General features: G+C 44.3%; 4 protein-coding genes across 4 annotated transcripts; 2 read left to right on the forward strand and 2 right to left on the reverse strand.

The window, feature by feature from the left end:
- Nucleotides 1–4,387: 4,387 nt before the first annotated feature.
- Nucleotides 4,388–13,610, forward strand: LOC115005029 (neuronal tyrosine-phosphorylated phosphoinositide-3-kinase adapter 1-like). The gene is made up of 3 exons (XM_029426815.1): nt 4,388–5,655; nt 5,751–5,863; nt 11,920–13,610. The coding sequence occupies exons 1-3, from the start codon at nt 5,607–5,609 to the stop codon at nt 12,142–12,144; spliced, it is 387 nt and encodes a 128-aa protein (XP_029282675.1). The 5' UTR covers nt 4,388–5,606; the 3' UTR covers nt 12,145–13,610.
- A 2,143-nt stretch (nt 13,611–15,753) lies between these two features.
- Nucleotides 15,754–27,598, reverse strand: nyap2a (neuronal tyrosine-phosphorylated phosphoinositide-3-kinase adaptor 2a). The gene is made up of 5 exons (XM_029426816.1): nt 27,035–27,598; nt 18,818–19,034; nt 18,220–18,533; nt 16,791–17,825; nt 15,754–15,797 (listed from the first exon to the last, which is right to left on the reverse strand). Exons 2-5 carry the CDS (start codon nt 19,018–19,020, stop codon nt 15,754–15,756), a joined length of 1,596 nt encoding a protein of 531 aa, XP_029282676.1. The 5' UTR covers nt 19,021–19,034; nt 27,035–27,598.
- A 3,089-nt stretch (nt 27,599–30,687) lies between these two features.
- Nucleotides 30,688–42,823, forward strand: LOC115005036 (sodium/potassium-transporting ATPase subunit beta-3-like). Its single transcript, XM_029426821.1, has 7 exons — nt 30,688–30,981; nt 36,777–36,905; nt 37,293–37,391; nt 38,556–38,743; nt 40,186–40,236; nt 40,563–40,649; nt 41,676–42,823. The coding sequence occupies exons 1-7, from the start codon at nt 30,789–30,791 to the stop codon at nt 41,841–41,843; spliced, it is 915 nt and encodes a 304-aa protein (XP_029282681.1). The 5' UTR covers nt 30,688–30,788; the 3' UTR covers nt 41,844–42,823.
- Nucleotides 42,824–52,712: 9,889 nt separating this feature from the next.
- Nucleotides 52,713–54,309, reverse strand: LOC115005040 (uncharacterized). Its single transcript, XM_029426826.1, has 3 exons — nt 54,178–54,309; nt 53,100–53,712; nt 52,713–52,998 (listed from the first exon to the last, which is right to left on the reverse strand). The coding sequence occupies exons 1-3, from the start codon at nt 54,195–54,197 to the stop codon at nt 52,831–52,833; spliced, it is 801 nt and encodes a 266-aa protein (XP_029282686.1). The 5' UTR covers nt 54,198–54,309; the 3' UTR covers nt 52,713–52,830.
- Nucleotides 54,310–71,247: the final 16,938 nt, after the last annotated feature.

The following is a 71,247-nucleotide window of genomic DNA, read 5'->3' on the forward strand; positions in this document are numbered from 1 at the left end:
AGGTGCGCTCGCAGACATGGCACTGCAGCGGCGCTTTGTCCAGCCGATGAGACACCTGGTGCACGCGTAGCTGCCGCAGCAGCCTGAACTTCCTGTTGCACTGGTCGCAGCGCAACAGTTTGTCGGGGTCGCTCTCCTGAGCCTCCCGCAGCTGGTGGCTCAGCACGTGTTTCTGCAGACTCTTGGCCTTGTAAAAACCTTTATCGCAGGAGCTGCAGGGAAATGGCTTCAGATGACAGGACACATGTTTCCTCAGCTGGTGTTTCTGATGAAAACCTTTGTTACACAGCTCACAGAAAAACCTCTTCTCTTTGTACAGCTCTCTCCTCCTCCTCCTCTCCTGCTCCTTCTGCTGCTCTCCCACCACTGCACAGGAAAACATACATACAAAAGGTATTATCATGTAACGTGTAAATACATGTATATGTATGCATGTATGTCTATATACACAGTCCCCTCCAAACCTAGTGGAACAGCGAGGCCAATTTCTTTATTTTTGCTGTACACTGAAAACAATTGGGTTTGACAACAAAAGATCTCTCAGCTTCTATTTTCAGATATTTACATCTAGATCTGTTAACAACTTAGAAGATAGCATCGTTAATTAACGGAACACCACATTTTTAGGTGAACAAAAGTATAACAGAGACCTAATATTTAGTTACAAATCCTTTGCTTGCAATAACTGCATCAAGCCTGTGACCCATTGACATCCCCAAACCTTTTTTGTGATGCCTTTCCAGGCTTTCACCGCAGCCTCTTTCAGTTGTTGTTTAGGGGGGTTTCTCCCTTCAGTCTCCTCTTTAGGCAGGTACAATGATCACTAGAGTTTTCAGTCTGGAGCTTGACTTGGCCAGTTTAAAACCATTTTTGGCCAGTTTCCATTTCTTTCCCCTGATAAACTCCTTGGTTGTTTTGGCAGTGTGTTTTAGGTCGTTGTCTTGCTCCATGATTACATTACATTACATTACAGTTCATTTAGCTGACGCTTTTGTCTAAAGCGACTTACAAAGCGCAAACAATCATGAGAATACAATTCCGTACAGCAAGAATCCTGCAAGTACATTAGCTTCAAATAGGTACAATCCTTTAAGTGCAGAACAATAGCTTCAAATAAGCCAAACCAATATAAGTGCAACATACAAAGAACAGTTTTCTTTCCATTTTTCTTTCATGCGGCGAAGTGCAATCGAAACAGGTGAGTTTTCAGTCTGACGGAAGGTGTGAAGACTGTCTGCTGACCTGATATCAATGGGGAGGTCTTTCCACCATTTTGGAGCAGGATAGCAAACAGGCGGTTTTGTTTTTAGGGGAATCTGGGTCCCACTCACAGTGAGAGAGTAGCAAGCCAATTGGCCGATGCGGAGCGAAATGAACGTGCTGGGGTGTCTGGTTTGACCATGGTCAAACCAGACCTGGATGTAGGAAGGGGCTGATCCATTCACAGCACGGTAGGTCAGCACCAAAGTCTTGAAGCAGATTTGGGCCGCCACTGGTAGCCAGAGCGGAGAAGCGGTGCATTGTGGAAGAACTTGGGTAGATTGAAGACCAGTTGGGCTGCTGCATCCTGGATGAGCTGTAGAGGTCGGATGGGACATGTAGGCAGTCCAGCAAGGAGGGAGTTGCAGTAGTTAAGGCGTGAGATGACAAGAGCCTGGACAAGAACGTGTCCTCCTGAAGTTGTACAGAGTGTGTCTGCAGGAGGGGACGTGTCCTCCTGATGTTGTTGCAGCGATGTTGGCACTGAAGGACAGTTGGTCGTCCAGTGTCACACCCAGATTCCTTGCAGTCCGAGTCGGGGAAACAACAGAGGTGCCAATGTTGATGGTAAGGTCTTGGATGGGAGAGACCTTTCCCGGAAGGAAAAGGAGCTTGGTCTTGTCCAGGTTGAGTTTCAAGTGATGTGCAGCCATCCACCGAGAGATTCCCAGTTCTTTGAGGGTGTAGAGGAGGATCTGGTGGTTCACTGTGTCAAACGCAGCAGAAAGGCCCAGAAGGATGACAACAGAGGAGGGGGGAGGCTAAATAAATAGGAGGCTAATAAAGTCCCACAGTGACAGCGAGGAGGGCAGTCTCAGTTGAGTGTCCGGCTTTGAAACCAGATTGGTGCGGATCGAGAAGGTTGTTCTGGTGAAGGTAAGACGAGAGTTGATTAAAGACTGCACGCTCAAGTGTTTTGGAAAGAAAAGAAGAAGAAGAGAGAACAGGTCTGTAGTTGTGAGGTCAGGAGCAATAGACTGGAGAAGATGAGAGGGGATAGGGTCTCGACGGCAAGTGGTAGGACGGGGAAAGATAAAACTTAATTTGGAGAGGGGGGAGAAAGAAGTAAGAGTGGGGGGGGTAAGTGATGTGGATAGTGAACAGTGATGTTAGTCGGTAAGTCAGAAAAAGAAGAGCGTATGTCATCCATCTTTTTTACAAAGTAGTTGTGGGACAGTAGCAGGGAAGAAGGAGGTGGGGGACTGGGAGGGTTGAGGAGGGTGGAGAAGATAGAGAAGAGTTTTTTGGGTTGAATTTTTTGTTGGAAGAAAGTGCTTTTTGCTTCTGAAATAGAAGAGAAAGAGGAGAGAAGAGTTTGAAAGGCAAGGAGGTCGTCACGGTGTTTTGATTTGAGCCATTTTCTTTCAGCTCCCCATACAATGGTTCCATTAGAATGCACAGTCATCCAACCAGGGAGCTGGAGGGGACTGGCGAACCTGCTGCAAGGTGAGAGGACGGAGAGTCCAGAGAGGAGGACAGAGTAGAGGAGAGTGTCTGTGGCAGAGTTGGCAAGCATGAGTGAGAAGGAGTCAGGAGAAGGAAGGGCCGAGAGGACAGCTGAGACAAGAGAGGAAGGAGAGAGGGAGCGAAGGTTACGGCGGAGAGGTACAGTTTTCGGGGAGATAAGTTTGTTAGGATGAAGGATCTCCCACTCAGTTTGGTTGCATCTCTCCTTAAATTGGCAAACAAAATCTTTCTGTAAACTTCAGAGTTCATGTTGCTGCTGCCATCATGCGTTACATCATCAATGAAGATCAATGAGCCCCAGAAGAAGCCATGACATTACCTCCACTGTGTTTCAAAGATGAGACAGGTTTCCCTCAAACAAAACCCGCCTGTTTGCTATCCTGGCTCCAAAATGGTAGAACGACCTCCCCATTCATGTCAGGACAGCAGACAGTCTTCACACCTTCCGTTGCAGACTGAAAACTCACCTGTTTCGACTGCACCTCTGCGAATGAAGTAAACAAAATAACTGTTCTTTGTATGTTGCACTTGTATTGGTTTGGCTTATTTATAGCTAATAGTTGAATTTGTATTCTATTGTTTCTGTATGTTGCACTTCAAACTGGCTTATTTGAAGACAGTGTTCACTTAAACGATTGTACCTATTGTACTTACAAGATTCTTGCTGTTCGGAGTTGTATCCCCACAATTGTTTGCACTTTTTGTATGTCGCTTTGGACAAAAGCGTCGGCTAATTAACTGTAATGTAATGAGCTTGTGTGTTTGGGATCATGAGCAGATCCTTTCTTTCCCCACACGTTAGCCTTTCCATCACTTTGGCAAAGGTTAATATTTGTCTCATCAGTCCATAAAACTTTGTCCAGAACTTTTGAGCCTTGTCTCTGTACTTTTTGGCAAATTCCAATCTGCACTTCTTGTTCTTATTGCTAATGTGTAGTTTGCATCTTCTGGTGTAGCCTGTGAACAGTGGATTGTGAATCACTCACTCCTGCCCTCTGGAGGTTGTTGGTATTTCACTTACAGTTGTTTTAGAGTTTTTCTTTACAGTTCTCACAATGTTTCTGCCATCAGCTGCTGATGTTGTCCTTGGTATACCAATCTGTTGCTTAGTACACCAGTGGTTTCTTTCTTCTTCAGGACATTCCAAATGGTTGTACTGGCTATGAACAATGTTTGTGGCGCTGATTGATTTTCCATCTTCTCTGTTTCAACATTGCTTGCTTTTCTCCCATAGACAGCTCTCTGGTCTTCATGTTGGTTACACCTTTATAACTATAAATGCAGTCTGCACAGGCAAAACCACTCCCAAGTTTTTCTTAAAATCAGCATCTCTACATGTTTGGCAGCCATTCCACTCCAGTGTCTGTTGAATTTCGATACAAGTACACCTCATTCTACTTAATGGAGGTACTGATTAGGTGATCACCTAAACCAAATCGTATGTCTGGCTTTAGTGGCAGAGGGAAACAACGCCACTAGAACAAGCACAACGTTTTTGACCAAACATACCCACTCAAGTCTGAACTGAGGTTACAGAAAGTCTCAGAGCCCAATATGATGTTGATTTGTGACAAAATAGAGCAAATAGGCCACCTGTCAGCATCATCAGCCACAGAGAAAGGTTTAACCCAGGATGTGCTAGTCTGGGTTAAACTGTTCAATTGTTAAGATGTGTTGAGACTGATTTATTCTAACATTGGTTAAGACTGTTAAATCAAGATGTGAAACAGACCTTTTTCTCTATTTTCTCTAACTGGACCTCTTAGAATTTATGTTGAATACCCCTGATATACACCATATAAAATGTCTATCTTTTCTATCACAATGTCAAAACAACAGCTGCCAAACTGCATTACTGCAATATTTACGTCATTTGGATGACGGATGAGGTCCCGGAAGCCTTGTGAGAAACATGTATTCATGAGATATAAATGCATACAGATAGAGAGGGAGAGGAGTAAAGAGAGAGGAGCTTGGTGTAAGTCCCCCGGATGTCTAAGCCTATAGCAGCATAACTAGGGGCTGGTCCAAGCCTGAGCCAGCCCTAACTATAAGCTTTATCAGAGAGGAAAGTTTTCAGCCTGCTCTTAAATGTGGAGAGGGTGTCTGCCTCCAGAACACAAACTGGGAACTGGTTCCACAGGAGAAGAACTTGATAGCTAAAGACTCTGGCTCCCAGTGTACTTTTGGAGACTCTAGGAACCACGAGGAACAATGCATTCTGGGAGCGCAGTGTTCAAGTTGGGTTATAAGGTACTATGAGATTTTTAAAATAAGATGGAATCTGACCAATAATGGTTTCGTAGGTCAGGAGAAGGATTTTAAATTATATTCTGTATTTAACAGTGAGCCAGTGCAGAGCAGCTAATACAGGAGTAATATGATCCTGTCTCCTAGTTCTTACACTAGGTAGTGGTCAATACACGAAGGGTAGGAAATAGTTTTTCTGCATCATTTAGAGACAGGATGTGTCTTATTTTGGTAATGTTATGTAGATGAAAGAAGGTGAAGGTTGAAATTTGAAATTTGTTTTATGTTGGAGGTAAATATTCTGATCAAAGATAACGCAGAGTGTTGCTGGAGTCTAAGTTAATGCCATCCAGAGTTACTATGTTATTAGAAAATGTGTTTAAGAGGTGTTTCGGGCCAAGTACAATAACATCAGTTTAGTCTTTTTTTAACATCAAGAAGTTGCAGCTCATCCAAGTTTATATGTCCTTAAAGTATGCTTGAAGTTTAGTTAAATATTTATTTGATTTCTGTCATCTAGGAAAAATTAGGTTTTATTGTATTGTCGTGTCTCTGCAGGAGACTCCAGGTCTCTGCCCAGGCATGGCACTAAAGACAGAAACAGCCAGTCCAGTCCAGTTTCAAGCAGGATGGGGAGGTCGTCTGTCAGCCCAACCATGATGCTGTCCGGAGGAGGAGGTGAGTCTCTTAACACTACAGAGACGTCAGGTTTATTAGTCTTATGAAGATATGTCTGTTTGTGCTGATTGATGTAAAAATAATCTTATCTGCAGAATCAAAGTCAGTGTTTAAACTTGGCCGTTCGGCATCGACGTCAGGAGTTCCTTCACCAGGAGGGACACCACAACGTCACCTTCATGATCCGCATCACCCCGCCTTTAGCCAGGTACAACACCTGTAAAACATCTGTTTGTTTAACGGCAAAATGCCTGTCTGTCTGTCTAATTGTAAAACACTTGTCTGTCTGTTCATGTGTTTACCTGTCTGTCTAACAGTAAAAATATATGTCTGTCTGTGTGTTTACCTGACACCTGTCTGTTTGTCTAACTGTAATAATCCTGTTTGTATACCCCTTCTGACTTTGCACACCAAGCCCATATTTTTATATTTTTGTTCCAATATGAGACTGAGCTAAATTAATTATGCGGGTGCAATGACTGGTTCCAAACGGGGCTAATAAATAACAAACATTAACAAGAAGCTATCATTTAGCTGCCTGACCACAATCTGTCGTATTTATCTTACACTCTTTGTTTTATGATCATCCCCAATTCCAAGCTGTTCTGCAATCACCTGCAATCTATCTTCAGATTCTGCATCTCTATATTCTGTACTTTGTGCTGGGAGATGAAGTGAAGCAGTTTATCAGATTCTGGATGACGTTTACATGTACGGAGGTCAAACAACTCTTTGATGAGAAATGGCAAAAAAAAGTGAAAAAAGTGAGGCTGCCACCTCATTACATTACAGTTCATTTAGCTGTCGCTTTTGTCCAAAGCGAATTACAATAAGTGCAAACAATCATGAAGATACAACTCCGAACAGCAAGAATCTTGCAAGTACATTAGCTTCAAAGAGGTACAATCCTTTAAGTGCAGAACAATAGCTTCAAATAAGCCAAACAAAGTGCAACATACAGAAACAATAGAATACAAATTCAACCATTGGCTACTAATACTAATACTAATAAGCCAAACCAATGTAAAACATTGCAACATACAAAGAACAGAATTTTTCATTTTTTTCATTTGTCGAGGTGCAGTCGAAACAGGTGAGTTTTCAGTCTGGTATGGAAGGTGTGAAGACTGTCTGCTGACCTGACATCAATGAGGAGGCCGTTCCACCATTTTGGAGCCAGGATAGCAAACAGGTTTTGTTTGAGGGGAATCTGGGTCCCACATGCAGTGAGGGAGCAGCGAGCCGATTGGCCGATGCAGAGCGAAGTGAACGCGCTGGGGTGTTTGGTTTGACCATGGCCTGGATGTAGGAAGGGGCTGATCCATTCACTGCACGGTAGGCCAGCACCAGAGTCTTGAAGCAGATTTTGGCCGCCACTGGTAACCAGTTACTAGTCACTAAGATTTCTTAGACCATTAGTAATTTTTTATGCATCATATTTATTTTTAAATATGCGGAAATACGGACTTAGTGTGCAAAGGCCTTAATTGTCTCACTGTCTACCTGTCTATCGGTCTACCTTTCTACCTGTCTACCTCTCTACCTGTCTACCAGTCTGACTTCCTTTCTACCAGTATGTCTACCGATCTACCTGTCTACTGGTCTACCTGTCTACTGGTCTACCTGTCTACCAGTCTACCTGTCTACCGGTCTGTCTACCTGTCTATCCGTCTACCCGTCTGTCTATTGGTCTACCTGTCCTAACTGTCTACCGGTCTACCTGTCTGTGTTACTTGTCACTGATCCATTTTGCAAATCAGATGATAAACAGCATTTTATGTAAAATAAAGACTTTATGTCACACAGGATTCAACGAGTAAACATGTAAACGAGTAAACATGTATACATTTAAACGAGTAAACATGTAGACAAGTAAACGGGTAAATATGTATACATGTAAACAAGTTAACATGTAGACATGTAAACATGTAGACATGTAGACATGTATACATGTAAACGAGTAAATATGTAGACATGTAGACATGTAAATGACTAAATGGGTAAAGATGTAGACATATAAATGTGTAAACATTGAGACGTGTAGACATGTAAACTGATAAATATGTATACATGTTAAACATGTAAACAAAGGGATTTGTTTACTTTGTTCAAAGGACATTTAGTAATTGCAGTTGTGTGTAAAGTATTTGGTGTTTAAATTAAATGTGTCATGAACTGTAAAACTGAATTAATCTGTAATTATATAAAGTGAAGTAATACTTTAATACTGATACTAACAACATTTTATTATTGATACTAACATTAAACTAAAATAAAACTAACACTACACTTACATTAAACTAACACTGTTTGAACTCCCACTGAAGCAATTTAATACAAAAAATCTCATTAATACTTTTTTAAAATTATTATTATTAACACTAATGAAAACCCTAACCCCACCAGTCTCCATCTAACACCGCCCGTTCTTTGTTGTTTGTTGTTTTAAAATAAAAAACACATGTTTGTTAGACTCTCGGGTCCTACTGATGATGAACATTTACATAGAATCTGTAACTTGTGTGTTACTGTTTTCTGAGCAGTCTCTGACAATAAAATATTTGATTTCACCAAATTCAAATTCAACTTCAGTGTGAAATTTGAAACATGACAATTTAAAATGTCTGTTTATGATCTGATTAAAATCAGATTTTAACACACCAACGGACCAACACACCAGAATCCAACACACCAACATACCAGAATCCAACACACCAACACACCAGCATCGAACGCACCAACACACATTACATTTTTTACATTTAGCTGACGCTTTTGTTAAAAGTGATTTACCATAAGTGCAAACAATCATGAGGATACAACTCCGAACAGCAAGAATCTTGCAAGTGCAACATACAGAAAATAAATAAAATAAAATAAAAACTCGACCATTGGCTTCAAATAAGCCAAACCCATGTAAGTGGTTTGCCGAGGAGCAGTCAAAACAGGTGGGTTTTCAGTCTGGTATGGAAGGTGTGAAGACTGTCTGCTGACCTGACATCAATGGGGAGGTTGTTCCATCATTTTGGAGCCAGGATAGCAAACAGGCGGGTTTTGTTTGAGGGGTATCTGGGTCCCACTCGCAGTGAGGGAGTAGCAAGCCGATTGGCCGATGCAGAGCAAAGTGAACGCGGTAGGGTGTATGGTTTGACCATGGCCTGGATGTAGGAAGAGTTTATCCATTCACTGCACGGTAGGCCAGCTCCAGAGTCTTGAAGCAGATTCCACTCGTAACCAGTGGAGGCAGCGGAGGAGTGGTGTAGTGTGGGAGAACTTGGGTAGGTTAAAGACCAGTCAGGCTGCTGCATTCTGGATGAGCTGTAGAGGTCAGATGTAGGCAGTACAGCAGAGTGTGCCTGCAGGAGCGGGTTGTTGTCAGCCAGACAAGCCAAGATTCGTGTCTCCACCTGGGTTTCAGATCTGGGAAAAGACAGAATCAGTGTTGTCTGCGTAGCTGTGGTATGAGAAGCCATGAGAGTGAATGACAGAGCCAAGTGAGTTGGTGTACAGAGAAAAGAGGAAGAGACCCAGGTTGGAGCCCTGAGGAACCCCGGTGGAGAGTTGACAAGGGTCAGACAGAACCCCTCTCCAAGTTACCCCGTAGGTCCTTTAAGTAGGATTCGAGCAGGGAGAGAGCAGAGCCTGAGACCCCCAATTATTGGAGGGTGTCGAGGAGGATCTGGTGATTCACTGTATCAAACGCAGCAGAAAAGTCCAGAAGGATGAATAGAGGGGGAGGGTTGATCCAGCAGCGTGAAGGGCAGTCTCAGCTGAGTTGAGCCTTGAAACCAGATTGGTGCAGATCAAGAAGGTTGTTCTGGTGAAGGTAAGACGAGAGTTGATTGAAGACGGTACGCTCAAGTGTTTTGTAAAGAAATGTAAGAAGAGAGACAGGTCTATAGTTGTTCAGAAGGGGTGAGTGGGGGTTTCTTTAGGGGGGGTTCACTGCTGTCTCTTTAAGTCTGTTGGGAAGCAGCCAGTTGTTCAGGAAGTGTTGATGAGATGGGTAAGAAAAAAATGAAGGTAGACTGTAGAAGGTGAAAGGGTATAGGGTCCAGTGGTAGGACGGGCAGAGGTAAGAAGTGTTAGAACTTCATTTGGGGGGGGGCGGTTACAGTGGGGGGGAAGTGATGTGGATGGTGAACATTTGATGTTAGTTGGTAAGTTGGAAAAAGAAGAGCGTATGTAATCTATTTTTTTTACAAAGTAGTTGATAAGTGGGACGGTAGGAGGGAAGAAGGAGGTGGGGGACTGGGAGAATTGAGGAAGGTGGAGAAGATAGAGAAGAGTTTTTTGGGGCTGGAGAAAGAGGATTGAATTTTAGATTGGAAGAAAGTTTGAAAGGCAAGGAGGTTGTGAGGTTGTTTTGATTTCAACCTTTTTCTTTCAGCTGCCCGTAGGATAGTTCTGTCAGCACGCACAGAGTCATCCAACCAGGGAGCTGGAGGGGACTGGCGAACCTGCTGCAAGGTGAGAGGACAGAGAGAGTTCAGAGAGGAGGACAGAGTAGAGAGGAAAGTGTCTGTGGCAGAGCTGGCAGGCATGAGTGAGAAGGAATCAGGAGAAGGAAGGGTCGAGAGGACAGATGAGGCAAGAGAGGAGGGAGAGAGGGAGCTTAATTTTACTGTGGAGAGGTAAAGTCTATGGGGAGTTAGGTTTGTTCGATAGGGAGAGGGGGAGAGAGTAGGATATGAAAAAGTGATCAGAGATGTGAAGCAGGGTTACAGAGCGGTTCGAGGTAGAGCAATTTCTGGTGAATATGAGGTTGAGGTGGTTGCCAGCTATGTGAGTAGGTGGGGACGGACATAGGGAGAGAGCAAAAGAAGATAAGAGAGATAGTAGGTCTGTTGACTTCTCTGACTGGATGTTGAAGGAAACGAGAAGTACGAGCGGAGGGCCATTTTCAGGGATGGGTTAGGGTTAGGGTTAGGGTTAGATAGGAGAACATCCAATTTCTCCAAAACCTCCCCCTAAGGACCTGGAGGACAGTAGAGAACAACAATATTTAATGTAACCGGCTTAGTTACAGTAACGGCATGAAAATCAAAAGACGAGTGGGTGAAGTGTGGCAATGGATAAAGAGAAAAACAAGAAAGCAAAATTAGATACTTAGCCCAGTAGTGTTGGCTGTGCCTCCCATGAAAACTCTTTGTCTTTGTCTTCCTGAGTCTTTGTCTGATGAGGCTGCCGCTCCAAACAAATGCTGTTTCCTTAAAGAAAAGCTATTAAAAGTAAATACGCTTTTACTTAGTAAGCTTAGTAAACAATATTCTTACAGTCAAGTAGAAGATCCTTCAAGATTCAGATGCACCAACGCACCAACACACCAGGATCCAAACACCAACGCACCAATGCACCAACAACAGTGAAATGCCACAACACACACTGGACACCATGTTGTCTAGAGACGGACCTGATGGACTGAGCGCACTCACACTCACACACACACACACAGCAAACAAATGTACAGTTACCACGACCAAAAGGTTACAAACCACAAGTTACTGCGCACATTTATTTATCAGAGCTACAAAAAATAAATGAATAAAATAAAATTGATTCACAAACATGTTGCTGTGCAAAGTGCAACAAGTGGAAACAGCTGTAAAGGGTGACAATAGAAAGTAGGCCAGGGGTGCCCAAAAAGTCGAGGGTAGTGCGGGTAGATCGCGCACCGTTAAAAACAAATATATATATTCCCCCAACGGAACCCCGCACTCCGTGAAATTCAATTTTTTTGTGTTTTTCTTGCCTTGCGCATTAACATTCCCTCCCTCGCTCTGTTTCGCTCCCGCACACACCTACAGTCAGAGACAGAGTGGGGGAAAGGAGAGGAGTGAACTACCCCCCCCGCCGCAGCATTTTTTAATACAGGTAGATTTGGACCTGGTCATTTTAAAAGTAGCTCACAAGCCAAAAAAGTGTGGGCACCCCTGCAGTAGACAATATAAAACCCTAGTCTGTGAGGTAGCAGGAGCTTTGTGCACATCCTCCCCAGGTCACTGAGGACCAGCCCATACAAATGTACTACAAATCTCAGAGTTCATCATTAGGAAACTTTCTACCAAATAATCCTAAAAGAAATAGCTTGAAGAACCAAGGGTCTGTCTGGATCTTTCACCCTCTGTGGGTCAATCCTTCGTGGGTTCCAGTTTTTAGTGTCCTTCTCGGGCCGCGTATGGGCGGTATTGGAAATGTCCCGGCGGTATGTAAGTGATCGATGAGTGACTGGTTGTGCACATGTTGATGTTGCTCTGTTTCCAGATGCCGTGGCTCTGCGGAGACGCCACCATGATGGAGATGATTGAGAGGAAAAGGGTTTTGTGTCGAGAGATTAAAGCTCGTCAGCGTCCAGAGAAGAATCTGTGTAAACAGGACAGCATGCCCATCCTGCCCAGCTGGAAGAGGAAGCAGCCACCGCCATACTCTGCTCCCCCCACCGCCGCCGGACAGACCAGCACCACGGTGTTCTGGGACACGGCCATCTGACACACCGACAGAGACACAACACACACTGACTACGTTTATATGCACAAAATATTATGGTTTGGAACTTGTAAAAACACGATACACCCTTTATATAACTTACTTTCCTCCTTTCCTGCAGTTATGCTGCTCCTGAGAACCCTCGCTGTCACTAACTGAGCCTCATATTGTAAACGTGTCCTAAGCTCCTGAAACTGGAATAATAATGATATAATTATAATAGTGAAATATTAGTGTGCAGTCGCGCTGCTAGTTCATGTTTTTTTTCTTGCTGGTTTTCTCATTGTTTGATTGACAGTATTACTGCCGTCTATAAATATGACTTTATTTTATATGAACGGAATTTTTACCTTTTGATTATTAATTAAGCTGTCATGTGACGCCTTTAAAATAAAAAGATACACAGAAGTAATATTATGTTTACACGTTTATAGTCAGATAAATCATGTTGTTTATAATTATCCATCTATCAACTAATACAATAAAACTAAACGATTAATACATTAATCATAAAGTCTGAATATGTGACATTTATTTATTATTACTCTAATTACAAATGTCACATCAACACAGGAAGTGACCTCACGTGGGTCTCGATCCAGATGTTCAGATACTGTCAAAGAAATAATGTCAGAAGATCACCGAACATCAGTCAAAACATGAAAAACTTCTACGGCCACAACAACAATCAACACACACACACACACACACACACACAGGAACACACACACTTGTGCAGGTGTTGTCCTGCTGTCCAATCAGAGTGCAGGGATGACCGTGCAGGTGTAGGAGAACTTTCTGTTGTTATTTTTCTATCTGAACACTGAAAAAGATTCGGATGTTTTTTAAAGTCTGATAGTCGTGTAGCAGAACTCTTGTAAAAAGAAAAAAATATTTATAAACTCTTCTCTGTGAAGAAAAAATCTGTCAATCAAACATGATTTTATATTTAAAAAAGAATCTGTGACGCTCGTCTGTGTGTGAAAGAAAAAGTCTGTACGTGATGATGTTTTTATACAAAAATAATTTTTATTATAATGACATTTTTTTATTTTAAATGGGAATATTTTTGGCATGTTGTTGGTTTGGTCTCATCTACTGTCCCAGAAACACAGACCTGACTCCAGTTAACTCCTTAATGTGTCAAGGTCACCTGAAGGTCACCTGACACCTAAAAGTTACCCGAAGGTCACCTGACACCTAAAAGGTCATCTGAAAGTCTGAGTTTTAGGGTCAGTGGATGAATAACTGTCTGCAGAAAGAAATGACTTCATGAATGCAGTGTATTGATCTTTGTGATGGATGTGAACGATTGATTAGCATGATGTCAAATCAATGGTAAGACCGAAGCGAAGCATTCTGGGATACGGTGGTGAAACCTGTGTATGTAAATCATCTTAAAGCCACGGGAGATTAAATGTTTTAATATGCACTCATACACTTCAGAGTTAAACTGAGTCTGACGATCATTCTGACTAAGTTTTCTTTTTTATTTCAGTACAAAATTATTTTCATTTTTTGTCTCATTTAATCAGTTGTGATTTCAGACATAAAACCTAAGTGCACTTTAGGTATGGAACGATGGAACGAAAGTTTCATGTCACTATTATCCTGGATAATCTTATTATCCTTACCGGAGCCTGCAGCTCAAAGACAACACAGTGCAGTTTACGGGCGACTGTGACTCAAGAGGTAGAGTGGTCGTCCAGCGGTCGGAGGGTCAGTTGTTCGATCCTCAGCCCCTGCAGTCAGCATGTCAAAGTGACCTTGGGCAAGATACTGCAACCCAAATTGTGAATTTGTGTGAATGTTTATCCCTACTGATGAGCTGATGTGCCCCTTGTATGGTAGCCACTGACTCTGTATAAATATGGGTGAATGCTGACATGTGACAAAGCGCTTTGAGAGATCGCAAAAGATTGTAAAAGCAGACTCTGTAAATTTACTGTTTACATTTACCGTTAGTTTGCAGCTCAAAGACTTAGCCCGCATCTGCGCCTTTCAAGACACCACAGCCACTGCCGGAGTCGGAGATAATGGAGAAACAACAGAAGAGGATATTTTTCCATTGTTAGATAGATAGATTGATACTTTATGAATCCCGAGGGAAATTTAGGTTGTTAGTCATGTAAACAACCAACAGAAAACTACAGTTAAGGATCTGGTGGATTTCTGCAGGTAAACTCCAGCCTTAGTGTGGTGCATTCCCAAAGACATAGGGTTGAAACCATGTAGCCTCTATTTTTAAATGCAAACAACAGCCGTCCGGGCATAAAACCAGTGATCTGCTATCTTTACAAATCCAGACTCTAACCAGTGCTGGAAAAATTGTTTAAATCAAATTGAAAGTCAAATCAAATTGATGATGATTGACTATAAAATCAACTGGTAACACCGTCAAAATAAAAATAGGTGTAGTTACACACTGTGACCACAGGGTGGCAGTGAACAAGAGTATAAAATAAAATGTATTTATATAGCCCAATATCACAAATTACACATTTGTCTCAGTGTGCTTTACAGACTGTACAGCATACAACACCCTCTGTCCTTAGATCCTCTGTCCTTAGACCCTCTGTCCTCAGACCCTCTGTCCTTAGACCCTCTGTCCTTAGACCCTCTGTCCTTAGACCCTCTGTCCTCAGACCCTCGCACCCCACAAGGAAAAACTTCCTAAAAGAAGCCAACAATTAAAGGGGGAAAATTGTTCTAAACCTCAGGGAGAGACTGAGAGACCTCTCCCAGGACGGACAGACTGTGATAGATGAAGTGTGTACAGGATAAACAACATAGTAAAAATACAACAGAGACAATCCATGTGACAGAAATGACGATGTGATCGTATTTTAAAAAGATGGATCCAGGATGATGTCAAAAAAGCTTGCCGGTTTTATTTTATTTCAATAATATTTATTTTAAACTGTCATAATTGATAGTATCAAAGGAAAACGTCAGAATCTTGCACATACAGATGAAACATTCAGAAAACAAAACAAAAAGCATTGCAAAACAGAAAGACAAACATTTTTCTTTTAAATCTAAATAAAATTGTATAAATTACAAATAAAATTGTGAGTGTATGACAATAAACTCACTTAAAAATTGATCAACCAAAAAAATATTTCTACAGTGAAAAGAAAGTTGTGAGAAAAGAATATCACCAATATAGTTCTTTCCATATGTCCAAGACCAAAATATATAAATAAGAGCAAGTTTCAGGATGAAATTTATAGAATACTTTGTGTTTGGAGAATTAGACTTACTCTGAAAAGTCGGTAAAAAAAATGTCTTCAAACGATCAATCAACTAACAGTAACGTTAGAGGGCAGCAACACGTCATTGCAGCGTCGTCTCTGCCGAATCCAAAGAAGAAGAAGAAGAAGAAGTAGAAGAAGAACCGGATGTAATCAGAGCGCCATCTTGGATACAAAAACAGCAGATTACTATCCTAACTGTTTGTTTCTGAATTTTTCTCCCGCTGTTACAGTCACAGCTGAACCGGGCCAGACTGCCGGCTTTGAGTTACAGTAGTCCCGAAACCGGACTACTGGTTCACGGTCGGTTTAGTGTCGGGAGATCCTCCGTGAGGCTCTGGATGGAAACTTTTGTGTGTCAGACGGAGCTGATCATGGAGGCGGCGGTGGAGTCTGCCGTCTCTGTGTTCCACCAGGAGGGGAAGGACAGTCAGGAGCGGCGGGTGAGGAAGGGACATGTTTACATATATTATAAATATTCATAAATATGAATAAGTACACGTTTAAATATAAAGTTTATCTCTATTTATTTACGAGTTTAGAGAACTTCAGAGCAAAATCCTGCTGTCACTTCCGTCTTTGCCGGAGGGATGTAATCACGCGCCATCACCACTTTTAATGAGCACCACGGTCTCTGAGCATATGAGACACTGGTTTTGTGCTCCCAGTGGGAGGGATGAACATGAATGAGTCCATTCTGGGTTGAAAGCTCTGTTGACTTTTCTCTTCTTGGAGAGCGCCATGAGTAGTTATTTTTCTCTCCCTGTCTGCTGGAGGATGTGGCCGGGAGAAGGGAAGATTGGGGTTCCTTACTGGAGCTGCTGCCCTCGCGACCCGACCCCGGATAATCGGTAGACGATGGAATGATGGATGGATGGATGTCTGCCGCTCACTCGTCTCTTTGTCTGTGTTTCTCTCCCTTTCTCCGTCTTCTCTCCCTGTATCGCTAACTCATCTTTCCATCTGTCTCGCGCCACTCACCTCTCATCTGTTTGTATTCAGAATCGCAATGTTTGCCGGTTGGAATGCACAGATTTGATTGGCTGAGTAGCATCACGTGGGATAGCTTAACTCGCATGTAATTGGTCTGTGAGTTTCCTGAACCACTAAACCAGTGCCTTAAAAATGAGAAAAGCTGCGCTGGTTAAAATAGCGTCCTGTCAAAATTGAAAATCCCTTAATAATTTATTGATTATAGTTCCGGGTCCGGATAGGTCGGCTTCTGGGTCCGGACTCGGACCGCGGTCCGCCTGTTAGTGACCCCTAGTGTATATCATCGTTTTGCCTCCTGACCCTTTCTTCTTTAACTGTCTATGTGAGGTAAAACTCATATAAAACTGATATAAAACTGATTAATGATGTAGTACAAATACAATACTGAACGATATCTCTTACCTTCACTCCCGCGGCTCTTCCTGCCCCCTGCCCCTTTTTTCATCACCTGTCTTCCTGAGGTAAACAGGTTGTTGAGTTCATCCAATGGGCTTGTGGGAGTCTGTGACCTCATCGACACGTTCTGCATGGAGCCGTGCGTGGAGGAGGAGTTACTGAGTTTAGCGCCGCCCTCCCCCCCCCCGCGGTGTGAGGATGAGGAAGAAGAAGAGGACGAGCGAGGCATACTTCCCTCTGCCATCAGAGCGTCGTATGGCGGTGGCCTCTTCAGGCTCAGAGGAGTCAGAGAGCGACCCATGCTGACCGGAGACGGACATGCTGATTGGCTGCGGGGGTAACCATGACCACTGTGGGCGGAGCCAGAAGACTTGTAGAGGTTTGAGTGGAGAGGCGGAGCTGACGAGCGGCCGGAGGATATGATGGTGTGGGTGGATGGCAGATCTCTATCTCGGTCTCGTTCCTTGCGGTGGTGGGTGGAGCTCTGCGGATGTTCGACACCGCCTGACTTGCTGAAGGAGACGTTATCCATCACGGGCAGCCGGGTGACGTCTAAAGGTGTAAGGGGCGACTCGTCGGAGTTGGGGGAGCACTGAGCGGGGGCAGGAGGGAAGACGAGTAGTGGTGGGCGGTGCGTCAGGAGGTTGGGGAAAGGCGGAGGGATGTCGCAGAGGGAGCCACGGGACGACCAGGCTTCAGGGTCCATGATAGCGACATGAGTGTCCTGCAGGAAGTCCTCAAACATTGGATACTTCATCTCCTCGTACACCGCCTCGCTTTGTTCATCCTCCGCGGCTTCCCGACCTTTCAGCTCTCGCAGGATGTTTCCCACCATCTCGATGTAGACGGGCTCCTCGTCGTCCGTGTCCCTCGACGCCGGACTCTGGGATGAAGACTTGTCCCATCGCAAGGAAGACTTCCTGTTACCATGGTTACGGATGTAAGAGTCGTCGAAGGAGGTGCTGAGCTGCGTGTTTGGGTTCCTCTTGGGTTTGGGTGGAGGCATCTTCTTGTAGTCCTCATTGTAGAGATGGCATCGAGCTGCAGACCAAAAGACAGTGATGTTAAAACATGAAGACAGTCACTGATTTGATTTAAGGAGCCTGATTCGACTGCCTATCTTGTTGCAGTGACGTTAAAATGTTATATCAAATGTTATTTTTCAGAATTTCGATTATCGTTGCCCTTCTTTCTGTAGATTGATAAACAACGACGAGCAAGCAGGCTAAGAAACCGTGCCTGTCATTTACACACACACACACACCACAGCGTTGTCCATTGTCCAAGTATTTTGGCCATTCATTTTGTTATTTTTGATATTTAAAAAAAAATAAATGAAGCTTAAAGAGAGGGGGATCAATGAAGAAAAAAAACATGTTTGGACAATCAACAATAAGCAAGACCTGACCATACTATAAGTCGGGGAGGTTCTCACCTTCAGCCTGCTCTGACGTCTCTTTGGCCTCCGGAGCTTCTCTCTTGGCGACTCCTGAACCTCCGTTCACCGCCTCGGAGCTGCTGCTCAGTTTGGTGTTGGGGTCTCTCTTGGGCTTGGGTGGGGGTTGTTTTCGGTTTGGATTGCAGTCATCGTCCCCTCCCCCCACCGAGTGTAGGGACTGGGATCGGACAGAGAAGCCCTGGCTGGGGGGCGGCAGGCGGTCCTGCTTAGCTGGCATCGTCATGAAACCCATCCTGAAATGTTTTCCAGAGTACGCCCCATCTGTTGCCATGGCAACATCTTCACCAATCCTGAATGTACCAAAGTCAAATATGTGATTAAAAAAGAAAAGATTAACAATTAATAGATTTGAATTATTACCAGATAATAATTTTTGTTGGTGTTTAAAAATGAATAACAAATTAAATATTGTTTGTTGGTTTATTATCTATTATTACACAATTCATTTAAAATATAAGCTGACTCATTTACTGATGATATAGTTCAGCTCTTTAGATCTGTGAGTTTAGAGCAAATGGATCGATCCTGTGCGATCACAACATTTTAACATTTTATTTGTATATGTATTTTCTACCTCTTGATGGCTTCCTCCTGTCGTCTCTTCTTCTGGTGTTTTTCCTGCAGGTAGGTCCAGTTGGTCTGGTTGCGAATGCGGTCGCTCTCTCTGGCAATGTCGGAGGCGTTTTGGATCACCAGACCATCATATGTTCGAAGGCCGCTGTCCTCCACGTGCTGAAAAAACCTCCTGAAGGAAGACGCCTCCTCCTGAGACGTCATGACTCCCCAAACACCTGAGAGCAGGTTCAGACGGGACAAATATTAATTAAAATATAATTTCTCATATACAATATAATAGTGCATCTGAAGCTAGAAGGATCTTTTGTAAGACTGTGAGGATATTGTTTACTAAGTTTACTAAGTTAAAGTGTTTTTGCTTTTAATAGGTTTTTCTGCTGAAACTGTACTTTGTTTACTGCTCGTCTTGATATCTAAGTGAGTTTATGTTGCTGCATCAGTCAGGACATCTGGGTGTGGCTAACACAGCTGGAGCCACCCAAGTGATCAAGTCTGAAATTTAAGTTAACAGTATTTGTTTGAAGCAGTAGCCTCATCTGACGAAGACTCAGGAATACAAAGGAGTCTTTCCTAGGAGTCTTCGTGGGAGCTACTTGCAAGACTGAGTTCATCTCTGGCTGCTCCTCCCAACAATCCCTCCACTTCCGAGCTCTGACAGAGACTTGGATCACAGCAGATCACACTTCCCCCCAGCTGCTCCCGCCACAGCTCTTTCTTCACCCTCTCACCCCCTGCTCTGCTGATCTCCCCTAGATGGAATTTCTTTCTCTACTCATTGCCAGACTTCACTCCTTCATCTTTCGAATTTTGTGCCGTCACTTTAACTCAGCCGGTTACATTAAACATTGTTGTTCTCTCTCATCCAAGAACTTACTATCAACATCTGCACCTCGGTTGTTTCCCTGACTGCAAGGAATCTGTGTGTAACACTGGACAACCAACCCAACCTACATCCAGTCCATGGTCAAACCATACACCCCAGCTCGCTCACTTCGCTCTGCATCAGCCAATCGGCTCGCTCACTGCGAGTGGGAACCAGACTAAACCCGCCTGTTTGCTATCCTGGCTCCAAAATGGTTGAACATGTTCCCCATTGATATAAGGTCAGCAGTAAGGCCTCACACCTTCCGTTGCAGACTGAAAGTCCACCTGTTTCGACAGTACCGTGGCCAATAATAATACAAATAAATAAATAAATAAATAAATAAATAAACATATATTCTCATTTTCTGTATGTAGCAATTGAATTGGTTTGGCTTATTTAAAGCTATTGTTCTGCACTTAAAGGATTTTACCCATTTGACGCTAATGTACCTCCAAGATTTTTGCTGTTTGGAGTTGTATCCTCATGATTGTTTGCACTTATTGTAAGTTGCGTTTAACAAAGAATTCAGATAAATGAAATGTAATATATTCTGTATTAATAATATAAATGATATTAATAAAGATATAATCAGACAGGGCAAATTATAATAATTAAGATAAAATATGACAGGACATATATTAATAAAATAATTATCAGACAGGACATTTTATATTAATAGATATAATCAGACAGGACATATTGTATTAAAACAAATATAATCTGAATTAATTATATTAATAAAATAATAAAGTAAGTAAAGTATAAGTCTAAGGAGTATAAGTCAAGAAGTATAAGGCATATAAGTATAAGACATATAACTCTAAAGCGTGTAAGTCTATAAGTCTAAGGAGTATAAGTCTCAGGCGCATAAGTCAAAGGAGTATGACTCTTAGGCGTATAAGTCTAAATAGTATGGGTCTAAAAAGTATGAGTTTAAAGAGTATGTCTAAAGAGTAGGAGTCGAAAGAGTATAAGTCTTAAGAGCACAAGTCTAAAGAATATAAGTCTAAAGAGTACGAGTCGAAAGAGTACGAGTCGAAAGAGTACGAGTCTAAAGAGTATAAGTCAAAAGACTACAAGTCTAAAGAATACAACTTTAAAGAGTAGGGTTCTAAAGAGTAGGAGTCTAAAGAGTAGGAGTCTAAAGAGTATGAGTCAAGAGTATGTCTAAAGAGTATGAGTCTAAAGAGTATGAGTCTAAAGAGTATAAGTCTAAAGAGTAGGAGTCTAAAGAGTATAAGTCTAAAGAGTAAGAGTCTAAAGAGTATAAGTCTAAAGAGTAGGAGTCTAAAGAGTATGAGTCTAAAGAGTATAAGTCTAAAGAGTATAAGTCTAAAGAGTATAAGTCTAAAGAGTAGGAGTCTAAAGAGTATGAGTCTAAAGAGTATAAGTCTAAAGAGTAGGAGTCTAAAGAGTATAAGTCTAAAGAGTAAGAGTCTAAAGAGTATAAGTCTAAAGAGTAAGAGTCTAAAGAGTATAAGTCTAAAGAGTAGGAGTCTAAAGAGTATGAGTCTAAAGAGTACGAGTCTAAAGAGTACGAGTCTAAAGAGTACGAGTCGAAAGAGTACGAGTCTAAAGAGTATAAGTCAAAAGAGTACAAGTCTAAAGAATACAACTCTAAAGAGCAGGAGTCTAAAGAGTAGGAGTCTAAAGAGTATGAGTCTAAAGAGTAGGAGTCTAAAGAGTAGGAGTCTAAAGAGTAGGAGTCTAAAGAGTATGAGTCTAAAGAGTAGGAGTCTAAAGAGTAGGAGTCTAAAGAGTATGAGTCTAAAGAGTATAAGTCTAAAGAGTAGGAGTCTAAAGAGTATAAGTCTAAAGAGTAAGAGTCTAAAGAGTATAAGTCTAAAGAGTAGGAGTCTAAAGAGTATGAGTCTAAAGAGTATGAGTCTAAAGAGTAGGAGTCTAAAGAGTAGGAGTCTAAAGAGTAGGAGTCTAAAGAGTATGAGTCTAAAGAGTAGGAGTCTAAAGAGTAGGAGTCTAAAGAGTATGAGTCTAAAGAGTATAAGTCTAAAGAGTAGGAGTCTAAAGAGTATAAGTCTAAAGAGTAAGAGTCTAAAGAGTATAAGTCTAAAGAGTAGGAGTCTAAAGAGTATGAGTCTAAAGAGTATAAGTCTAAAGAGTATGAGTCTAAAGAGTAGGAGTCTAAAGAGTATGAGTCTAAAGAGTATGAGTCTAAAGAGTATAAGTCTAAAGAGTATGAGTCTAAAGAGTAGGAGTCTAAAGAGTATGAGTCTAAAGAGTATGAGTCTAAAGAGTAGGAGTCTAAAGAGTATAAGTCTAAAGAGTAAGAGTCTAAAGAGTATGAGTCTAAAGAGTATGAGTCTAAAGAGTATGAGTCTAAAGAGTATAAGTCTAAAGAGTAGGAGTCTAAAGAGTATAAGTCTAAAGAGTAGGAGTCTAAAGAGTATAAGTCTAAAGAGTAAGAGTCTAAAGAGTATAAGTCTAAAGAGTAGGAGTCTAAAGAGTATGAGTCTAAAGAGTATAAGTCTAAAGAGTAAGAGTCTAAAGAGTATGAGTCTAAAGAGTATGAGTCTAAAGAGTATAAGTCTAAAGAGTAGGAGTCGAAAGAGTAGGAGTCGAAAGAGTACGAGTCGAAAGAGTACGAGTCTAAAGAGTATAAGTCAAAAGAGTACAAGTCTAAAGAATACAACTCTAAAGAGCAGGAGTCTAAAGAGTAGGAGTCTAAAGAGTATGAGTCTAAAGAGTAGGAGTCTAAAGAGTAGGAGTCTAAAGAGTAGGAGTCTAAAGAGTATAAGTCTAAAGAGTATAAGTCTAAAGAGTAAGAGTCTAAAGAGTATGAGTCTAAAGTAGGAGTCTAAAGAGTATGAGTCTAAAGAGTACGAGTCTAAAGAGTACGAGTCTAAAGAGTACGAATCTAAAGACTACAAGTCTAAAGAGTAGGAGATTAAAAAGTACGAGTCTAAAGAGTAGGAGTCTAAAGAGTATAAGTCTAAAGAGTAGGAGTCTAAAGAGTACGAATCTAAAGAGTACAAGTCTAAACAGTAGGAGTCTAAAGAGTACGAGTCAAAGGCGTTTAAGGTAAATCAACTTTTTAATCGTCAGACTTGTACACAGCACACACAGTGACATTTAAACTCTAAATTGAACCCATCCTAGTATTAGGAGCAGTTGGCAGCTATACAGCGCGCGGGGAGCAGTGTGGGGGTCTGGTATCTTGCTCAAGGACACCTCGGCAGTGCAGCAGGCAAAATGGCACCTTTTACAGTTTGGCACCTACAAATCCAGACTCTGTACGTGGTCCATTTAAGGACTTGAATTATTATGGTCCTTTGGCTGCTGTCAGGGAGCAACAGGTCAAAAAGCTGGTGACCAGGATGAAAAGAGTCATTAAAATGTTTTTGGCTATTCAGAGGCAGTGGGAGAGCTGGTGGTGTCTTCTAGGGAGGACAAAGGGCAGCATATCAGAACTATGATCTTCTATGTGATGTTGAAGACCCTCTGAAGAGTCTCCTGTCTGCTACAGAGCTGGAAAAGACCCCTGTGATCAGGGTTTAAAGGTGGAAAGCTTCTCCACGCAGTCCTCATTGATGCTTGTCAACCTGGCATCAGCACCTCACCAGCTGGATTCTGGACTACCTCACCAACCGCCCACAGTACGTGAGGACCCGGGTGTCACTCGGACACGATTGTCTGCACCTGCAGAAGTTCTCTGATGACTCTGTTATAGTCGGCCTCATCTCTGATGGGGAGGACAAGGAGTACAGAGAACTGACACAGGACTTTGACCTCTGGTGCCAGAGGAAATACCTCCAGCTCAACACAGGGAAGACCAGGGAGCTTGTGGTGGACTTCAGGAGACGCCATCATTCTCCCCCAACACCAGTTAACGTCCTGGGAACGGACATTGAGATTATAAAATCTCAAAAGTACCTGGGTGTTCACCTGAACAGTAAACTGGTCAGATAACTCTGCTGCTCTGTTTAAGAAGGGACAGAGCAGCTTTATCTGCTGAGGAGACTGAGGTCTTTTAGAGTGCAGACCAAAGATCTTCTCTGACTCTGGTGGCATCAGCTATTTTTTATGGAGTGGTCTACTGGGGCAGCAGCATCTCAGCCGCTGACAGGAAGACCGAACAGACTGGTTAAGCTCTGTCCTGGGGAGCCCTCTGAACACTGTGGAGGTGGTGGGAGACAGGAGAATGATGGCCAAGCTGTCATCTCTATTGAACAACATGTCCCACCCCCTCCAGGACACTTTGTCCGCACTGTGCGATGATGGCTTGTGTTAGGAACTTAGTGAAGACCCCTAAGAGCTGGTACTGTCCCGTGTACTCCGTCAGGACTTTCTCAGGTTCAACGACCTGAAAAACATGTCTCACTTTGTGTTCTTCTAAAGCGAGTCTGCAGAGGCTGGTGGAGGCAGAATATCTCTGTTCGGCTTTTTTATCTCAAAGCGAGCAATCAAACAAGTCAGTTTCTCATCCAGCGATGCGTTGGCGTTAACAGTCACAGGGTCGCTGCCTTTGTAGTTCAGATTATGTATACCCTCCCACCCGCCAGGTCCTTGATTAAAGCAAAGGTTTCCTATGCCTTGCCCCACCCGGCGTCCTTGCTTTCTGTCCCTCCACCTTCTTCGTCGCCTGTTGGACCAATTTACAATCCAGAGACCCGATGGTGTTGCTTATGTCCTTCATTATAGTATGAGTCTGAGATTAATTAACTTTTTGCCTTTCATCTGAGAAGATAACTCTCTTTCACAGATGTTTCATGAATCCATTTGAACCTTTTATATTATTGCTTGGTTTAGTAATCTAAATGTGTCCATAAGAATAGACTTGATTAAAATGGGCAGTGAGATTTCAGGTAGGCTTCATGTTTCACTCTTGGACATTTATACCAGGCAGGTACTGAGAAGGGCTAATGATCATCCAGTTCAAGATTTTGTCCTCAGGTTGTCATTTCAGGTTTACTCCTTCATCTCAAGTGCTTACTAGCATATAGCACTCTTTGCACTTCTCTTGCATGCCTGCTCATTTGTAGTCTTAGATGGACGTGTGTGATTTGTTGTATTAAGATGTTGTTGATGTTGTCTCTTTGTATTCAGTTTTCATGTGAACCCTGTCTGCAAAACACTCCCAAATCGTCAAATCCGGCAGCTGGGTCAGTGTCCCTTCGTTTCAAACTATGAAGCTCTACGTACCCCTGCAGTGATCTTTGTTGGACGTACCAGTTTCTGCTCGTTATATGCATACAATGTTTTTCAAAATAAACTTCTGTGTTCACAGGAAACAACTTGGTTGGGTTTAGGAAAATATCATGGTTTTGGTTAAAATATTGCTACAGGGTGAGAAGTTGGTGTATTGATAAAATATTTAGTCAATAAATTCTGTTTGTCTGTCTGTCTCTATCTATCTATCGTTCTCTCTCTCTCGCTCTCTCTCTCTCTCTCTCTCTGTCCCTCTCTCTCCCTGTCTGTCTCTATCTATCTGTCTCTCTCTCTCTCTGTTTCTCGGTCTGCCTGTCTGTCTGTCTCTCTCTCTCTTTCTGTCTGTCTCTCTCTCTGCCTCTCTGTCTGTCTGTCTGTCTGTCTATCTGTCTGTCTCTCTGTCTTTCTCTCTCTCTCTCCCTGTCTCCCCTCCCCCACCTCTCCGTCTCTCAGCATCCTTCTAAAAATGGAACAGGGAGTCAGCTGGTGGTAACCTAGCAACAGCAGCATCTCTCAGAGGAGCATGATGTAATGCTTCCTGTTAATGGGTGAGGAAGAGGAATTGAGGAGAGGAGGAAGAGGGGGGAGAAGGGGAGAGGAAAGGAGGAGGGTGGGAGGAAAGGAGGAGATGGTGATGCACAGATTGAGGGAGGGAATAAAAAGGCAAAAGACAGCACAAGAAGTCCACCAGCCTCCTCCAGCCCAGAGACTTACCTGGGGAACGTTCAGCCAGGACATAACATAGAAAACATTTTAACGGGAACCGTGGTGCGTTTAACACCCTGTTGTGATATGCAAAGGTTAAAACTACGGCAGCTGATCATCTATATGAGCTCATTAACCCGTTCTCACTTCAAACGCCTTCCTCTCGTGAGATTTCGTCACTCTTCGTCACTCTTTACATGTGTGACTCTTCTGTCACTCTTTAGTTGTGTGACATGTTTGTCACAGGTCACCTGAGTCGCTTGTCACTCTTTAGTCACCAGAGTCGCTCGTCACTCTTTAGTCACCTGAGTCGCTCGTCACTCTTTAGTCACCTGAGTCATTTGATGTGAGGGTCTAAGGACAGAGGGTGTCGTATGCTGTACAGTCTTTAAAGCAAACTGAGACAAATGTGTAATTTGTGATATTGGGCTATATAAATAAATTAGATTTGATTTGACTCATCACCTGTGAGTCACATGAGTCTTTCCTCACTCTTTAGTCATGTGACCCGTTTGTTACTCTTTAGTTACGTGAGTCGTCCGTCACTCTTTAGTCACATGTTTTGGGTCATTATTTTATAATGTGTATTAGATCTATCATTATCACACGTAGCTGATTGGGTAACACCTCTGAAACATCCACCAAACAAGTGAAAATGTATGTCCAAGCCCGTTTTAAACTGTTTCAAGGAAACATGTCGTTCATCGCAGAAACCGGAACACCCATGTTTAGTGTCTAGTGTCTTTAGTAACTCTGGCACACCTTCAGCATCAGACCTGTTACTGGGTTTTTACCCAACATCAAAAACTTCTCTCCTCTAGAGAGTTAATTTTACTAATAAACAATTAAACTTGTCTTGACTCCTTTCAGTTAATTTTATCCAGATTTCTTTTGTTTTTGTATTTCAAAACCTTGAGCTTAACATTAACTGTAAAAGTTTAACTCTGATGATGACATTTGACCCTCGAGTATAACCACACCTCATTCATATATCAATCAAGTTGTGCCATTAATGTATTGAAAATATGTCTACAATAAAAAGAGAAAGCAAAATATATTACATTTAGTTAGTAGATCTAAAAACCCGGTTTATTTTTACAGTTTGAGCTGACATAAAAACAGGTTGTTTGTGGTTCATCAATAATAGTGATCCGATTAATGTTTAACACAAAGCTCCTGCCTGTTTGAACATGAATACAAATAGTTCAGGGATGTTTGTTATTGTTTATACTTGTCAACTCTCAAAATAAGAGTCTGACTTTAAATAAAGTGTACTTTTAAAAAAATCTGTAACTTTGTTCTCAGGTTTAATCGAAGATGGCAGCCATGTTGAAATGAGATGCTGCTGTTTGAAATAGAAACAAGGTGTGAAGGAACCAGATGTGTTTTGAACAGCAACTCAAAGACAAACAGATTATCAACAGAGAAAGAAAAACCAGAAGAACAAACATGAAACCAAATAAAGAAGAGGAGGCTTACCAGAGGACCAGCAATGACTCAAACTCCCTCCATGCCGCCTTCAGTGTCTCTTTCAATGTCTCCTTTCGTCCCTCCTTCAGTGTCTCCTTAAGGGTGTCCTTCAGTGTCTTTTTGTCTCCCCCTTCAGTGTCTCCTTAAGGGGGTTCTTCAATGTCTCCTTGTCTCCCTCCTTCTGTGTGTCCTTTCTTCCCTCCTTCAGTGTCTCCTTGTCTCCTTCCTTCAGTGTCTCCTTCTCTCCCTCCTTCAGTGTCTCCTTTAGTCCTCGCTGTGCACAAACAAAGATGGAGTGATGATGCTTTCTGTCGTCCTCACAGATCTCTGCAGCTCAGAGGAAAATGATGACTCGCTGTGATTCTCGTCTGCAGCGACATTAATCCACATCCACCCTTCAACACCTCATTCCTCCCTTCGTTCACTTCGTCATATATCCTCACAGCTGTAAGAATCACGGCTTACACACACACACACACACACACACACACACACACACACCCTTCAGCTGCACATACATACATCCCCGACGACAGTTGCCACAAGAAACAAGAGGCGGCTGAAACCACGGCAACCTGACAGCATCCTAACCCTGCTGACTCCTCCCCCTGCTGCTGAGAGAGGAGGGGGAGGGGGAGGGGGAGAGAGAGAGAGAGAGTGAAGGAGAGAGAGTGAGGGAGAGAGAGAGAGAGAGTGAGGGAGAGAGAGCGAGACAGCGAGGGAGAGAGAGAGAGTGAGGGGGAGAGACAGAGAGAGACAGAGATTTTGATAAAAAAAAAAAAAAAAACTTTATTTACATATTTTTCATTTGTACAATTATTTTACAATAAAGTGCTTAAAACAAAGAATACACATTTAACCCTTGATCATCACAATTCAAAAATCATAAACAATCATTTATGTATCACTACCCTTCACAACATGGGTCAAAAATGACTCGCATCGACCCATAAAGCCACCCTGTGTGAGTGTGTCCCCGCCACACCCCCGGAAATCAACTCATTCCATCATTCAATATTCCAATCATTCATCAAACAACCCGTTCTCGATCACCACAAATCACCATCCCCCTCCCCCCACCCTCAATCCATGGACCAAACAGTTCCTGCACCCCCACATCAGGTCCACACACATGGCCCAAAAACGACACATGTGCACCCAGTGCGACAAAAATGAAAAAAAGACACACGCCACAACTACAACACCATCAAAAACAACCATCCCAGCAGCGATCTGAACCAAACAATACATCCAACATCTAAAATCTCCACTCGCCACCCTTTCCCACCCACACACACCACCCATCACCGGCAGAATGATGCATGCTATGTGCGAGTGCGACACAGCGACAAGCAAAGATTCCAAACATCAAATGTACTGCCCGATCCAAATCACGGCCAAAAATAACCATCCCTAACAATATCATTACCATAGCATGTCCCCTCCCCACCTCCATTACACCCGGCCCTCACGAGCCACCCCCAACCCGACACGTGTGCTAACCCGATGCACAACACAAAAACCATTTCAGCTCACAGATCAAGAAGGGGAAAATTAAAACAATGACCCGCAGTAACCAAAAAACAAAAACATTCAAAGAACAGCTGGAACACCAAATGACCAAATAAATCGATCCCCAGAAACACTGCAAAGAAACACCCAGCCGTGCACGAAACAACACCACAGGACAACATGGGCCACCCCCGAATCATGCCGCGCCCCAGAAAGGGGTTTGCATAGCTTGTGTTTCAAAGGATTAACAGAATAAATTATAAAAAACTGTTCAATAAAAACTTGTGCAAAGTGTAATTCATCACCACTCACGGAACAGATAATACACCACCAAACACCAACTTTCTTTAAAAGTGTCTATGTCTCCTATATGTTTATAAAACCTGAACTCGAGCCAGTCTTGTTCTGATGTTGCACAGCCACACTGCTTTCGCTTTAGCCCTTCTCTGTTTTCCTCTCTATTCTTTCTAATTATGTAGATGACCATTTTGGCTTCTCCTGAGAGGAAGTTTAGGAGCTGGCACTTTTCTTTGTTATCTTTTTTGTAGGCAGCTCCCATGATAAAAACACACAGAGACTAAAAAACAATGTTAAAAGAGAGAAGAAACCCGTGAGACTCTTACACTCAGTGAAAACGTGGAAGACACTCTCACGTAGATTACAAAATGGACCATTATTTAAAACAGCAGGATTAAATGAAATGATAGATGAAAGCGTTAGAAGCGATAGCACCATGTAAAATTATCCACTGAAGGTCGGCAGTCCATGTTTTGAAGAGAGGTTTATATAAAATCCTCCACTGTGGGCCCGGTCCGCTTTCTCCACCCAGTCTGTTACTCCACACAGAAGAGGGTCTGCTGCACATGCCTTTTCTATTGATGCTTTTCACACAGTTCGCATAGAAAGTTGTTTTGTCTGATCTGTACAGCGACAGTTTTGCTGAGTTAGTGACCTTGAGCAGGGGGCCGGTCAGTTCTCCCAGCCCTGGGCTCAGGTAGATTTCTGGAAACGGGTCCGCTGGGTCTGGATCAGCCTTTCCCTGGGTGTAGTTGGTGAGGAGTCTCCTCTCCAGAGAGCCTCAGGCTCTCCTAGTATTTTCTCCTCCTGCCCCTCACGTGCCTCCCTCCTCCTTGTTTCCTCTCCTTGTTTCCTCCCCCTCACGTGCCTCCCTCCCTCCTTGTTTTCTCTCCTTGTTTCCTCTCCTCCTCCTCCCCCCTCACGTGCCTCCCTCCCCCTCCTTGTTTCCTCTCCTCCTCCTCCCCCCTCACGTGCCTCCCTCCCCCTCCTTGTTTCCTCTCCTTCTCCTCCTCCCTCCCTCCCCCCTCCTTGTTTCCTCTCCTTGTATCCTCCCCCTCACGTGCCTCCCTCCCTCCTTGATTCCACTCCTTGTTTCCTCTCTTCCACCTCCCCCTCACGTGCCTCCCTCCCTCCTTGTTTCCTCTCCTTGTTTCCTCTGCTCCCCCTCCCCCTCATTTGCCTCCCTCAATCCTTGTTTTCTCTCCTGGTATTCTCTCCTCCTCCCCCTCACGTGCCTCCCTCCCTCCTTGTTTCCTCCCTCCTTCCTTGTGTGTGTGACATCAGCTCCACTTCGCCCTGCTTTTATCCAATGACGTGTCTTCCCTGTGGTCATGTGACTGCTGTGATTACATAATTTCTTATTCAGTTGTATGTAAATGTATTTCAGAGCTGCTGTTTCTTTCTGTTATACAGTCAGAATGCAGCATTTTATTTTTAATATTTATATTTTCATTAAAACATCAAAACGTCATAAATACTACAGATACACTGGTTTTTATATATTATAGTATTACATTATATTTTAATATATTTTATTTTCCATTACATAATAGTACTTTGCATGTCATTACATTATTTTACAAGACATTACATTATATTGTATTATATATATATATATATATATATATATATATATATATATATATATATATATTGTGTGTGTGTATAACGGCTAACTGTGGAGGTTTTCTTACATATTGACTGTCACCACTTTTCATTAAAATATGATATGAATATGATTTAAAGGATTATTATAATGTGGTTATTTTACAGAAGTGTGCAGCTCCGCAGCATCACGGCTGTCTGTAGTGCGCATGCGCCTCGTTCTGCAGCAGTCTGTGTGTGTGTGTGTGTGTGTGTGTGTGTGCAGCCACAGACCGAGCTCCGTTCTCTGATCTAACGGATCGGTATACTGGCTATTAGCCCGCTCACAGTTAATTAGCCCTGAGCCAGCATGTCGTCCAGCACAGAGGTCCAGAACCAGGACCCGAAAGAGGAGACAAACCAGGCGGTGAAGGAAGAGGAGAAGGTCGGGGAGAAAGAGAAGAAGAAGGAGGAGAAGAAGGAAGAAACGAAGGAATCCTGGAAGGATTGTATGTACAACCCGAGGACCGGAGAGTTTATGGGCCGGACCGCCCGCAGCTGGGGTAAGACAGGCCGTCTTACCCTGTCTGTCTATCTGTCTGTCTGTCTGTCTGTCGATCATGAGGGGCTTCACAGACCGACTCGGTCCGGTGCTGAGATTCCTGCTGCTGGGAGTTTAACGGCGAACCGAGCCGAGTAGGGATGTGTGTGTGTGTAGGTCATTGCTTTTCATTTGTGTTGGAATTTATAAACAGCTGATTATTGTTAAATAACAGATGTATTAATTATTTATACTGCAGGTTTCTGACATATATATATATATATACATACATATATATGTATATATATATATGTATACATATATATATACACATATATATATATATACATATATATATGTATATATGTATACATATATAGGTTTACTAAAAACTAAATCTATACTGTAATATATTTTATTATCTATATATGTATGTATATACATTATATGTTAATGTATATATATGTATATATATATACATATATACATATATATATATATATATATATATATATATATATATATATATATATATATATATTATAAAGTATATTATAGTATAGTTAATCATACATTGAACTAAACAAACACATCGCATAAAAACTCACTGTTATCCTCACCTAACAAGCCTGAGGGAACACAGGTCTGTTGGTGGAGGAACACTGATCCACCCGCTGACTGCACGCAGATGAGCCTCATTACTCCTCCCAATAGGCGGTTGGGAGGACCGGGACGCCGGTGCTGGCTGGACCTCGCCAGGCGCATTTCCTCGGTGGCAGTGAGCCATTGACCAGCACTAGGTTGGCTAGGAATGGCCGGGGTAAAGGTGGCTCGCAGGTCCGACCCGGACCTCACCTCTTTCCTGGTCCGTGGAATTAGTCGTCCCTCCCCGGCTTTAATGCCTTGTTATCACTATTTATATCTAAAAACTACGACCACCTGTGGGAAACACTGTTCATGTGTTGTTGTTTTTTAATATAAATATAATAAATGCACACTGACCGACAAAAATCGAACAAACAAAAAGATGGCTCGACGTAGTCTGTGTGTGTGTGTGCGTGTGTATTCCTGAAGCCATATCGTCCACTCCTTTCAAAAGGGTTCTTGGCATGAACTGAGAAATGTAATGGACTCCTACAAACACACACACACACTAATTCAGCACATTTAAATTTCCCATAATGCACTGCATAGCTTCCTCTACAAAGACGATTCAGTGTGTTTATTTTTATCTCTGCCTCTCTACAAACAGCATGGACCTGAGGGATTTTGTTCCGCTGAAGTTGTCTTGTCAAGCAACGTTTCTCTCAGGCTGCGTGTGACCCTCAACAAGCTGTCCCTAAAACATGACATTTATAATGTAGTTACATTTATAATGTGGTTAAATCTATGATGTGGTTACATTTATAATGTGCTTACATTTATAATGTAGTTACATGTATAATTTAGTTACATGTTAATGTTACACATGTTAATATAGTTACATGTTAATATAGTTACATGTATGATTTTGTTACATGTAGGTGTCAAGTAGGTTGAGAATCAGTGGCCTTTTCATCTCTCAGCCTTTCCATCCTATGTATTGGAGGATAAAGTATATAGCCAAAGGCCAAACACAGAGACTCAATTCTATAAAGTATGTTATGCGCAATGTGTGTAAATGACTTAGGGTGTGTATTAATGTGGGTATTGATGTGAGCAAATTACTTATAAAGGTTAAAAACAACCGTAACGGAGATTGGCTTGGACCGAAGGAACGTTGATGTCAGCCTCCTGGGACAGGAACAAAGGTGGTTGACAAGTCCTTGTGCAGTGGCTGCACTGGACAAGGAATTGTGTGCACACTCAATCCACGGAAGTTGAGTGCTCCAAGTAACAGGGTTGTTGGCCGTGACGCAGCGAAACCACGAGTATCCAGGTCCATAGTGGCCCACCAGAAGTGCCGCTTCAGGAGGAGGAACTGGGAGCAGACAGAATCAGGTACAAAGAGACGGTTAGGAGGGCCGTTTCCTGGATCTGGTTGTGCCCGCTGTGCCTCTCTGATGATGGACTCAATCTCCCAAGTCACAGCCGCCACCATACAAGACAAGGGGAGGATGGTGTCGATTGGTAGGAGCACCGTCAGGGACATGTTGTCGAGAGAGGGCGTCAGCCTTGAGATTCCTAGTGCAGAGACGGAAGGTGAGTGTAAAATTAAAGCGCCCAAAAAACAAAGCCCAGCGGGCCTGACGGGAGTTGAGGCATTTGGCCATCTGGATGTAGGAGAGGTTCTTATGGTCCGTCAACATCATAAACGGGTGTTCTGATCCCTCCAGCCAGTGCCTCCATTCCTCCAAGGCGAGCTTAACAGCCAGGAGCTCCCGATTTCTGACATCATAATTCTTCTCTGCTGGGGACAGACAACAGGAAAAAACGCACAGGGATGAGTTTTTGGTCCGTGGCTGAGCGTTGGGAGAGAACTGCCGCAACCCCCATATCCGAGGTATCAACCTCCAATACTAACTAGCGAGAAGGATCCGGCTGGATGAGGATGGGTGCGGAGGTGAAGCGCTTCTTCAAATCTAAGAAGGCGGCCTCTGCCTCAGGAGACCAGGAATAAGGAAAAGGGGAGACGTGAGCCGGGTAAGAAGCGCTGCAACACGGCTGTAGTCCTGGATGAACCGGCGGTAGAAATTGGTGAAGCCAAGGAACCACTGGAGCAGTTTCCGGGACGATGATCTGGGCCAATCTGCCACTGCCTGGATCTTCTCCGGGTCTGTCTTCACCTGCACACTCTCTATGATGTAACCCAGGAAGCGGACAGAGCTCACGCGGAACTCGCACATCTCGGCCTTGACAAATAGTTTGTTTTCCAGGAGTCTCTGGAGAACCTGCCTAACATGGTGGGTGTGCTCTTCAAGATTCCCGGGAAAAATCTGGATGTCGAGGTAGACAAAAACAGTTCGGTTTAGAAAATCACGGAGGACGTCATTCATCAGGGCCTGGAAAACGGCGGGGGCGTTGGTTAGCCCGAATGGCATGACCAGATACTCGAAGTGACCAAGGAGTGTTGAATTCCAGGTGGGCCTGACCCAGATGTATGGGCTCTGCTCCAGGTGAGGTGGGCGTAGAAGAACTGGTGGCAGAGCGAGGGACTCAAAGAGGTTCGGGGCTCATTCTCGGGAAGTGGGCCGGAGTGAAGTGAGAGGACGTAGACAGAGCATGGCTAGCCTTCTCCTGACGACGCTCACGGAGACGGTTATCGAGCTTTATAGCTAGGGAGGTCAGCTCATCCAGGCTGCTTGAGTCATCCCTGGTGGCCAACACATCCTTCACATTATCACACTCCCCGCAGCAACTCATTGTTCCACCCAGAATCCGCAGCTACAATTCTGAATTCCACAGCATATTCGTCTACAAAAATAGATGTTTGGCCGCCTCAGAACCCCTTAACGACACCTTCCTAATTTCAGAGGTGAAGCTAGTAAATGAGGAGCTTACTGGGGACAGACTGTCCCATATTGCTGATTCCAATGCTAGCGCATTCCCCTTCAGTAACCCCATCACATAAGCTATCTTAGACCTGTCTGAGGCATAGGTGAAGGGCTGCTGCTCAAACACGAGGGAGCACTGGATGAGGATGGCCCGACACGTTCCCAGGTCTCCGGAGTAGCGCTCCGGCTGGAACGTGAGGCTCTCTAGCCTGGGGAACTGGCAGGTCTGGAGGAGGAACAGGAGCAGGAGGGCCCGGCTGGGCTCCAGTGGAATTCAGATGAGTAGAGACCCGTTCCAGCTGAGTCCCAATCTGGTTGACGTTGACCGATAGACCAAGTATCGCCTCCATGACTCCATCGAGGGCGCAGCCATGCCGTCCCACGAGAGCACCCTGGGTTACTAGGGCTTGGCGGAGCTGGGCTGTGTCCATGTCTGCTGGGTCCATTAGGGTCAGATTGTTCTGTCACAATCGTACAGAGCGGACCCAGGTGCAGAACACAGACAAATAGAATTCAAGGAGGTTTATGAGGATTTAATGGCAAGAAGACAGGAATGTATGAGGTGCTGGAGAATGGAGTAGACAAGCAGGCAGGTAGGCAGGCAGACAGACAGGCAGAAGGCTGGTTCTGAGCACAGGAAGACAAGATGTTAGTACTAGTACAAGGTTAGGTCTGAAGGCAACTACCACTTGCAGTGGAAACAACAATCTGACGATGAGTAGAGGGAAAATCAGAGGAGATATACTGCAGAGTGGCTGATTTGACAGGAGGCAGGTAGGCTGATGGCAACGAGGACCAGGTGAGCCCGATGATGGAGTTCCTCAACCACCGAGGTTCAACCCCAAATGCACCCCAGGTGTCCAACTCCGTCTTGATATGGGATACCCAGCACCAGGTGACATTTTTTCCCACTTTGATGCTGCAGTTTTCAAACTCCTCTGTGAAAACACAAATAAGAATGCAACCAAAAACCTGGAGAGAGGGACAAAGTTCATCTGGACGAAGAAATGAAGAAGTTTCTTAGGCATGTTGCTGTACATGCTGTACAACTACTGAAGCTGAGCGACTTTTGGCAAGCAAACCATTTTCCATGTGTCATTCACTGCCACCTTCATGTCCCCAGACCGGTTCATGGTCATTTTATCTAATCTTTATATGAGTGACCCAGAGAAAAATTAGGAAAATGATCAGAAAAAGGGCACCAAGGATTGTGACCACCTCCACCGGGTCAGACCTCTCATGGAAATGATATGCATGAACTGCAAGGCCATCTACCACCCAAGACAGCACTTTGCAGTCGACAAGAGGATGGTTGGTACCAAGGCCAGGCTCAGCATCAAGCAGTACATGAAGGCCAAGCCAACAAAGTGGGGGCTGAAGTTTTGTGCTTGCTGACATGAACGGCTACACCACCGACTTCAAGCTCTAAACTCTGCAAGAGGAGCACTGCCTGGAAGTGTGAGGACTATCAAGTGGGCCTGTCTCTGCAGCCAGACAGGAACTGTCACTGGCAATACCACCAAGGCCTTTGCATGTTAAGGGACTGTCAGAGAGGAGAGAATTACCCTGTGTGGAAAAAAACGCCTGTACATAGTTCCCATTTTATGGCCTGTTTTTGCACATTTAAGAGTAAAAGACTTAACATTTTTACTGTAAATAGTTTTATACATTTGAAATTTTAAATGTAACATGCCAAATCTCTTATTGATGTACAATTGCAGTTTCTTTTTCACTAAACCTCTAAAATTAAATTCTGTTTTTGTATTTTTCTTTATTTTAAACTGTTATTACATTTTTATAACATGCAATAAATTGTAAATAACTGCCAGATATTGAAAGTTTCAGGTATTCTTGAAAAATGGGCAAAAGCACTTACTCACACTTTTTACAGTCAAAATAAGCAAAATAGTCCAGACGGAAATTTTGAGGCTTAGGTGTTAAAGGGTTAATGTAGTTACATGTGTAATATAAATACATGCTAATGTAGTTGTTGTATGATTTAGTTACTTGTTAATGTAGTTACATGTATAATATAGTTAAATGTTAATGTAGTTACATGTATAATATAGTTACATGTTAATGTAGTTACATATATCATTTAGTTACATGTTAATGTAGTTACATGTATGATTTAGTTACATGTATAATTTAGTTAAACGTTAATGTAGTTAATGGTAATAGTCTTAAATAGATGGAGTGATCTGATTGGACAGTGGCTTCCTGAAATTAAGAAGAAAAAGCCAACATACGGATACACAGAGAGGAAGTGTTACTGCAGAGAAAGAGATGTTCAGTGTTTGTTTCCCCTGTTGTGTTTAAAGTCCTTTTTAATTTTCTCCCTCAGGTCAGATCCTCCTCTTCTACCTCGTCTTCTATGCGTTTCTGGCAGGAATGTTTTGTCTCACCATGTGGGTGATGTTACAGACTCTGGATGAAAATATCCCCCGCTATCAGGACCGAGTGGCCAGTCCAGGTGAGTTCATCATCCCAGGTTCACATGTTTAACCCTTTAACCACATTTCCTGTTTAGTCCATTTCCATGATGATCATCTTACAACTCAATAGTTTTTAGATTGATCGTTCATCTTAGGTCATTTCAATGAAAGTTAACCTGCAGAGACTTGAAACCTCCTGCGTTCCTTATCACAGGTTTATCTCTTTAATGACACTTCCTGTTTACTTCACATCCATAATGATCGTTTGGACAGGTCCATCTTGAAGAAAATATTTTAATCTAAACTTTAGTGTTGTTTGTGTTTTGAACGTGCTATGAAACTATCCAGAAGATATATGAAGTTTCAGTCGTTCTATTTTCAGTGTTTGGTCATTGATCATAATTAAAACAATATTTTTTATACAGGTTTGGTGATTCGTCCTCACACAGCTGAAATTTCCTTTAACCGTAGTGAACCGACAAACTACAACCAGTATATCCAACAACTGCAAGACCTCCTGCAGAGTGAGTACAAATACACATCCTGTATTTAGTGAAAGGGAAGTTTCAGCACAAAACTTGAAGGTTGTCACTATTTCAAAAATATATTGATCAACGTCATGTGTGACACCGTTCTGCTCTACTCTCAGCCCAAAAACTGCATTTGTATTAAATCCACAGGATATCAGAAATGGAGTAGGGCAAAATGCAGGGAGTCAGGTAAGCACACCGGTGCAGGTACAGGGTCCGAGTCGGGGTCAGGTTCAGGTTCTGGTTGCTTAAAAATTAAAGTCAAGAAGCACACAGAAACTTTGATGGTCTTCATGGTATGGAAATGCGGGTTATAAACTACAGGGCTGATGAGGAAAGTATGAACAGGTGTGAAGCTGGGAGCATGGCAGGTTACCAAAGAGAGGGTATCTAGTGGATGATCGGAGGAGGTCAGGGAAGAGGGAAGCCTGGGGAAAGTGAGCAAGAGCTGGAGACAAAGCTAGGCAAAACAACCAACCAACTTCAAAGTCCCAATGACACATACACAGACCTTCCCCACACAAAATACAACAAAACCTTATTATTTTGACCTCCTTAGCAAAGACTCTTTATGAGACAGAACTGTAACCAAAAAGTCAAAAGGAATCACACATGTAAACACGTGAGTCATAATGTAAACATGCGAGTCATAATTTAAACATGTGTCATAATGTAAACATGTGAGTCATGATGGTAAATGTGTGTGTGTAGGTGTGTAGCTGTGTGTGTAATATATTTAGTCTTTGATAGTGCTACGTTCTTATGTGACTGCTTTGATTAATAAATGTGTTGTTTGATTTTGAAACCGTAGCCTTATGTTATTGCTATTCAGCGTTTCTGAGGCTATTTCATGTTTAAATCAATTTATTTTATTTTTTATGAAATAATTACCCCCACAATCTGTAACAGCCCCTCTGTCACTGCACCTGGGCGCCTGCGTCTGTAGCCTACATTATTTTCAAGGATTTCTCATTTAATTAAATGCCTGTTGCCTCCACTTCTCTCTCCTCGCCTCCCCTCCTCGCATCTCCCGTGGGCAGGACTAAGACGCAAGGAGTCGAGGATGTCCAGACTGAGAATTGAGAAAAGCCTTTTGATTTAACAATAAAATGTCCGGTTGACACTGATTTATTTTTTTGTTGTTGTTTTTCTCTGTAGATTATAATGACAGTGTTCAGGAGCGTAACGACTTGTGTCTGGTGGGTGAATACACTGAACAGGATGACGAGCCGATAAAGAAAGTTTGTCAGTTCAAACGCAGTACGTTGCGTCAGTGCTCCGGGCTATCCGACACCAGCTTTGGATTTGCAGAGGGAAAACCATGTATCCTCATTAAGATGAACCGGGTCAGTAAAACTTTTCTCTTTCAGTCGGTCAGGATGTTTAGAGTTTAAAATTCATTGCAGCTTCAGTGTCAGCACTTGATAAGGACAACACGAAGACCTCATTCTGAATCTTATTATTGCAGTTTTATTTGCTGCCAAAGTTAATGTATAATAAAGTGACGTGCACCCTGACAGTACTAATCTATTAAATATGAAAATTAAAAACCAGGTGAACCATCACATTAATCACTGCATGTAAAAACATGTGAGTCAGTTTTGTCTCTTATATCATGTTCACTGCCTTCTTTAAGGTTCAATGTGTAGTTCTGAGCCAGCTGCTTCACAGAAACAGGGCGCAGTATTTCACCTCTAAACTGGCTCCATACCATCTCCAATGTTCATATCTTAGTTGTAGTTGTTTGGCATATTTAATGTATTCTAATGTATTCTTTATATTGTGTATTGGATTTACTCCTGTGTGATGCCTGTCAGTCACTGAGCATTGCAGCAAAACTAAAATTCAACCAAACTGAAACTCTGGATCTCCGGTCTGATATTCTTTAGGTTGATCCTCTGTGTTTACTGGGAACTGATGGGGGGGGGGGGGGGGGGGGCTGCGGTCTGTGTGACATTACCTTACTCTGTTTACTAACTAACTACAAAGTGGCAGAAACTAGAAAACGACCAAATATTCGCCTCATCTTCCTAGTGGCGGCGCAGCCAGCCGGGGAGGAGAGAGGTCGACAGACGAAGCCCCAGTCAGACGGAGCTCCAGTCAGACGGAGATCCAGACAGCGGTCAGAGAGACTTGAGCTCAGCAGTACCAACCCTGCAGTCACAGCTGCTGGACCTGTGTAACAACAGGGAGTCTGCAGTGGTGCTGTGGCTGAACACCAGCTAACTGAAGCTATCCCGTTTCCCGGGGCTGCCAAAAGATAAACACTCAGAGAAACATCCTCCTGCAGCTGTGAGGACGAAGAGAGGTGGTGCGCGGGGTTTTCTCCTTTCTGCCACTTTGAATGAAATCCAATAAACAAACTATCAAACAGGATCATGTCTGTAATATCTACAGTCAGGCAGCTGTACTTCTTCTCTCTGTACTGAGGCAGACTACAGTGACTCACTATCACCTCTAGAAGAGCAAGTGGTATTACAGACTGGACGCAGCGCAGCTAGCTGTTAGCATGCTAACTTCAGGAGATATCTCTGCAACAAAACACATAGACGTCTTTAACGTCAACACTGTTACCTCTTCACACTGTGCTGATAATGTTAGTTCATTGTTTTAAGCTTAAATTCTGCCATATCTTACACAGTAAACCTTTAATCATGTCTGTCTGCAGTCAGGTTAGGTTAGGGGACTATAATCATGACTAAGAAGTCATTGTAAATCATTTTAAATATACATATTATGAAAGTATAAACAAAAGTATATAGGCCTAATGATGAATGTCTGTCTGCAGGTCATCGGACTGAAACCCCAAGGAGACCCTTACATCAACTGTACTGCCAAGGTAACACAGATACACAAACAGCTATCCCATAATGCACCTGTGAAGCTGAAGGAAGCGACATTATCAGCAACTTGTTGACTGAGAAACAATAAACAGTTAAATATCCTGAAATACACAAAATTATAAAAGTATAACTCAGTCTTGAAAGCTGAATACATTTGATAAACTAGTGATGTTTGTTGTTATAGATATTTGAGTTTAAAAATACATTCTAGTTTTATGTTTTTAACTTTCAGCTGGGTGTTTCCCAGCAGGTAGAAATAGTTTGATGTGTAATTTATCCTCTGTCATCTCTTCATATTCCAATAAATATATTTTTCTGGTAGAGAGACAGTCTGTTACAGATTAAGTACTTCCCATCAGAAGGTCGTCTGGATAAAATGTTTTTCCCGTACTACGGCAAGAAAGCTCATGTAAGTAAATACTGTGTGCTAAGTTTGAAGTTATTATTATTATTTAGTTAATGTGTTTAATACAAATGTCTCTGAACTAGAAACTTTAACAAAGAAAACCTAAATAACTAAAAGCTCCACCAACTTAAAGTGTTTATTTTTCACAATCATCTTTATTGTAAACACAAACGCATTTAATTCTCAAGCAACATACACAGAATTAGACGAAGAATCAAATCAAATCAATTCAAATTTATTTGTATAGCCCTATATCACAAATTATACATTTGTCTCAGTGTGCTTTACAGACTGTACAGGTTACGAAGAAGAAGAAGCAGGCAGGGCGGGGCGTCCCGGTAGAACAGGCGTCCCATATACAAAGGCTTAGTCCTTGTCCACAGCGGCCACTGGTTCGAGTCCGACCTGTGGCGTTTGCTGTATGTCGTTCCCTCTCTCTCTCCCCCGTTCACAATCTGCACTTCTCTATCATAAAGGCATGAAAAGCCCGAAAATATAACTTAAAAAAAAAAAAGAAGAAGGCAGGACATGGTGCACATAATCATCGGCAGCTGGTGACATACTGTCCTTCAGAGACACTGGTATCATATGAAACCACAAACCCAAGGAAGACATTGGTGCTGTGTAAACTGGTTGGGAAGGAGGCTAAACAGTGCTGCAAACTTGTGTCCGTATTCTCAGGGTCCCCGACCTATAAACTATAAACTTGACCTCACAAGTCTCCTCTTCACAGACAGACCACTTTATAATCACATGCAGCTTTAACATTTAACAGTATTTTCAACTACTCTGAAATGCTGTGTTTTAATATCTGCTGGACTCGTAGATGATGTTCCGCAGCCTCATGAAGCTTTACCTCCACAACCTACAGATGGAGGAAACACTGACACACAGAAGGAAACACTGAAACAAATGAGGAAACACTGACACACAATATGTTTCAACACCTTTTTGAGTTTCTGCTTTTGCCATCCATATTATTAACACCCCCATCTCTCTCTCTCCCCCCCCCTCTATCTGTATTGACAGCCGGAATACGTGCAGCCTCTGGTTGCGGTGCAGTTGCTGTTGTCTGAAGAAGACTTTAGCATGGAGCACACGGTGGAGTGTAAAGTGGAGGGTTCGGACCTGCTTAACAATGATGAGCGGGACAAGTTTCTGGGTCGAGTCACTTTCCGGGTCAAAGTGTTGCAGTAACTCGTTGTCATGGATACCACAAACTGGGTTAATAACTCAGTTTCAGACACTTTGTAATCCAGACCTGATCTAATGCTGGATGTCTGAATCTGGTTAATTTTGTATGAGGAAATCTGGACCTGATCTTGACCCTGGTTCAGTCCTGGTTCAGTCCTGATCCTGGTTCAGACATGGTCCTGGTCCAGATCTTGTCCTCAGTAGATTTCACAGTGACTCTTGTTGAACGTTTTCAGACTCTTGGAGCGGATCAGGTCTTTTGTTGAAGCATGTGAACCAGCTGCACAATGATGTGTTGTTTTTTAAATGTATTTATAATAGTGTTGTAATAAAATGATAAAATGATCCCATCAGTCAGTAAAAGTACAGATAACTACAGAAACATCAGTGAAGACAGAAAACTAAACTTTATAAAACATTCAGCTGGTCAGTAATCAGATACATTTTTACTCTGCCACAGGAAATTATTTTATAATATTTTAATACTGCACTGAACGTGTGATTTTTCTCAATTTCCAACTGTAACCTGAACATTTTCAAGTTCAGGGATGAAGAGAAAAACCGAAAGATGGATAGTTGATCACTTTTCGGTATTGTTTTTAGTTTTTTTTGGTGTAAGTAAGTTTAAGTAAATTTTGATGGTACGGTAATAATCTGATTACTGATTGTATGTTAATATTTTTAACAGATTATTCCAGTGTATGTAAACAACTGCCAAAACGATTTTATTGTTTCAGTACAAACCTTTCATAGATAGGTTAAAGAACAACAGAAAGTATGAAATGTTTCACCTGAATGCTTATTTTAGTTTCCTGTTTAAAACACTGACTGTAGAAAAGGTATTTCTAATGATGATGAAATCAGGTCCTCTAGAGCAGGGGTCGGGAACCTATAGCTCGCGAGCCATATATGGCTCTTTCGATAACGCAATATGGCTCAGACAATTTTGAGCTGACATTTTTTAACATGATTAACAAGTAATAAATAATTATATTGTGTCATTTTAAAGTAAAACATTTAGCAGCGGATTTGTTTTTAGTTCTCCCCTCTGTCTCTGACTGTAGGTTAAAGTGTGTTCACACGTGTGTGTGTATGTGTGTGTGTAGGGGGCGGGGTCCCACCCTTCACAAAACCGAGCAGAGGAGAAACTGCACAAAGCAAGCAGTAGACCGGGGGTGTCAAACTCATCCACAGAGGGTCAACATTAAAAACTGGGACTACGTCGAGGGACAAACACGGTCCACATTTATTGAACAGGATACACATATTGGATAAAGTGCAAAAAGATATGGAGCATATTTTAGTCAACTGCAAACGAATTGCTGAGCAGTTCAATTTAAATTTCTGAGCTGCAAAGTCGGCAAATGCGCTCAGTTGATCAGCAGAATGCGGTCGGGAACACAGCGGTGGAGATGGTTTGTCAGTGTTTGGAAACACGTAGTGACCAAAGTTTCCTTGCTGAATCCGAGTCTCCCACAGGCAGCTTGGCTTAGAAAGCTCTCACTGTGGTTTAACAGTGAGATGCTTAGTTATGTCGCACAAAAAGGTCAGCTCACATCGCCACTTTCGTCCCCGAGATCTGTGGTGTCTTTCCCTTTGCTTTCCAAAAACTTTCATTTCATTCACACATTTAGATACTTCCTCAAATGTGTTTTCCTGTGGTTGTGCCATGCATTGATTTAATTACCAAAACCGGCGGGCCAGTTATGACAGACATATGATATTTTCTCGCGGGCCGGATATTATTGTGGCCTTGAGTTTGACACCCATGCAGTAAACACTGAAACGTGCACATAAATGAAATAAATAACAGTTACAGTTTAGTTTATTTAATAAAAGAGCACCTGTTCAATGAAACACTGACCGCTATAATACCGCTATTAGTACTCGGAGACGCGTTATTCTTAAAAAATGCACGCATAAAGTTGCATTCAAATGTATTAAATATATGGCTCTCAAGGAAATACATAAAAAAATATTTGTCTTTTATGGCTCTCCCAGCCAAAAAGGTTCCCGACCCCTGCTCTAGAGGGTGGTATATACGGGTGTTAATGCAGTTAAAACTGCAGTAAGTGTGCCCTTTAGAGGTTTAACACTACACTGTGATGTAAAACGCTGTCGCTGCCGGTGCCTGCTGCCCACCCCCCCATTTATTTCTTCCAATGTGTTCCAAACCTACTGTTGTACAGTTTTTTTTTAGTGAATTTGTGTGTGATCCCTCTGACTACTGTTATGTGGCTATTAAACGAAATGAGTCTTCAGCAAATCAGCTTCAACAGTGTCATTTGTTCTATCATGATTGAAACAGGGTTAGGGTGTTAGGGTTAGGAATAACAAGGTTGAATCCTGTCGCCAGGAAGGGTTAGGTATTTATAGATCGATGATTCCCCCCACTTCGTCCAACGACTGGACGGTTTGGGATAAGGAATCAAAGGCAATGCACTGGCCGTCGCACATCTTTCCGCAGCCCCCGTTCCAATATCTTACACCTGTTAGTTTTTGCCATGTAGTTAACCCTTCTTTTGGGTTTAATCTGTGACATTATTCTTCTCTGAATATTCTTTTTGTTATTATTTACGTCTTAAGTTGTAAAGGGTTAGGGTTAGGAACTCAAGAAAATTGAATCCTGGGTTAGGGTTAGGGGTTAGGGTTGGGAACTCAACAAAACTGTCTGACTCGGACTCTGATGCTTTGTCAGACCAATTGGAGGATTTGGAGTATCGCCTAGACACGGAGAGTTGAGAGACTTAGGATCTCTCACTACGACACGGTGCATCCCGGGGGCCTTATTGGGAAATACACCTGCCTCAGTAGTGCATCAAATCCTGTCGCCAGGAACTGGCGGCAGGATTTGATGCACTCAAATTTGCATCCTAATTTGCATCCTAACCCTAACCCTAACCCTAACCCAATGGCATCACACAATTGGTCCTTATTGTAGCTAAAAACTAGGCTCTCCGGTCGAACCCGGGGACCCACAATTAAGCCCCCCCCCCACCAACCAGACCAATAAGCCGAGCTGCCCAGAGTTCCGTGCCCCTGGTCACCTCTATCTGCTTTGCCTTGCAGCTCTGCACTCTGTCCACACATGTGCATGCATGTGTATTAGCTGCATTTCACTTATAGAAACGAGTCATTGTTAGATGTCTAATGTAATGTCTAAAAATGATTTTCTTTCCTAATAAAGGACTCGGGGCACGGGCTGGGTTAGGTAGGGGTGTGGTTGGATCCCGCCGCTTAAAAAGACAGCAGGATCAAGTGCACTGGCCATCCTCATCCTTCGTCATGGCAGGTTCACCCCTCCGGGCCCCCGCGATGCACAACAACGACATAGGAATTCATGAAGTCGCTGTTGCTTTCTTGTTATTTGTATTAAAAATGATCTCTGTTCATATATTCCCTGTATTGGGTTTAATTATTAGGCCCTGGCCTTGACTAATTGCCATCTGTGAAGTGCTATGTGTATCGCTAATGAGGTAAGTATTAAAATATTCTTTGTTTTCCCATCAGGTAAGTATCTCTCTTATAAATATCACACACTAAAATAAATTGATCGATTGATCTTTGAACAAGTTTTAATGCCCGCAACGTTTCGGTCTATTTTGACCTTCATCAGGCGGACTTGTTCGTTAGACTCCGTATTTTTGGATGTCTGTGGAGTACTGCTCGAGGATTTCGAGTCTTACGTCTCATGCTACTGTTTTGATACTCTCCCATCTTAATTTTCATTTGTATAGTCTTAACAAGACAGTTGAGGATTCCATTTAAGCCTTCTAATACCGAATTCGGACACCTAACCCCTTTTTTTCAATCCTAAACCCAACCTCTCTAACCCGACATCTAACCCAAACCGTGGCCCTAATCTTCATCTTAATCCTAATCCTAATTTTCAATATAGCCCTAATCCTAATTTTCAATATAGCCCTAATCCTAATTTTGGCCCTCACACTAATTCCAGCCCTTTTTCCAATTCAAACCCTGCATTATTGATTTTGGGAGGAATTAACATCATCTGTATAAAACAGACTTCTCCTTTTCTTTTTTTCTCTGGAAGGAGGAGCCAGACTTCTCTTACTCTTTTTTTCTCTGGAAGGAGGAGCCAGCTCTCTATAAAAGGGAAGGAGCCCTTCTCTCTGCCTCTCACTCTTCACAGACGGCAGAGCTGCATACACAGCTTCTCTCTCTCTCTCACCAGAAAGAAAAAACAAGAGAAATACACGCACACACACTCACCAAATACACGCACACACATTCTCTCACCAGACAAAGAGAAATACACGCACACACATTATTCCTTTATTACACTTTCTTGATACAAGCTTACCTGAAGAAGGTCCAATTAGGACCGAAACAGTCGTTTAAAGCTTGTTCCACACACATACATTGAAATTAAAAACAATTAAAAATAATTTAAAATCTTAAAATACATTAAAATATACAAAAAAGAATTTTATACACTTACCTTACTTACCTCTTATACTTACCTTTTACAGTTCACGTTCCTTTTTTTACGGCTCAATTATCTATTATGGAGCGACGTCACGATGGGGAGTGATTGACTGTGGTGGATTACCGTCGTGGCCGTAATACACAACGCGGTCAGGCAGCACCACAGAACATGAACTCCCCTAGCCGTCATTACCATTCAGATGGCCGCCAACATGCCAACGGTCAACGTTTCAACGGCCAGCAGCGTTCCTACGCATCGGTCACACGTGCCGGACGGCAAACTCAAAGGGAGAATTATCCCCAACGCCCTAGGAAAGAGCCAGGCTATAAGCCACAATTTTTTGAAACAAGGCATCCTAACGGATACCTTAATGAACAAAACAACAACACTTATCAACAGAGACAACAAATTAGATACAAACAACAAAGACGCATTCCCCAAACATCCGATGAAACACGGATAAATGAAAAACAGTCAGAGGATCCGGACTTTCTAATGAAAGTACGGAGCATATATGGCATTATTAAGACCATACACCACCTCCAAAATGTTTCATCGAATGACCCCCCACCTACCATAGCCAAGATGACGGATCACTTGTCGGCCTTCATCAAGCCGGCAGCCCCCACCCCCAAAACGCAGATCCTTATTGAGGGAAATGCAAGAAATTGGGCCTATACTTCCATGTTGATCCTCCAGGACCACTACATGGACGTGATGGAAACGGAGGTCAACAAATTAAAATCGTTGTCTTCCCACCACTGGCAGGGCCCACTAGATATGGCATCTTCCTGGGCCAGGAGAAACTTGGGTCGCCGTTTACGGGCTGATACAGTCAAACAGGTGGAGGCTCTACTGATAGCTAATCTTACCGACCACCCAGTGATCACATCCGCCAGCTCAGAGCACGACGTAGGACCCACGGCTGTGGGTCCCTCTGATGTTATTACTGTGGCACAGGTACATGCTTCAGGGCAGAACATACTCATGCCCACACCTGTTCGTACCCCATCACAGACTCCTGACCCCAACATACCACTTGTAGTCAAGGAGAGGGTCGACATGGCCACCGGAGCGGACCGGGACGTAGAATGGTCACCCCTAGTGCGTGAGGATACGGAGGACATTATCAACCCTGTCCCCTTATTGATCTTAGACATCGAAGAATCCCCACAGCAGGCTGCTCCCAAGACACAGAGGATCACTCGTCTCCCCAACTTGACGCCTCGGCCTCGGCCTCTTACCTCTTCCCCTCCTCCACATTCTCCCCCTCCATCGGTGGTCAATCCATGTATCTCGATGGACGCTGGCCCCATTATGGGTGTGTCTCCAGAGAATACTATTCATACACCACTTACCAACCGGTCTCTCATTCCAGTCCGGGCTTCGTCTTCAGTGTTGACACGTAGTCTAGACACAGCAGTCCAGAGCCTAATGGAAAATCACCTGGGCCAGCAACGGGAGCCACTGGTAAACACAGGCACCAAATCACTGGGACCAATATACAGGCCAAACAGACACCCCAAGACATTAAATAAAGTACAGGACTGGAGTCTCAGTGTTGAAAAAACATTTATTATCATGGGGGATTCCAATACAGACAAGTTCCCATCATTTACCAGAAATGACCTACAAATTGAGAGTTACCCAGGTGCTACTTTCAGAAATGCAGAGGCCATCCTAAACAGGACCACTTCTTCCACTATGGTGGAGAAGGTGATTTTGTCTTTTGGCATAAACAATAAATCACAAAAATTCAAGGAGACCACTGTAAAGCAGTTGCAGACTGCAGTCAGGGCTGCTAAACTCAAGTTCCCCAAGCAGAGATCTGGGTGCCGTTGATTAACCACTCAACATTTCTTGCTGACATTGAGCAGAGAACTTATTGGAGCTCAACGAGTACATCACAATACATTACACACACATACCACACCTACCAACGGAGCTCTTTCAGACCGAACGGGACAACATCCATTGGACTCGTCTCACAGCCGAACACATTCTCAAACATTGGTGTGACTACGTAAAATAGATGTCCCCACAAGCCTGCCTATACAGGAGGGGAAGAAAAATGTTTTAGGTTTTAGCCATAAAATTTCTAATTGACTCAACAACAGTCCACTCTACTGGACAGGGGACTAATTTCATCCCCACTAAAGGCAGCAACAAAAATATAATGGAACAGAGTAGATGGGACATTCAACAATACCATAGAGATTGAAACTAGCCACACATTTCCAACACAGAGCAGACTCAGACTTACCTCCATTCACTCCAAAATCAGACTGGACTCCACCCATGGGGGTTCTGCCGGTTGAACTCGCAGCCCTCATCAAGGCGGACATCGATCACTTCGATAGTAACTTCCAGATATCTCGTGTCAGACCCAACCTAAGTTCAGAGGAGACCACGGCACTGAAAGAACTTATGAACAATAAAGACATCATCATCAAACCAGCCGATAAGGGTAGCGTAGTGGTGGTCATGGATAGAGACCAGTACCTGTGGGAGGGATATAGACAATTAATGAACACCAATTATTATACTAAATTAGAGAAACCCATTTACCTGGACACAATTAAACTAGTAGAGAAAATTGCTCACACACTATATGTCAAAAAGTTCATCAATGCCAAACAAAAACAGTACATAATGGGCACCTCTGAACCCAGAGCCAGATTGTTCTATATGTTACCTAAAATCCATAAAGATCCAAATAAGTGGAGCAAACCACATGAGATCCCTCCGGGCAGACCCATTGTCTCGGACTGCTAGCAGTGAGACCTACTACACAGCCGAATTCATCGACTTCCATCTCAACCCTCTCTCTACCACACACGCCAGTTACATCAAAGACACCTTATGACTTTGTAGGAAGAATCAAAGCACTCCATATCCCCCAGGATGCTTTTCTTTTCACCCTAGATATTGACAGTTTGTATACAAATATTGACTACTCAAGAAGGCCTACAAGCCATAAAAAAGATATTCCGTAGACATCCGGACAAAAAAAGACCAGAGAAAGAACTTACTAGAACTACTAGACATCAATTTGACCCGGAATGACTTCCAATTCAATGGTGAATTCTTCCTACAAACCAAAGGCACGGCGATGGGTAAGAAATTTGCCCCAGCCTACGCCAATATCTTCATGGCAGAATGGGAGACTTCTGCCCTAGCCTCCTGTCATAAAAAACCTCTTATTACTTCAGATATTTGGATGATATCTGGGGTGTGTGGTCACATTCCAAAGAGGATTTTGACCAATTTCTTAATACGCTGAACACCCACAATGAGTCTGTTTCATTGAAATCCACTACCAGCTCTACCTCTGTGGATTTCCTTGACACCACCACATTCAAGGGACCTAATTTCCCCCACAACAACACATTGGACATTAAAGTTTTCTTTAAGGAGACAGATACCCACGCTCTGCTCCATAAGACAAGCCACCATCCCAAACATACTTACGCGGGTCTAGTTAAATCTCAGCTACTTAGATTTCACAGAATATGTAGTGACAAAGAGGACTTCAAACGGGCCACCAGGACGCTGTTTACAGCATTAGCGACAAGGGGTTACTCTCGCTCCTTCCTCAGAAAGTCTTTTAAAACTTTCCAGCAGACCAAACCCCAGCTGATCACTTCAGTATTGCCCTTTGTCACTACATACTCTTTATCAGCTGTTAAATTGGTTAGAAAGATTAAAAATAACTTTCAAAATATCATAGGAGGAACTGATATTTTGAAAGAACACACAATCATTGCAGCTTTTAGAAAAAACCGAAACCTTCATACTTACCTGGTGAAGGCTAAGATCCAACCCTTGCAGACCCCAGCTTCTAGGGCTCAAACGGAATTTTTTCAGCACCAAACCTGGTTGCGCAACAAACACAACAATATTTTCAAGTCACATGGTCAGGGTGGCCCACACTCAAAAAATTGTGTGTACCTGATCACCTGCAAACAATGTGGAATACAATATGTAGGTGAGACGGGCAACACCATATTAGTGAGGTTCACCCAGCACAGACACAACATTCTAAAACATAAACAAATACTTACCCCATTGGTGAGTCACTTTGTGCTCCATGGATGGCGTTCCGTCCAAGCCACGGTTCTGGAGTCCAACCCCAGGTGGAATGTCGCCCAGAGAAGGAGAGCTGAGAGACTCTGGATCTCCAGGTTCGACACAGTACATCCGGGGGGCCTGAATGAGAGGTAGACCTGCCTCGGTTGGGGACATTGATGGACAGTGCATCAAATCCTGCCGCCAGTTCCTGGCGACAGGATTCAATTTTATTGAGTTCCTAACCCAATCATCCTAATACATACATACATATACATATATATATATATATATATATATATATATATTACATTGATTAAATGACTACTTAATGTTCATTTGCGTTATATCCTTCTGATATGGCAGTAATAATTGTTATGAAAATGTGTTGTGTGTGTGCCCAGGAAGTAGTACAAAGCTGACCAATTTCAAATTCAAACATTTATTTCAAAGTAGAACACAACCATCAAATCAAATCAAATCCAACTTTTTTACACAACGCAATATCACAAATGACAGACGGACAGAGCAGCATGCACGACCAGGACAGCAGGCACGACCAGGGCAGGATTCATGGTCCGAACTTTAACAGTGGCAACCTGCCACATGAGAGACACAGAATGAGTTAGTAACATGCATTTAAGGGACATACATGCATACAGATAGAGAGGGAGCGGAGGAGAGAGGACGTGAAGGAGGAGAGAGGCAGAGGGAGATGGAGAGAGATGGAGAGAGAGATGGAGAGAGAGAGATGCAAGCATTCATTATAACACTTATGTCATATTATTTTTGGTGATAAGAAAGTTGCACTGTGATAATATGTGCTTACGTGGATGAGGTAGCCATCGGGTCCTCCCTCTTTGGCAGTTTGGCATCCCCACTGCAACGAAGGCTCTTGAGCACCACCTTGAGAGTACAATGTAATTCTTAAAGTAAAATGTACATCTCTCACATACAGCCCACACTGTGGAGGCAATGCTCCTGTGAAATCAAGTGGAAAATGACAGAAAACATGAAGCCACACACAAACACTGACTGACTTACAGACATGGTTAAAGGCAGACAGAGACATAGAAACTTACCTTAAACTTAGAGAGGAGAGGAGCTGCGTGGACTTTATCCACTTGGCCCTGAGGATTAAGGAGGCCCTCTCCTCCAGTGTCAACTCCGTGTGTGTGACCTATGTGACGCTGAAGGCGCGACGGGGCAGGATTCATGGTCCGAACTTTAACAGTGGCAACCTGCCACATGAGAGACACAGAATGAGTTAGTGACATGCATTTAAGGGACATACATGCATACAGATAGAGAGGGAGCGGAGGAGAGAGGACGTGAAGGAGGAGAGAGGCAGAGGGAGATGGAGAGAGATGGGGAGAGAGAGAGAGAGAGAGAGAGAGAGAGAGAGAGATGCAAGCATTCATTATAACACTTATGTCATATTATTTTTGGTGATAAAGTTATATGACAATATATGCTTACGTGGATGAGGTAGCCATCGGGTCCTCCCTCTGTGGTGGACCACTTCAGTTCACCTAAGGTTGGGGCTCTTATGAGAATGATTCAGGACACTGGTTGGTGGAGGGGTCCAACAACAATCCACCTGATTCTAATCATCTTCAGTCATCTTCTTCTGTTTGAACCTAAAGGACGTTTTGGTCCTCGCTGGAATGTCAGCTCTCTTGTATTTGTCCAGGTAGTCCCTATAAGCTTCTTCCGTGCTTGTCTCTCTGTCCAGATTCAAGAAGGACATCTCCATGGAAGACCAAACCGTCCTCTTGGTGTCAGGCAGAAACTTGCTCCTGGAGGTGCAGGGAGTATGTTGATATGCCTCATCCACTGCCTGAACATCTTCATACGGCTGTTCAATGACCTCTTCCTCTGGCCTCTTTTGAGGTGGTAGAGCTGGCGGGTTCCTCCTCAGAACCATCCTCCAAGGTATTGCGTCATGCAGCCTCCAGATGCTCATTTTGTATACCTTTGGTAGGAGGAACTGTGACTGGATCTGCAGTTTCTGGAGATCGGACTGTGCCATCTGCATATCCTTCATCAAGGTGGCCAGGTGTTGGTAGCTGATGTAGTCCCCATTCATGACTAGGGCCACACAGCTGATGAATGTCAGGACCTTGAATGTCTTGTCCTTCCCCAGAGTGGCTGGCAGGTGTCTCATCACGGCAGGTAGCCAGGGCATTCCATGCTCCCTGTAGCGCTCAGTGTTACGTGGGTAGGTGAGATCTCTCCTCTCAATAGTGACATGCATTTAAAGGAAAAACAATTGCATACAGATAGAGAGGGAGCGAAGGAGAGAGGACGTGAAGGAGGAGAGAGGCAGGGGGAGATGGAGAGAGATGGAGAGAGAGAGAGAGATGCAAGCATTCATTATAACACTTATGTCATATTATTTTTGGTGATAAGAAAGTTGCACTGTGATAATATGTGCTTACGTGGATGAAGTAGCCATCGGTTCCTCCCTCTTTAGGAGAGAGGAACCAGGGAGTAATATCGGCCCCTGTTGGAGGACTTGGCCTTCTTCATCTGCTGTGGGGTCTGTTCCACATCCCTCTTCAGCGCTGGCTTCTCGCCGAGGGGTGTCAGCGTCAGCGTCACCTCCTCTGCCGACTCCTCTGTAGCTGCCGTTGCCTCCTGTGAAATCAAGTGGAAAATGACTGAAAACATGAAGCCACACGCAAACACTGACTGACTTACAGACATGGTTAAAGGCAGACAGAGACATAGAAACTTACCTCTTGCTCCGTCGGGGGTGGCACATCGATGATGCGAGAACCGCACCTGGGACGCTGCAAAGCCTGCAGTTTCAACCTAAGGTTGCCATTTTCTGTGAGCAGATCATCCCTCTGCTCACAAAGTTGGGATATGTTTTGGATATACCCCTTCCTCGTCTCCATGCACAGGGGGTTGCCACAGCTCAGGGGAGGAGAAGGGAGTACATCCTCTCTGTCGTCGGGCAGCAGGTCAATGGACGTTGCCATGGGTGTCGTGGGGCTGGTGGCCCTCAGAGAGGAGAGGAGCTGCGTGGACTTTATCCACTTGGCCCTGAGGAGTAAGGAGGCCCTCTCCTCCAGTGTCAACTCCGTGTGTGTGTGACGTATGTGACGCTGAAGGCGCGACAGGGCATAGCCACACCCTGTCGCTGGGCAAGGAGAGGACCTGATGTTCACCCTCGCTGAGGACATATTTAATAAAATCCTCCGCTCCTGTACATTTCTCACACGATGTCTGCTTGAGAGGTGCTGGCTCAGAGCACGTACTTGTTTGCCACATACAGGGCAGCCTGACATTTTCACCTGAAAAGGAAAAAGAAAAGTCAACATAACTTGTTTGCAATGAAAAAAGAAAATTGTGAAACACTTGCATACGGGGAAGGACAAAGTCAAAGGGAAATGCATTTCTGTACATTGAACGGCCAGGTCCTTTTTACACTGGACACGTTGAGTGAGCCTGGCATGCGGGCTTTTCACAAATGGCTCTTCATTTTGTATCACTCGGAGCCTTCTATTTGAGCCTAATTTAGCAATTATGAATGGTTTGTGTGTTGGTAAGCAACTTTTCAATCAGTGTTTTCATAAAAGCCTTATTTTTCTGCATTCTATTCGTTGCAAACGCCAACACAGCTACTATTGTTTAACATTTTAATCAAACCTTTAAATAAGGGGTGTCCAAACACGGCTCCGTGCTGCAGCGGTTTTATTCCAGTGAGTGCAACGCTGTTCCCATCATAGGAGAGTTAAAACATTTATTACACAGTATTTATGTAAGGTCCATTTTTCAATAAATTCAATAAATTCAGTCAATTAAAGTTGATAACATTTTCTAACTAACATTAGTTGATTTGTCAACAATAACTTTGCCCAATAACTTATTTGTTTAGCAAGATCTTAACATTATGACACTTCAGGGGTCGGGAACCTTTTTGGCTGGGAGAGCCATAAAAGCCAAAGTTTTTTAAATGTATTTCCTTGAGAGCCATATATTTAATAATAAAATTGAGTTTTAAGTATATCACGTCTCCGAGTACTAAAAGCGGTGTCAGTGTTTCTCCTGCCATTGTCTGTTTTTATTTATTTAATATTCACAACTCACTTTTCACATTGAACAGGTGCTCTTTTATGAAATACACGAAACGTTTATGTTATTTACCTCATTTATGTGCACGTTTCTGTGTCTACTGCACTGGTGTCAAAATCAAGGCCATAGTTATATCCGGTCTCTATCATAACTGGTAATTAATTAATTTGGTAATTAAATCAATGCATGACACAACCACGGGAAAATACATATTTGAGGAAGTATCTAAATGTGTTAATGAAATGAAACTGCCCCGGGACAAACTGACGGGACCGAATGATCTCTCTCTGCCTCTCTGTGTGTACCTGGCCTGTACCACTACACTCGCTGTCTTTGGAGCGTCTGCCCCCTTCCTTCTTTCACATAATGGTATGATCCCAGTGTGTGAAGGCGTGTCCAGCTATTTAATGTCCCGCCACGGCGAGACTTTGAAACACTTCAGAACTATGATTAAACCTTTGCATTCATTTGCCTTTGTTTTCCAATGAAGTGTGTTTCAACACTTTTAGAGCGCACAGTTAATATGTCGAGTGTTGTTAAACACTTCAAAGGCATAATTGAACTTGTACATTCATTTTAATCCTTATGTCTTCCAATTACGTTTTTCTATTACACTTCTACAGCTCACTGTTATTTGTCGGGTTTATAATAACAGAAAGATACATTTTTAGCAAAGTTTACCGGTTAATAATTAATGCTCTTGGTAGCAGTTTTGCGTCTGTTCTTCAGTTTGTCTGTATGTCGAATGCCAATGACTCCCCAAGTGTCGCCATTTGCTGAGCACGGAAAGCTGCTATTGGGTTAGGGTTAGGGGTTAGGGTTAGGGGTTAGGGTTAGGGTTAGGGTTAGGGGGTTAGGGTTAGGGTTAGGATATTATAAATCGATAACCCCCCCCGCTTCGTCCAACGACTGGGCGGTTTGAATAGGGAGTTAAAGGCAATGCACTGGCCGACGCAAGTTAATCTGCAGCCCGTGTTCCAATATCCTATGCCTGTTAGTTCCTGTCATATAGTTAGTATTCCATCTGGGATTACTCTGTGACATTACTCTTCTCTTTAATTTCTTATCGTTGTTATTTAGGTCTTAAGTTGTAAAGGATGGTGCTATATTCAATTTGATTACCAGTCCGTACCTCATAGGTAGACACTAAACAACAGAGAGAACTCTTTGTAGCAGCCGAGCTGACCACAGTACGTGCTCACCAAAAGGGATAGGATATGGTTACGTCATTTGATTTTTGTGTCATGAAGTTTGTCCTGAATGGGCTTTGAATAGTGACATCGAATATTTATTAGCGTTTTGATGTTCGGTTACCCGTCAGTACCCACAAAGTTAAACACCTGCAGCAGAGTTATCTTCGCGGCAGCCAAGCTGACCACGGCAGGTGCTTCCGTAGGTTCAAAGACCAGGTCATACCGTTGAGTTATTTGTCATATACGGTCCCTTATTGGGTTTATTTATTTGACATTGTATTCTCCTAAAAGGTTGATAACTTAATCTTTGGAGTTGTATTCTGTAGTTTCATTTCTGAAATTGAGAGAATGAGGATCATATTCATTATAGGATATTTCATTTCTGAGATTGTGTGAAATTGTATTCTTTCAGGGGATCATTTTGAATTTTATGTTCCGATCGCTGTCCAAGGTGCTAATCCAGGGACAGCAGAGGTGTTATTAAAGGAGATTCTCTTTTAAGCTTTGAAGTTTTATTCTGTAGTTTCACTTCTGAAATTAAGAGAATGAGGATCATATTCATTATAGGATAGTTCTTTCTGAGATTGTATGAAATTGAATTCTTTCAGGGGATCATTTTGAATTTTATGTTCCGATCGCTGTCCAAGGTGCTAATCCAGGGACAGCAGAGGTGTCATTAAAGGAGATTTTTTTCAATCTTTGAAGTTGTATTCTGTAGTTTCATTTCTGAATTTGAGAGAATGAGGATCATATTCATTATAGGACATTTCATTTCTGAGATTGAGAGAATGAGAGGTTGAGGATCATATTCATTATTGGGTGTTTAATTTCTGATATTGTATTTTGGTATTATATAACATATATTAAAAATATACATCATATAACATTTATGTGGACTTTGTGTTGTGGGTACACTTCTTCAGTTATGGACCACAGAATCACCGGATGTTTCGGCCATTTATCATAATACACCCTCATCTGTGGGAGGCCCCCGCTGAGGTTGATCAAACCCTCGCAGTGTGTCCCGTAGCCAATTGATTCCCGGTATTTTCCGGTTTTGATGGACGTTTATTAGTTTTCAGTTGGTGTTTGAGGTATCATCCTAACACTCGTATTGATACGTATACGGAATTTGAATCTCGTAAATATTGTTGAGGTAAGTATAGATTTATGCTTTCAAAGTCGGATTTTGGTATTGAGTTGGATATAAACAATATTATAAAAGATAAATCAGATCAAATATATTATAAGTATTGAAAGCATACTTACCACCTGGTCACTAAGATTCATTGTTATCACCGTTAGGTTACTTGAATCTAGTGAGTACAGGCTTGTGGTTCTGGAGTTTCAAGTTCCTGGTCTCAAGGTCAAGGTCAAGCCAGGATGATTAGTCAAGATCGACAGAAAATGAAGATATTAATTAGACACATATTATATATTATAAAGGATAAATAATCTTGGTAGAAAGAGGAATAAACATTAAGTAATTAAGATTAATATTAAGTAATATTAATCCATTTACTTAACTAATCAATATTTTTAAACAACAAAATCCCATGTTCCATACACCGCACAACTATAGGATATGTCGAGGCAAACGAAACTTACCCATCAATTTGACTTGAACGGAGAAGCTTCGATGCCCTTTTTAGGCTAAAATCCGACTGAAATCAATTCTGGTAACAGTAGTTACTCTCATGGTTCGTTTGTAAAATTATAAAAAAACTTAAAAACTGAATTTTGAGTAGGTTTATGGGTTGGAAAGGAATAAGTGGAGGTGTATATCTAATTTCTGGACTTTGAAATAGCAGATAAGTACTTTTTTTTGACTAAAAGAAAGGAAAACGATTTCTTACCCCAGTGCATCTTGGGTAATAGGCTAATACAGCTATTTCCATTAATATTAGTGATATAAAGTTAAAATTTTATGATTAAAAACAAGAGTTTAGGATTAGGAAGTGATAGAGAGTGATAGAAGACACTCCCAAGGTTTTTTGGTAAATCATTTGTTGTCAATAAATGAGATATAAGTTTGTCAGGTGCTGCAGCAGTCTGTCTCCCCCATCTGGGTTAGGGTTAGGGTTAGGGTTAGGGTTAGGGGGTTAGGGTTAGGGTTAGGGTTAGGGGTTAGGGTTAGGGGTTAGGGTTAGGTTTGGGGTAGGGTTGTGGTTAAGGGATACAGGGATGTGTTTTGTTTGCACTGGCCAACAGATCTGTGGATGGGTGTTGCAAATGTATGAGAATGTAAGGTGAATACTTACCAGGGGGGGATCCTGGGCACCAAGCAGAGTACTTAAGTTATGTACTATGTGTTAGCATTTAGAGTCTACAATTGGAGATGTGTGCACCAAGATTCAAAAATGAGTTTAGCTGTGTTTGAGGTCCAAGTGATGTTATCAGTTTCAGTAAAAAATGTGTCTGCTGGAATTAATGGAAGGATGTTGTGGTGTTCGGACAATGTGTTGTTTATGACTGTAAGGTTATGTTGTTGTGTTTGAGTGAGGTGCGGTGAAGATTGAAGCAGAGGGAAGTGTGTGGAGGCATGGGGGAAGGCAATGGCAGCATGTCTGAAGAGTGACTTGAGCTGTTTTGTAGTCGTCTGCTTGGGGTCCTGATCCCGATTGTTGATCCCGATGGAGAAAACAACAATCTTGACAGTCAAATTGGGCTTAAATTTCTTTATTATTTCAAGCAGATGGTATACTTTAGCCCCTGGGTAGCCGTCAAGCTGGATATGAGGGTTGTTGTGAGGGGGGATTCTAGAGATGTTGGAATCCCCCAGTATCAGGACTGGCTTGTCGGCTTTGATGGTCCAGTCCTGTACTCTCCGGTGTGGTCTGGCGACGTGGCAGGTGGGCGTGAATGGGGATGGAAGGGAAGGAGTGAATGGTGCCTGAAAAAAAGGATGGTTAGGAAGGGGGGGAGGGGGAGGAGGGGGAGAAGGAAAGAGAAGAGGAGAGGGAGGGAGAAGGGGGGTAGGTGGGTAGGGAGTCCTGGGGAGGCTCGAGTCCAGAGCTGCAGGTGTGCTGGTCTCCAGAGGGGGCCCGCCAAGCAGCACGGCCCCGTCGGACTGGACACAGGAGGGTTCAGTGAGGTTTGCGGTGCAGGCTGTTTGACCTTCCGGATCCTTGTCATCATATACCCTCCTGTGGTTGCGTGGTATGCAGTCCGACGGAGTATGCCGACCCGCAGAGCCCGAACAGGAACCAGCAACACCTGCAGGGGAAAGGCAGAGGGGGGGAGAAAAAAAATTAAAGAAAGTGGTAGGGGGTGTGTGGACTCGAGCCTCCAACCACCTGTGTCGTGTACCACCCGGTGACTTGAAAGAATTGCGTGTGGTGAGGGTGTCGTCTGCCCATTTAAGACGAGTGGCGGGGGAGATGATGTGGCTAGGTTCAGTGCTCAGGGTTGCTGTGAATTCAGAGGAGAGGTAAGAGGAGGGATAGTGGGGGGTGTGGTAGCCGGAGTGGTCAGGGTCTGGGGAAATGCCAGGAGGGGAGTGATGGTTGGGGTCAGGAGAGGGGTAGTGGTGAAGGTCAGGGGTAAGATGAGGGGCAGGGCTAGGAGGGGGGTGGTTGGAGTCAGGAGAGGGGCAGTGGTGAAGGTCAGGGGTAAGGTTGGGGTCAGGGTCAGGGGCTGGGGAAGGGATAGGAGTGACCGGTGTGCAGGTAGGGGGTGTGCTTCGGGGACCTAGAAAAAGGGAAAGTCTGGTGGGGGATTGTGCGCTGGGGAGGTGAGGGAACTCTTCCTCCGAGATGGGAGGAAGGGGGGTGTACCACTGACCAATAGTGCGGGGGGGTGGGATGGGAGGGCGGGTGGTGGGGGGTGCAGTCATGTTGAGTGTGTCATGTACAATGTGTGAAGTGTCTGCGGTCAGCCTGGGGCCATATCTCTTCCTGGCCCAACCCATGGCAATTTGAAGTGCCATGGGGTTACGGGGTGTATGTATGAGTGTGTTAATGGTGTTCTGGTAATGTTGTTGCAAGATGGTCATGTTTGTGTGCATCCAGTTTATTGTGTTTGTATGTACCTGTGTGCGTGTATGTTCTGTGGGTGTAGAGGGCTTGATGAAGTCTGTAAGTCGGGTGACTTGCTTCATCATGCCCGGTGGAAATGTTTGTGTTGTGAGAGCCCTATCCGTGACCTGTTTGTGGTGGATTGCTTGAATTAGCTTAAAATACTGCTTACTAATGTGTCTGGTTTGTGAGTCTGGTGGATGGGTGAGTGTGGGGTATACTTGTGTGTCTGAACCTGTAAATCTATGTGTGGTGTTTCTACGTGTTCTGGTGTTGGGTATGTGTGTGCGTGGTTGTGTGGTGTTTGTGTTGTGTGTGGTGTTGTGTGTGGTGTTTCTGTGTGTGCGCCGTGCATACTCACCACCTCCACTCGAATGCACAGCCTGGCCCCTGTTAAAAGACATTTTAATCTTGGATTTACTGGGCTCTTACCTAATCCGGCGCTGTGTTGGGGCAGATGGTAGGTGTCCCTCAGGTGGTAGGACAACGCCGGAATGTTCGTAGTTTGCTCCGGGTTGTCCTATGGAGTACTCAAGCAGAGCTGGTATCTTGATGTTTAAAAGTTCTTTTTTTGCTTGGTTTCCAGCAGCAGCCGGAGGGCAGAGCCCACACCAACAATTAAAATATATCTTTATTGTTAAAAATTTAGAAAATGGTTAATAAAAACCAATAAAAGTGCAAAAACACAGGTATAAAAACATTGGGCCTAAAAACACTGAATCTAAAAACACTAGGCTTAAAACACAGGGCTAAAAACACAAGGCTTAAGACAAGGGTTAAAAGACTAGGCTTAAAAGACAGCGCTAAAAGACACAATGTTTAAAACCAACAATTAAAATCACTAGAACCAATTTAAAAGCGGTACCCGGTCGTGTGCAGTCGAGTGGCGTCCTGACGTTTCGCAACGTAGTTGCTTCTTCAGAGGAGTGTGGTGAGCAGCACGGCTGGGCTGTTTTTATATGACAGCAGGTGTGTGAGTGATTGGATAATTGGCACCTGGTGTGTGTGTCTCTAAGTGTAGAGGTAGAAGGTGCCAATTATCCGTGTAGGTGGAAGTAAAAAAGCAGATTTATAGCTCCACGGATAGGGCTCAGGGTTGGCAGATGGGGGACCAGGGTTCGAATCCGACTGACCCCAGGCTGTGAAAATAAAACTCAAAACAATAAATAAACAAAATGATGAGTGTATGGGGGGTGCCTATGTGCAAGGAGTAGGGGAAGACGACAAGTGGGGGAGGAAGAGAAGGTGAGGGTTGGAGAGGATACTGGGGGATTCTGGTGACCGTGTTGGGTGTACAGATAATGTGAGGTGTAGTGTAAATCAGTCCAGATCAGTGGCACTGGCAGGGTTAGGTTTGGGGTAGGGTTGTGGTTAAGGGATACAGGGATGTGTTTTGTTTGCACTGGCCAACAGATCTGTGGATGGGTGTTGCAAATGTATGAGAATGTAAGGTGAATACTTACCAGGGGGGGATCCTGGGCACCAAGCAGAGTACTTAAGTTATGTACTATGTGTTAGCATTTAGAGTCTACAATTGGAGATGTGTGCACCAAGATTCAAAAATGAGTTTAGCTGTGTTTGAGGTCCAAGTGATGTTATCAGTTTCAGTAAAAAATGTGTCTGCTGGAATTAATGGAAGGATGTTGTGGTGTTCGGACAATGTGTTGTTTATGACTGTAAGGTTATGTTGTTGTGTTTGAGTGAGGTGCGGTGAAGATTGAAGCAGAGGGAAGTGTGTGGAGGCATGGGGGAAGGCAATGGCAGCATGTCTGAAGAGTGACTTGAGCTGTTTTGTAGTCGTCTGCTTGGGGTCCTGATCCCGATTGTTGATCCCGATGGAGAAAACAACAATCTTGACAGTCAAATTGGGCTTAAATTTCTTTATTATTTCAAGCAGATGGTATACTTTAGCCCCTGGGTAGCCGTCAAGCTGGATATGAGGGTTGTTGTGAGGGGGGATTCTAGAGATGTTGGAATCCCCCAGTATCAGGACTGGCTTGTCGGCTTTGATGGTCCAGTCCTGTACTCTCCGGTGTGGTCTGGCGACGTGGCAGGTGGGCGTGAATGGGGATGGAAGGGAAGGAGTGAATGGTGCCTGAAAAAAAGGATGGTTAGGAAGGGGGGGAGGGGGAGGAGGGGGAGAAGGAAAGAGAAGAGGAGAGGGAGGGAGAAGGGGGGTAGGTGGGTAGGGAGTCCTGGGGAGGCTCGAGTCCAGAGCTGCAGGTGTGCTGGTCTCCAGAGGGGGCCCGCCAAGCAGCACGGCCCCGTCGGACTGGACACAGGAGGGTTCAGTGAGGTTTGCGGTGCAGGCTGTTTGACCTTCCGGATCCTTGTCATCATATACCCTCCTGTGGTTGCGTGGTATGCAGTCCGACGGAGTATGCCGACCCGCAGAGCCCGAACAGGAACCAGCAACACCTGCAGGGGAAAGGCAGAGGGGGGGAGAAAAAAAATTAAAGAAAGTGGTAGGGGGTGTGTGGACTCGAGCCTCCAACCACCTGTGTCGTGTACCACCCGGTGACTTGAAAGAATTGCGTGTGGTGAGGGTGTCGTCTGCCCATTTAAGACGAGTGGCGGGGGAGATGATGTGGCTAGGTTCAGTGCTCAGGGTTGCTGTGAATTCAGAGGAGAGGTAAGAGGAGGGATAGTGGGGGGTGTGGTAGCCGGAGTGGTCAGGGTCTGGGGAAATGCCAGGAGGGGAGTGATGGTTGGGGTCAGGAGAGGGGTAGTGGTGAAGGTCAGGGGTAAGATGAGGGGCAGGGCTAGGAGGGGGGTGGTTGGAGTCAGGAGAGGGGCAGTGGTGAAGGTCAGGGGTAAGGTTGGGGTCAGGGTCAGGGGCTGGGGAAGGGATAGGAGTGACCGGTGTGCAGGTAGGGGGTGTGCTTCGGGGACCTAGAAAAAGGGAAAGTCTGGTGGGGGATTGTGCGCTGGGGAGGTGAGGGAACTCTTCCTCCGAGATGGGAGGAAGGGGGGTGTACCACTGACCAATAGTGCGGGGGGGTGGGATGGGAGGGCGGGTGGTGGGGGGTGCAGTCATGTTGAGTGTGTCATGTACAATGTGTGAAGTGTCTGCGGTCAGCCTGGGGCCATATCTCTTCCTGGCCCAACCCATGGCAATTTGAAGTGCCATGGGGTTACGGGGTGTATGTATGAGTGTGTTAATGGTGTTCTGGTAATGTTGTTGCAAGATGGTCATGTTTGTGTGCATCCAGTTTATTGTGTTTGTATGTACCTGTGTGCGTGTATGTTCTGTGGGTGTAGAGGGCTTGATGAAGTCTGTAAGTCGGGTGACTTGCTTCATCATGCCCGGTGGAAATGTTTGTGTTGTGAGAGCCCTATCCGTGACCTGTTTGTGGTGGATTGCTTGAATTAGCTTAAAATACTGCTTACTAATGTGTCTGGTTTGTGAGTCTGGTGGATGGGTGAGTGTGGGGTATACTTGTGTGTCTGAACCTGTAAATCTATGTGTGGTGTTTCTACGTGTTCTGGTGTTGGGTATGTGTGTGCGTGGTTGTGTGGTGTTTGTGTTGTGTGTGGTGTTGTGTGTGGTGTTTCTGTGTGTGCGCCGTGCATACTCACCACCTCCACTCGAATGCACAGCCTGGCCCCTGTTAAAAGACATTTTAATCTTGGATTTACTGGGCTCTTACCTAATCCGGCGCTGTGTTGGGGCAGATGGTTGGTGTCCCTCAGGTGGTAGGACAACGCCGGAATGTTCGTAGTTTGCTCCGGGTTGTCCTATGGAGTACTCAAGCAGAGCTGGTATCTTGATGTTTAAAAGTTCTTTTTTTGCTTGGTTTCCAGCAGCAGCCGGAGGGCAGAGCCCACACCAACAATTAAAATATATCTTTATTGTTAAAAATTTAGAAAATGGTTAATAAAAACCAATAAAAGTGCAAAAACACAGGTATAAAAACATTGGGCCTAAAAACACTGAATCTAAAAACACTAGGCTTAAAACACAGGGCTAAAAACACAAGGCTTAAGACAAGGGTTAAAAGACTAGGCTTAAAAAGACAGCGCTAAAAGACACAATGGGTTAGGGTTAGGGTTAGGGTTAGGGTTAGGGTTAGGGTTAGGGTTAGGGTTAGGGGTTAGGGTTAGGGTTAGGGTTAGGGTTATGGTTAGGGTTAGGGTTGCGTTATATTTCATTGACACTTCACGACGTCATTTTTACGGCTCCCTGTTTCCCGTTCCTTTTTATACCCCACCAGCCTCCCTTATTTCACCACCACCACACCCCCCGCATCCGCAACTCCCGCAACTCCCCTCACTGCCCCCCATTGGTCAGTGGTACACCCCCCTTCCTCCCATCTCGGAGGAAGAGTTCCCTCACCTCCCCAGCGCACAATCCCCCACCAGACTTTCCCTTTTTCTAGGTCCCCGAAGCACACCCCCTACCTGCACACCGGTCACTCCTATCCCTTCCCCAGCCCCTGACCCTGACCCCAACCTTACCCCTGACCTTCACCACTGCCCCTCTCCTGACTCCAACCACCCCCCTCCTAGCCCTGCCCCTCATCTTACCCCTGACCTTCACCACTACCCCTCTCCTGACCCCAACCATCACTCCCCTCCTGGCATTTCCCCAGACCCTGACCACTCCGGCTACCACACCCCCCACTATCCCTCCTCTTACCTCTCCTCTGAATTCACAGCAACCCTGAGCACTGAACCTAGCCACATCATCTCCCCCGCCACTCGTCTTAAATGGGCAGACGACACCCTCACCACACGCAATTCTTTCAAGTCACCGGGTGGTACACGACACAGGTGGTTGGAGGCTCGAGTCCACACACCCCCTACCACTTTCTTTAATTTTTTTTCTCCCCCCCTCTGCCTTTCCCCTGCAGGTGTTGCTGGTTCCTGTTCGGGCTCTGCGGGTCGGCATACTCCGTCGGACTGCATACCACGCAACCACAGGAGGGTATATGATGACAAGGATCCGGAAGGTCAAACAGCCTGCACCGCAAACCTCACTGAACCCTCCTGTGTCCAGTCCGACGGGGCCGTGCTGCTTGGCGGGCCCCCTCTGGAGACCAGCACACCTGCAGCTCTGGACTCGAGCCTCCCCAGGACTCCCTACCCACCTACCCCCCTTCTCCCTCCCTCTCCTCTTCTCTTTCCTTCTCCCCCTCCTCCCCCTCCCCCCCTTCCTAACCATCCTTTTTTTCAGGCACCATTCACTCCTTCCCTTCCATCCCCATTCACGCCCACCTGCCACGTCGCCAGACCACACCGGAGAGTACAGGACTGGACCATCAAAGCCGACAAGCCAGTCCTGATACTGGGGGATTCCAACATCTCTAGAATCCCCCCTCACAACAACCCTCATATCCAGCTTGACGGCTACCCAGGGGCTAAAGTATACCATCTGCTTGAAATAATAAAGAAATTTAAGCCCAATTTGACTGTCAAGATTGTTGTTTTCTCCATCGGGATCAACAATCGGGATCAGGACCCCAAGCAGACGACTACAAAACAGCTCAAGTCACTCTTCAGACATGCTGCCATTGCCTTCCCCCATGCCTCCACACACTTCCCTCTGCTTCAATCTTCACCGCACCTCACTCAAACACAACAACATAACCTTACAGTCATAAACAACACATTGTCCGAACACCACAACATCCTTCCATTAATTCCAGCAGACACATTTTTTACTGAAACTGATAACATCACTTGGACCTCAAACACAGCTAAACTCATTTTTGAATCTTGGTGCACACATCTCCAATTGTAGACTCTAAATGCTAACACATAGTACATAACTTAAGTACTCTGCTTGGTGCCCAGGATCCCCCCCTGGTAAGTATTCACCTTACATTCTCATACATTTGCAACACCCATCCACAGATCTGTTGGCCAGTGCAAACAAAACACATCCCTGTATCCCTTAACCACAACCCTACCCCAAACCTAACCCTGCCAGTGCCACTGATCTGGACTGATTTACACTACACCTACATCTTCTGTACACCCAACACGGTCACCAGAATCCCCCAGTATCCTCTCCAACCCTCACTTCTCTTCCTCCCCCACTTGTCGTCTTCCCCTACTCCTTGCACATAGGCACCGCCCATACACTCATCATTTTGTTTATTTATTGTTTTGAGTTTTATTTTCACAGCCTGGGGTCAGTCGGATTCGAACCCTGGTCCCCCATCTGCCAACCCTGAGCCCTATCCGTGGAGCTATAAATCTGCTTTTTTACTTCCACTACACGGATAATTGGCACCTTCTACCTCTACACTTAGAGACACACACACCAGGTGCCAATTATCCAATCACTCACACACCTGCTGTCATATAAAAACAGCCCAGCCGTGCTGCTCACCACACTCCTCTGAAGAAGCAACTACGTTGCGAAACGTCAGGACGCCACTCGACTGCACACGACCGGTACCGCTTTTAAATTGGTTCTAGTGATTTTAATTGTTGGTTTTAAACATTGTGTCTTTTAGCGCTGTCTTTTTAAGCCTAGTCTTTTAACCCTTGTCTTAAGCCTTGTGTTTTTAGCCCTGTGTTTTAAGCCTAGCGTTTTTAGATTCAGTGTTTTTAGGCCCAATGTTTTTATACCTGTGTTTTTGCACTTTTATTGGTTTTTATTAACCATTTTCTAAATTTTTAACAATAAAGATATATTTTAATTGTTGGTGTGGGCTCTGCCCTCCGGCTGCTGCTGGAAACCAAGCAAAAAAAGAACTTTTAAACATCAAGATACCAGCTCTGCTTGAGTACTCCATAGGACAACCCGGAGCAAACTACGAACATTCCGGCGTTGTCCTACCACCTGAGGGACACCAACCATCTGCCCCAACACAGCGCCGGATTAGGTAAGAGCCCAGTAAATCCAAGATTAAAATGTCTTTTAACAGGGGCCAGGCTGTGCATTCGAGTGGAGGTGGTGAGTATGCACGGCGCACACACAGAAACACCACACACAACACCACACACAACACAAACACCACACAACCACGCACACACATACCCAACACCAGAACACGTAGAAACACCACACATAGATTTACAGGTTCAGACACACAAGTATACCCCACACTCACCCATCCACCAGACTCACAAACCAGACACATTAGTAAGCAGTATTTTAAGCTAATTCAAGCAATCCACCACAAACAGGTCACGGATAGGGCTCTCACAACACAAACATTTCCACCGGGCATGATGAAGCAAGTCACCCGACTTACAGACTTCATCAAGCCCTCTACACCCACAGAACATACACGCACACAGGTACATACAAACACAATAAACTGGATGCACACAAACATGACCATCTTGCAACAACATTACCAGAACACCATTAACACACTCATACATACACCCCGTAACCCCATGGCACTTCAAATTGCCATGGGTTGGGCCAGGAAGAGATATGGCCCCAGGCTGACCGCAGACACTTCACACATTGTACATGACACACTCAACATGACTGCACCCCCCACCACCCGCCCTCCCATCCCACCCCCCCGCACTATTGGTCAGTGGTACACCCCCCTTCCTCCCATCTCGGAGGAAGAGTTCCCTCACCTCCCCAGCGCACAATCCCCCACCAGACTTTCCCTTTTTCTAGGTCCCCGAAGCACACCCCCTACCTGCACACCGGTCACTCCTATCCCTTCCCCAGCCCCTGACCCTGACCCCAACCTTACCCCTGACCTTCACCACTGCCCCTCTCCTGACTCCAACCACCCCCCTCCTAGCCCTGCCCCTCATCTTACCCCTGACCTTCACCACTACCCCTCTCCTGACCCCAACCATCACTCCCCTCCTGGCATTTCCCCAGACCCTGACCACTCCGGCTACCACACCCCCCACTATCCCTCCTCTTACCTCTCCTCTGAATTCACAGCAACCCTGAGCACTGAACCTAGCCACATCATCTCCCCCGCCACTCGTCTTAAATGGGCAGACGACACCCTCACCACACGCAATTCTTTCAAGTCACCGGGTGGTACACGACACAGGTGGTTGGAGGCTCGAGTCCACACACCCCCTACCACTTTCTTTAATTTTTTTTCTCCCCCCCTCTGCCTTTCCCCTGCAGGTGTTGCTGGTTCCTGTTCGGGCTCTGCGGGTCGGCATACTCCGTCGGACTGCATACCACGCAACCACAGGAGGGTATATGATGACAAGGATCCGGAAGGTCAAACAGCCTGCACCGCAAACCTCACTGAACCCTCCTGTGTCCAGTCCGACGGGGCCGTGCTGCTTGGCGGGCCCCCTCTGGAGACCAGCACACCTGCAGCTCTGGACTCGAGCCTCCCCAGGACTCCCTACCCACCTACCCCCCTTCTCCCTCCCTCTCCTCTTCTCTTTCCTTCTCCCCCTCCTCCCCCTCCCCCCCTTCCTAACCATCCTTTTTTTCAGGCACCATTCACTCCTTCCCTTCCATCCCCATTCACGCCCACCTGCCACGTCGCCAGACCACACCGGAGAGTACAGGACTGGACCATCAAAGCCGACAAGCCAGTCCTGATACTGGGGGATTCCAACATCTCTAGAATCCCCCCTCACAACAACCCTCATATCCAGCTTGACGGCTACCCAGGGGCTAAAGTATACCATCTGCTTGAAATAATAAAGAAATTTAAGCCCAATTTGACTGTCAAGATTGTTGTTTTCTCCATCGGGATCAACAATCGGGATCAGGACCCCAAGCAGACGACTACAAAACAGCTCAAGTCACTCTTCAGACATGCTGCCATTGCCTTCCCCCATGCCTCCACACACTTCCCTCTGCTTCAATCTTCACCGCACCTCACTCAAACACAACAACATAACCTTACAGTCATAAACAACACATTGTCCGAACACCACAACATCCTTCCATTAATTCCAGCAGACACATTTTTTACTGAAACTGATAACATCACTTGGACCTCAAACACAGCTAAACTCATTTTTGAATCTTGGTGCACACATCTCCAATTGTAGACTCTAAATGCTAACACATAGTACATAACTTAAGTACTCTGCTTGGTGCCCAGGATCCCCCCCTGGTAAGTATTCACCTTACATTCTCATACATTTGCAACACCCATCCACAGATCTGTTGGCCAGTGCAAACAAAACACATCCCTGTATCCCTTAACCACAACCCTACCCCAAACCTAACCCTAACCCTAACCCCCTAACCCTAACCCTAACCCTAACCCCTAACCCTAACCCTAACCCCCTAACCCTAACCCTAACCCTAACCCTACACCTCGCAACCCCATGGCACTCCGAATTGCCATGGGTTGGGCTGGCAGAAGATATGGCCCCAGGCTGACCGCAGAAACTGCAAACATAGTACATAACATGCTCAATATCACTGTACCCTCTATCACCCCCACTGTCGCCCCACCTCCTCACACCACCCACCAGAGGCACGCCCCCCCTTCCCACCATCACCGAGGAGGATTTCCCTCACCTCCCCCGAGCACAGTCCCCTAAGCCTAACCGGCTGTCCCCAACTCGGGCCTCTCAACAAACATTGAGTAGGCCCGACCTTCCTTCCCCCTCCCCCATCACACTCACTAGGGAATTTCTGCAGACCCAGAATTCTCTCCCCTGCCTCACAGCCCAATTGCCCCTTAACCACAACCCTGACCTTACCCCTAAGCCTAACCGGCTGCCCCTAGCTCGGGCCTCTCAACACACATTGAGTAGGCCCGACCCTCCTTCCCCCTCCCACATCACACTCACCAGGGAATCTCTGCAGACCCAGAATTCTCTCCCCTGCCTCACAGCCCAGCTGCCCTTTACACCCACCCCCCGACCCCATAGGCCCAACCACTCCCCAAGTCCCCGGCCCTGTCCATCTGCCATTTCACTGGACCTGAGGTCGCCGTCTCCCCCGCGGCCTCATGTCATCCTTTCCAGGATGGCTGGGGTTGCCCGGGAGGTGGTGGCCCAGGTCCATGCACCAGCAAACATTACACACACCTTTGACACTAACTCTTTTTGCTCTCCTCCTCTCTCTCCCCTCTGCCTTTCTCCTACAGGTGTTGCTGGTTCCCGGTTGGGCCTTGCTGGGTGGCGGACTCCGCCAGACTGTATTCCAAAAAACACAGGGGGGCCAATGATGACGGGGACTCAGAAGGTCAAACAACCTACACCACGGGCCCATTCTGAACCCTCCTGTGTCCAGTCTGGTGGGATCGTGCTGCCTGGCGGGCCTTTTCCGGGGACTAAGAAACCAGCGGACCTGGATCCCAATCTCCAGCTCCCGGGGTACTGCCCTCTATTTTCCTCTCCTCCTTCCCTTCCTCCCCCTACCTCTCCTCTCCCTCCATTTCCACTACAACCCACTCCCTCTCTTCCGATCAGGTTTAAACCGACTCGTCACACTGCCAGACCACACCGGAAAGCACAGGACTGGTTTCTCAAACCCACCAAGCCGGTCCTGATACTGGGGGATTCTAACATAGCCAGAATCCCACCTCACAATGACCCTAACGTCCAATTGGACAGTTTTCCAGGGGCCAAAGTCTATCATCTCTTGGAACTCTTCAAAAGAACAAAACCCACTGACATAACCAAGATTCTAGTTTTCTCCGTAGGAATCAACAATATGGATCAGGACCCCAGGCAGACGACCACTAAACAACTCCGGGCACTCTTCAAGCAGGCTGCCATCACTTTCCCCCATGCTTCCATTTACTTCCCCCTTTTGAACTTTTCCCCTCAGCTCACACAAACACAGCAGCACAACCTCCGGTACATAAACCACATCATGGACCGCCACTACACCACACTCCCCTTAATTCCACACGACACATTTACTACCACAACAGACAATATCCATTGGACCCCTATAACTGCACAACACATTTTCCAATCCTGGCTATTAGAGTTAGGATTAAATACATAATTGTCGCCTGCCTGGGGCCCTGATCCCCCCTGGACCCAAGATCACCCAAGTACACATAGCATACATATACAACACCCATCCACAGATCTGTTGGCCAGTGCAAACCAATCACAACCCTGACCCCTTAGCACTAACCCCAACCCACACCTAACCCTAACCCTAACCCTAGCACCATTCACTCCTTCCCTTCCATCCCCATTCACGCCCACCTGCCACGTCGCCAGACCACACCGGAGAGTACAGGACTGGACCATCAAAGCCGACAAGCCAGTCCTGATACTGGGGGATTCCAACATCTCTAGAATCCCCCCTCACAACAACCCTCATATCCAGCTTGACGGCTACCCAGGGGCTAAAGTATACCATCTGCTTGAAATAATAAAGAAATTTAAGCCCAATTTGACTGTCAAGATTGTTGTTTTCTCCATCGGGATCAACAATCGGGATCAGGACCCCAAGCAGACGACTACAAAACAGCTCAAGTCACTCTTCAGACATGCTGCCATTGCCTTCCCCCATGCCTCCACACACTTCCCTCTGCTTCAATCTTCACCGCACCTCACTCAAACACAACAACATAACCTTACAGTCATAAACAACACATTGTCCGAACACCACAACATCCTTCCATTAATTCCAGCAGACACATTTTTTACTGAAACTGATAACATCACTTGGACCTCAAACACAGCTAAACTCATTTTTGAATCTTGGTGCA

Source organism: Cottoperca gobio, unplaced genomic scaffold (assembly GCF_900634415.1).
Source record: "Cottoperca gobio unplaced genomic scaffold, fCotGob3.1 fCotGob3_242arrow_ctg1, whole genome shotgun sequence".
NCBI lineage: Eukaryota > Metazoa > Chordata > Actinopteri > Perciformes > Bovichtidae > Cottoperca > Cottoperca gobio.

Bases quoted from the DNA above. Each gene is read 5' to 3' on its own strand.
- LOC115005029 (XM_029426815.1), top strand. From the start codon at position 5,607: ATGGGGAGGTCGTCTGTCAGCCCAACCATGATGCTGTCCGGAGGAGGA. The intron at 5,656-5,750 runs GTGAGTCTCTTA...TCTTATCTGCAG, and splicing joins GATGCTGTCCGGAGGAGGAG to AATCAAAGTCAGTGTTTAAA. The intron at 5,864-11,919 runs GTACAACACCTG...CTCTGTTTCCAG, and splicing joins ATCACCCCGCCTTTAGCCAG to ATGCCGTGGCTCTGCGGAGA.
- nyap2a (XM_029426816.1), bottom strand. From the start codon at position 19,020: ATGACGTCTCAGGAGGAGGCGTCTTCCTTCAGGAGGTTTTTTCAGCAC. The intron at 17,826-18,219 runs GTGAGAACCTCC...TTTGGTCTGCAG, and splicing joins GACGTCAGAGCAGGCTGAAG to CTCGATGCCATCTCTACAAT. The intron at 15,798-16,790 runs GTAAGAGATATC...GGTGGAACACAG, and splicing joins GAAGAGCCGCGGGAGTGAAG to AGACGGCAGACTCCACCGCC.
- LOC115005036 (XM_029426821.1), top strand. From the start codon at position 30,789: ATGTCGTCCAGCACAGAGGTCCAGAACCAGGACCCGAAAGAGGAGACA. The intron at 30,982-36,776 runs GTAAGACAGGCC...TTTCTCCCTCAG, and splicing joins CCGGACCGCCCGCAGCTGGG to GTCAGATCCTCCTCTTCTAC. The intron at 38,744-40,185 runs GTCAGTAAAACT...GTCTGTCTGCAG, and splicing joins TCCTCATTAAGATGAACCGG to GTCATCGGACTGAAACCCCA.
- LOC115005040 (XM_029426826.1), bottom strand. From the start codon at position 54,197: ATGTTAGTTAGAAAATGTTA. The intron at 53,713-54,177 runs TCAACTTTAATT...GTGTTTCACAAT, and splicing joins ATGTTAGTTAGAAAATGTTA to TTTCTTTTTTCATTGCAAAC. The intron at 52,999-53,099 runs GTAAGTTTCTAT...TTGATTTCACAG, and splicing joins CACCCCCGACGGAGCAAGAG to GAGGCAACGGCAGCTACAGA.